This window comes from Salmo salar, chromosome 13 (genome assembly GCF_965601325.2).
Source record: "Salmo salar chromosome 13, fSalSal1, whole genome shotgun sequence".
NCBI classification, from domain to species: Eukaryota; Metazoa; Chordata; class Actinopteri; order Salmoniformes; family Salmonidae; genus Salmo; species Salmo salar.
In genome coordinates, this window is record NC_138303.1 from 18,887,929 (window position 1) to 18,955,000 (window position 67,072).

Sequence of the window (67,072 nt, forward strand, 5' to 3'; positions counted from 1 at the left end):
TTTTAATTTTACCACATTTAGATTTTGTCTGGTTGTTTTAACACTGGCAGTATGTATCACAATCAACTTGGGATGCCTGAATGGCATTTGGCGTATAGTTTTGTGGCCTTGGACCGTGCCTCTGTTAGCTAGCTTGTAGTCAATAACACCGTTAATGTATGTCTGTAGAGTGCAACACATTTTAATCCAATAAACATGTGTGAATTACCTGGAGCTTCTTGCATCTGTTAGGAATATGGGGTTAAAGGTCAGCTGTACACATACACTGTGTACACACACACACACATACACAGTCAATTCCTAGAACCCTTTTGCCTCTTTCTGGATACCACAGGTTAACATTAGGAAAAGTCTATAACCTATCATTGTTTCAGTTACTGTGACATCATAAAGCCCTTGATAAAACCCCACTCACCCATGAAGGGACATAACATCGTTCAGTCAGTAGAAAGGACTGTAGATTACCCCAGGATATCTTGTCAATCCCAATGTCCCATTGTTATCTAAAGTTCCTCTTATGTCACGTAAGGACAGTGTGTGACACAAAGTGTGTTACACCCATCTGGACAAGAGGAATACCTATGTAAGAATGCTGTTCATCGACTTCAGCTCAGCATTTAACACCATAGTACCCTCCAAACTCGTCATTAAGCTCGAGACCCTGGGTCTCAACCCTGCCCTGTGCAACTGTGTCCTGGACTTCCTGACGGGCCGCCCCCAGGTGGTGAGGGTAGGAAACAACATCTCCACCCCGCTGATCCTCAACACTGGGGCCCCACAAGGGTGCGTTCTCAGCCCTCTCCTATACTTCCTGTTCACCCATGACTGCGTGGCCATGCACGCCTCCAACTCAATCATTAAGTTTGCAGACGACACTACAGTGGTAGGCTTGATTACCAACAACGACGAGACGGCCTACAGGGAGGAGGTGAGGGCCCTCGGAGTGTGGTGTCAGGAAAATAACCTCACACTCAATGTCAACAAAACAAAGGAGATGATCGTGGACTTCAGGAAACAGCAGAGGGAGCACCCCCCTATCCACATCGACGGGACAGTAGTGGAGAAGGTGGAAAGTTTTAAGTTCCTCGGCGTACACATCATGGACAAACTGAAATGGTCCAACCACACAGACAGCGTGGTGAAGAAGGCGCAACAGCGCCTCTTCAACCTCAGGAGGCTGAAGAAATTTGGCTTGTCACCAAAAACACTCACAAACTTTTACAGATGCACAATCGAGAGCATCCTGTCGGGCTATACCACTGCCTGGTACGGCAACTGCTCCGCCCATAACCGCAAGGCTCTCCAGAGGGTAGTGAGGTCTGCACAACGCATCACCGGGGGCAAACTATCTTCCCTCCAGGACACCTACACCACCCGATGTCACAGGAAGGCCAAAAAGATCATCAAGGACAACAACCACCCGAGCCACTGCCTGTTCACCACGCTATCATCCAGAAGGCGAGGTCAGTACATGTGCATCAAAGCGGGGACCGAGAGACCTGAAAAACAGCTTCTATCTCAAGGCCATCAGACTGTTAAACAGCCATCACTAACATTGAGTGGCTGCTGCCAACATACTGACTCACTCTCTAGCCACTTTAATAATTAAAAATGTATGAAATAAATCTATCACTAGTCACTTTAAACAATGTCACTTCATATAATGTTTCCATAACCTGCATTGCTCATCTCATATGTATAAACTGTACTCTATACCATCTACTGCATCTTGCCTATGCCGTTTGGCCATCGCTCATTCATATATTTATATGTACATATTCGTATTCATTCCTTTACCCTTGTGTGTATAAGGTAGTTGTTGTGAAATTGTTAGATATTACTGCATGGTCGGAACTAGAAGCACAAGCATTTCGCTACACTCGCATTAACACCTGCTAACCATGTGTATGTGACAAATACAATTTGATTTGATTTGACAAAGCCAGTTTGACTGACAAGTGGTCCCTGGGAACAGCAGACCCTCTCCCACTCCTCTAGTTAGCAGTGGATCATGCAGCAAAGCTGTCAAGGAAATTGCAATAAAAGATTCCATGGGAAATTAGCCCCTCAGAATCAAGGAAAGTGCAATCAGAGGTCCCTCAGGAATTGAGCCCCCCTGAATTATTGACCCCTCAATCCGGATCTAGGGATTTAGTTGGTCTTATCTCTTATCATCTACAGCCTCTCTCTGCTGAGTAGCTTTATAAGGACAGAGTGGTCCAAATTCTGAGTCTCTGAATCCATAGAGCCATTACCTGGCTACTACACTACACAGCTATAGTGCCTCGATTGGACTGCTGGATCTATTATAGATCTGCTATTGAACTGCTTTATATATATATATATATATCCTCTACTTGACTGCTTTATCTATTATAGATCTGCTACTGGACTGCTTTATATATTATAGATCTGCTACTGGACTGCTTTATATATTATAGATCTGCTACTGGACTGATTTATATATTCTAGATCTGCTACTTGACTGCTTTATATATTATAGATCTGCTATTGAACTGCTTTATATATATATATATCTTCTACTGGACTGCTTTATCTATTATAGAACTGCTACTGGACTGCTTTATATATTATAGATCTGCTACTGGACTGCTTTATATATTATAGATCTGCTATTGGACTGCTTTATATATTATAGATCTGCTATTGGACTGCTTTATCTATTATAGAACTGCTACTGGACTGCTTTATATATTATAGATCTGCTATTGGACTGCTTTATCTATTATAGATCTGCTACTGGACTGCTTTATCTATTATAGATCTCCTACTGGACTGCTTTATATATTATAGATCTGCTACTGGACTGCTTTATATATTATAGATCTGCTATTGGACTGCTTTATATATTATAGATCTGCTACTGGACTGCTTTATCTATTATAGATCTGCTACTGGACTGCTTTATATATTATAGATCTGCTACTGGACTGCTGTATCTATTATAGATTAGGAATACCATCGGACTAAAAGCCGACTCTATGCCCTTCCAGTGTGTTTCTTAGATATTATAACACAGGTGTCTGGCCAGGTAGGTAGTTCTCACCACTCAACTCCACTGCCCCAAACAGAACAGAATGGACCACCGACAGCTTCTCCCCAATCTCCATGGAAACATCTCCTCCTCCCCGGGCTCGGTCAGTGAAGCGCTGCTCTCCAGGACGGGCTACACCATCCTGGCGGTGATCATTGGTGTGTTCTCGGTGGCCGGCGTCTGTATGAACGTCCTGGTCATCGTGGTGACGGTGAGACACAGGAAGCTGCGCCAGCCTCTGAACTACGCCCTAGTCAACCTGGCAGTGGCAGACCTGGGCTGTGCTCTGTTCGGGGGACTGCCCACTATGGTCACCAACGCTATGGGCTACTTCAGCATGGGGCGGCTGGGCTGCGTGCTGGAGGGTTTCGCTGTGGCTTTCTTTGGTGAGTTACCATCGAGGACCACTTTGGAAACAAGTGTTTTAATAAATACTTTTAAATCCTATCCTCTGGGAATACATTGTACATCTAGTTGTATATGTTTTCACCCAAATAAATTCAATTAGTGTCTGGCTATGCAGAGTTAGATTTGTCAAATCTACTAGGCCTATTGATGTCAGTTGAATGGATGTGTTTGCTGGGTTATTGCATGTACATGTAGTGTACATGTTTGATGTTGTCTTCCCAGGTATTGCAGGTCTGTGTTCAGTGGCCGTGATAGCTGTGGACCGTTATGTGGTGGTGTGTCGACCAATGGGGGCGGTCATGTTCCAGACCAGGTCAAGTATTCCGTTTAACTCTGGTAACTGTGCATATACAGATGGAAAGATAGCAGTTGCGTAGAAGTAAGGATGAATGTGTGATGGAGATAACTGTAATGTATTCGCACTGTAACACAGGCACGCAGTCGGAGGGGTGGTCCTGTCCTGGGTGTGGTCGTTTATATGGAACACCCCGCCTCTGTTTGGCTGGGGCAGCTTTGAACTGGAGGGGGTTAGGACCTCCTGCTCCCCAAACTGGTACAGCAGGGAACCAGGAAACATGTCTTACATCATCCTTTACTTCCTGCTCTGCTTCGCCACTCCTTTCTCCATCATCATGGTCTCCTACGCTCGCATCCTCTTCACACTACACCAGGTGGGCATGGGATGTGTGTGTGTGTGTTTATACATCTGTCTGTGTGTGTGTGTACTCATTTGTGTGTGTGTCCCAGGTGTCCAAGCTGAAGGTGTTGGAGGGCGACAGCACCACCCGCGTGGAGATACAGGTTGTGCGTATGGTGGTAGTCATGGTGATGGCCTTCCTGCTCAGCTGGTTGCCCTATGCGGCCTTCGCCCTCTCTGTGATCCTTGACCCCAGCCTCCACATCAACCCGCTCATTGCCACAGTGCCCATGTACCTGGCCAAGAGCAGCACTGTCTACAACCCCATCATATACGTGTTCATGAACAGACAGGTGAGGGACAACACATACAGTACACAAGGAAAGAGGATACCTAGTCAGTTGCACAACTGAATGGATTCAACCGAAAAGTGTATTTCGTATTTAACCCAACCCCTCTGAATCAGAGAGTTAGGGGGGGGGGGGCTGCCTATTGACATCCACGTAGGCTGAGAGTTGTGTATAACAAGTACAGACACACATACATACAAACACACAACCCTGTTGTCTTCATATTCATGAGCATAGGTATGATTGTGTACTCTATAAAAAAATAAGAGATACATCATAGAATCGTAATTTGAAAGATGAAATATGCATTTTGTTATGTACTGTTTAAAAATGAGTATTATCTAACTAGTGGAGTCCATGTTGTTAATGTGTTTTCTGAGAGTATTATCTAGCTGGTGTAGTCCATGTTGTTACTGTGTTTTCTGAGAGTGTTAACTAGCTGGTGTAGTACATGTTGTTACTGTGTTTTCTGAGAGTGTTAACTAGCTGGTGTAGTACATGTTGTTAATGTGTTTTCTGAGAGTATTATCTAGCTAGTGTAGTACATGTTGTTACTGTGTTTTCTGAGAGTATTATCTAGCTGGTGTAGTCCATGTTGTTAATGTGTTTTCTGAGAGTGTTAACTAGCTGGTGTAGTACATGTTGTTAATGTGTTTTCTGAGAGTATTATCTAGCTAGTTTAGTACATGTTGTTAATGTGTTTTCTGAGTATTATCTAGCTAGTGTAGTACATGCAGTGGTGTAAAGTACTAAAGTAAAAATACTTGAAAGTTCTACCTAAGTAGGTTTTTGGGGTATCTGTACTTTATTTTACTATTTATATTTTTGACAACTTTTAATTTTATTTCACTACATTCCTAAAGAAAATAAGGTACTCTTTACTCCATACATTTTCCTTGACACCCAAAAGTACTCGTTACATTTTGAATGCTTAGCAGGACAGAAATGTTTTCCAATTTATGCATTTATTAAGAAAACATCCCTGGTCATCCCTACTGCCTCTGATTTGGTGGATTTACTAAACACACATGCTTCATTTGTAAAAATAATTCTAAAAACAAAAAAATTGTGTCATCCGGTTTGCTCAATATAATGATTTTAAAATGATTTATACTTTTACTTTTGATACTTAAGTATATTCAAAACCAAATACTTTTATCCTTTTACTCAAGTACTACTTTACTGGGTGACTTTCACTTTTACTTGAGTCATTTTAAATTAAGGTATTTTATCTTTTACTCAAGTATGACAATACGGTACTTTTTCCACCACCGGGTCCATGTTGTTCCTCTGAGTGTGTTGTGTATCTGTCTATCTCTGTCCAGTTCCGGGACTGTGCTGTTCCTTTCTTGCTGTGTGGTCTGAACCACTGGGCCTCAGAACCAGTGGGCTCTGAAGCTGATACCGCCCTGTCCTCCGTCAGCAAGAACCCACGAGTCTCACCCCAATGACAGCAACTTTACATTTTTTGTACAATGTAAAGTTGTTGTTATAAAATATAGTTTGATGTGCAATATTTGGTTGTAACTGTTTCAAGAATACTAATAAAAGTATAGTCCATGATATTTGGACAGAGACTTCTCCATGTGTATTGGAGATCATTAGTGTCACAAGGGCTTTAGGTGGATCCGGGTTCCTAATCTTAATCTGATTTACTACAAATATATTTAAATCCCCTGCTGCCATATCCCAGTTTAATCTAATCTAAATTAAATTCATCTAAATTGATAACATGATCAAAAGGAGCAATACCAAAGTCATTGCTGCAAACCATGAATTCACTAAAGAAACGATTGCTGCTTTAATATTGCTTTTATTGCCTCACACACATGTAAATGACAGCAAAAGAGAATATAATGTGTGGAAGTTAAGTGGAGAACCCTCCCAACTTAAACCCTGAACCCCTCAGTCTCTCACTGTCCTCCTTCAACATGGAAGAGCAGGAAGCCACTGAAGGTGCTGAGGTTTCTGAAAGCGTTACTGGTCACCTGGAAACCAGACGGTAGGACCAGGGAAACCGTGTCTCCTTTGGCCAGCTGCAGGGTGGCCCCGTTGGACGCAAAGTCTTCGTTGTCCCCCTTGTCCTGATACTCATAGACCAGAGCTACCTCCTCATTGTTCTTGTAAAGGGCCACCCCGATGTTGTCCTCCTTTTTCCAGGCATAGGAAGTGAAAGTGAAGTAGTAGACTCCATTTACTGGTGCTGTGAATGCTCCTGTATGGGTCGACAAGGAAATTCATAAGAATTTGTGATTTATAAAGCATTATTAAACCATTTATAATGGCAAGTTATCCAACCCTAAAGGTCCCGCTTTATTCGTAGTGTATCTTTATTAATCCTTTATAGAGCATGAAATACAGTTTAAGATGATTTGTGACCCATTGATATGTCGTTCTTATGACGCCAATATGTTATCTGGGAATGTTTCAGCCAGACAAAGTAAGAATTATATGTGAAAATGCAGATGCAGTGGGAGTTGTCTATGTAAATCGCAATAATATTTCAGCGGCTGACCTGTCCTGGGGCTGAAGGCGTTACCAACGTTGGTGATGACGTGAGTGTGGACCAGGTTGGTGTCTGCCTGGAAGGGCCCGGTGTTGCCGTAGCCCTGATTGTCCTGGGTAGGAGGTCTCAGGGCAGCTGAGAAGGCCACACCCACAGCTGAGTATAACAAAACATATAAATGAGTTGATTTCAGTAGATTTGACATTTACATTTTTTTGCCTCTATCACCTGTTTAACTAGCATTGGCTAAAGAGTAACACTTTATTTGGATAGTCCATGCTTTACAGAACTATCAGTAGTATTTCAACAAACTATCTGCTAACCCTAACCCTAGCTCTAACCTTAACCCCTACCCTAACCCTAAACTTAACCTTTAACCTTATTCTAAACCTAACCCTAACCTTATCCTTAGCAAGCAGTTGCTTATCAACAGATTTGTTGATAGTATGACCATCTGTCGAGCATCTACAGATGAAACATCCAGACTCTCCATAAAGTGTGAGTGGCTAAAGTTAGCTGATGTTTGTAGTGGCGGTATAAAGAAAACCAACCCATGTATTAAAGTTTGTCTTCACCCATATATAGACATCTTGCAAGTTGAGTAACCATTTAACATTCATTTTTAAAATACTTAACTTCCCCTTTAAATTCAAATCAACTTATTCAGTCATATCAGATAATTCATTATTGGCCATTGTTCTGTCATTGTTCATTTTCTGTGCATGTATATCATTTATATCTGGTGCATGTAGTTACTATTATATTAAGAAAATATATATAAAAATCCAAAGAGACTTACAGTTGCGTGACTTTCTCAAGTCCTCAACCTCCCTCCTCAGGTTCCCCACCTCGGCAGACAGGCCAGAGAAAAGGGTAAAGAAAGGGCCAAAGCTGGAATCAGAGATGGAGTGCTTATTGGTGGAATCATCTGCCTGTCCATAAGACAGACAAACGATCACAATCAGCTGGAGAGGAAGCATCGTCTTCTTCATCATTGTCTTCATCTGGACCTGCAAGCATCTGTGGAGTTGGGTAGTTCCAAGGACTTGTTTATAAAGGATGAGGTCAGGGCACATGTGACCAAAGTAAAGGACTTATTAGGAATTACATGTTGAGTGTGGACATTAGAAAAAAATAATTAAATGTTTGTCAGTAATCTTAACTGGGACATGTTCGTTCCCACCCTCTGTACAAACACATTTGTTGTGCCTTGGCCAAATAACACAGAAGTATCTGCAAGAGCAAACTTCAACCTCATTTCCCCAAAATCTTATCAACTGTTCAATTACAGGAAAACTTCTGTCAATTATTGTTTGATTTTCATCTTCTATTGATTTGTAAATATAGTGTCATGCTTTCAGTCAATAATATTCAGTCTTGTCATCAGTCCGCCACATTGCACTGGACTGAGAATCTAGCTACAAGTCTGAAGGTGACACAACTGCCTCTAGTTCTCAAATATCAAGACCGTGGCCACGTCCCAATTATCGCTCCGTCCTCCCAAAGCGTGCACTAGTTCACTTCCCTTCACTGACTTAACAGAAAATGACTGTTATAAGAAACATGGAAACACAACTCTATCCCGCACCTACACCAATCCACTGCGTTTACATTTTGTTGGAAGTAGTGAACGACACACACAGATCACACACTCAGAACAAACAATAAATCAGTCACAAAGCAGGCCCCAACATGGAACCCATACGGCAAACACAAAAGAGGAAGACCCACCTGGAGACAGCACAGGACAGGAGATGAAGGCAGAGGGTTTGGAGTGGAAAGACCGAAAGAGATGGAGGCGATTCATCGATGGCCTGAAAATCGATGGGCTGTTTACCTCAAAGAATACAAAGGCCTAAGTAAGTAAGTGAACGAGTGTACACTTCAGGAGGAAGGAGTTATTATTGGGACACAGCCTGTGACTATGAATGCTACTTCTTGTCTCACCACGTCTCAGTATGTCAGGCATTAGAGAGTTGATACTGAGAACTACAGGGTATAATTAAACAGTAAGGCCTGGGGGGGGGGGGGGGTGGTATATGGCCAATATACCACATCTAAGTGCTGTTCTTAGTACGGAGTACCAGACAACTGCCCTTATGTTGGCCATATACCACACCCCCTCGGGCCTTTTTGCTATTAAAAACTGATTACCAATGTATTTTGAGCAGTAAACATAAATGTTTCGTCAAACTCACGGTATACGGTCTGATATACCACGTCGGCCAGCCAATCACCATTCAGGGCTGGAACCACCCAGTTTATAATATAGCGTATGTCCAGAGCATCCTGAAGCTACATCTTATCTTTGACCCCTCTTAGTCTGATCCCGTTGTACCACTTGGTCTGATATCAGCTTTTTAGATTGGTTGTCTGTATTTTATTTCCTTCAAAAAACAGTTTATCTGGACCTATGTCTATGTGTCAGAGTACTAGGGCTTGTACCAATATTTACAGGGATGTGGAAGTATGATAAGGGTGTTAAGGTTAAACAATGCGAGAACATTGGATTGGAATGAACCTACTATAAAGTCAAATATTTCTTTATCTATGGAGGTTTTCCTTGGAATGGAGGATTTATCTAAATGCTACTTCTGTTGTGGAAAATATTAAATCAAATACTTCTTTGACACCGGAGCTTGTAAATTCAATTACTTTATTACAAAAGTAACAGAAGCCGAGCCTTTCTATGGAAAAAGCCTCCTCATTCTTAGTGCTTGGCTTTTATACAGTTTTACCCTTACAAAACGTCATCACCCCACTTTACGAATCATGTTGTCTTACTTAGTTTACATTCTCTTATTGGCTGAGACATTGGGGCATAGATTCTATTGGTGGAATGACATGCATACTGGAGCCTATCACTGACTAGCTAATGTTCCTGTCCAAAGGTCTACAGAAGTTTAGACCGTTGTTGTCTGTGTATGATTAACCAATGTGCGTATCCAGTAGCCTTCAAAAGATCAGATGTTGCCCAGACCAGACATGTCTTGTTGGTTTGCCTTGCCTCATCAACACAGATTCTGCTTACATTCTGTTTTTTACATGTCCAATGGTCAATTTGATGTTGATCTAGCTTTGTACACTCGTCATTTCGCTTACACATGTCTAATATTTAAACTTATATCGATTCTTTTTTCTACTTCAAAGAGAACAGTATAGGTTACTGAAAATCAACCCTAGTCATGAATATTCACCTACACTTCCAAGTGCAAACAACGCTTGAATATGAACATTAACAGATGTACTATGGCTTAGGATGGCGCTCTCTCTCTGTCTGTAACCAGGATGGATTGGTGGTAAAACAGATAGCAGAAGTCACCATCATCTTCATCCTCCTTTACATCTCACCATCATGATCACCATTTCCAGCATCATCAAGCACAAACCATTACCTCCATTTCATCACAGTTCAGTTATCCACATGAGGGAGACCAAGCTGAATGACATCAATTTTCACACTTGTTTATTAGTAGCAGTAATGTACAAATGTAAGGAGAACATGTAAGGAAAACACCTCTTTTACGCTACTGCTACTCTGTTCATCATATATGCATAGTCACTTTAACCATATCTACATGTACATACTACCTCAATCAGCCTGACTAACCGGTGTCTGTATGTAGCCTCGCTACTGTTACAGCATCGCTACTGTTATTTTTCACTGTCTTTTTTACTGTTTTTATTTCTTTACTTACCTATTGTTCACCTAATACCGTTTTTGCCCTGTTGGTTAGAGCCTGTAAGTAAGCATTTCACTGTTGTAATCGACGCACGAGACAAATAAACTTTGATTTGAAAAGAGGATCACGTGTAACGTTTTGTCTCTGACCCTGGGCCACACACTGTAAATACATTTGATTGATTGATTGATTGATTGATTGATTGACTATCCAAACCAATGTACATTTCTAGAGGCAGACATCCATGAGAAGTACACTACATACCACAGGAGGTTGGTTGCACCTTAATTGGGGAGGACGGGCTTTGTTGTAATGACTGGAGAAGTGTAAGTGGAATGGTATCAAATACATCAAACACATGGTTTCCAGGTGTTTGATGCCATTCCTTTTGCTCCGTTCTGGACATTATTATGAGCCGTTCTCCCCTCAGCAGCCTTCTGTGTGTACATACCCTATGAAGACCTGAAAGGATTTCACTTAGCCTGTTGCTAGGATCTAAGCCACTATTGCTTATATCTATTCAGTCCTATCATACAGTGGCCAAAGTGTGCAGGCGGGTGTAGTGGCTAGGTGTTGATGTCCAGAGGACTAGGTCCAGACACCGTTGATGAGTAAAGTAACGGAGGCAAATAGATGGGATATGAATGAGGATGTGTATGTGGTCCGGGCAGACCAGGGCTGTGGCCTTATATGCAGACTCAGAAGAAAAGACCAGGGAAGTGTCCCAATACTCAGACTCCTTCAGAGAAGAGGTTTTATTTTTCACTGTAAGGTCAAGAGTAACACATTGCGTTGACTAGCAGATCCCCTTATGCACAGATCTAGGATCAGCAAGCGTAGCTTCCTGAGCCCCTAACGTTAACCATCGGGGAAACTGCAAAACTGACCTTAGATCAGTGTCAAGGGGTAACAAACACGAATGGGGTAACTGGTCCAACAGGCATTACATAGTACAGTTCAGCATCACCATGGATACCTGCAGACCTGGGTTCAAATACTATTTCAAATATCTCAGTTACTCTCACATTCATTTGAAGTAAGTATTAAGATATTGTTTATTTGAAAAGACAAGTAGTTGAACATTTTAATGTATTTGGAAATACACTTGGAAAGTATTTGAAAATAGTCAAATATACTCCCATGCATTTAACCCAGGTATTTGAAAATAGTATTTGAAAGAAGTATCCCTGGCTCATTTACAAAGCCCTATGAGATAATGTACATTAAATCAACATGCACTTAAGTAAAACAATATATTGACTTAAGTCCATGTTAAGTCTATTTATCTCAAGTCTGAACAGGCCCTTAGTGACCTCCACATGTCCTTCTGTTCAGTGACATTGGCAGGCAGAATTACATCAAACAAGGACTCCATCAGTGGAGGCTGCTGAGGGGAGGACAGCTCATAAATATGGCTGGAATGGAGTCAACGGAACGGTAACAAACACATAGAAACCATGTCTTTGATGTGGTTGGTGCCATTCCATTGATTCCATTCCAGACATTACTATGAGCCGTCCTCCCCTCAGCAGCCTCCACTGGACTCCATGGGTGATGTTGGAAATCCTTGTGTTTCACGGTGATGCTGTCAGTAGTATTGGTACAGGAGTGTAATCCTGTCCTGTAATCCTCCACAAAGACAGGCTGGGAGGTTGTAATAAACCACACACACTTACTGCATGAAGGCTTCAAAGGAAGACAAAATATTTAAAGTATTTCATGAGAAAAACACTCCATCAAACTAAGGATTTTTATTTAGTGTTCACAACTATTTCACCCATCATAGCAAGAGCTCTGTGATGCACACACACACCAAACCTCTTCGTAAGCTCACACACTCGCGTCACATCACACGAACTCCACTCCCCTTAAACTGTGTGGGGAAACTGTGATGATGTTGTGTGACCACTAGGTGTCACCAAAGCACAGTAAGACAGTGATAGGGAGGCTAAGGCGTTATACTCCATCAAACCTCTCAAATCTAAAAAGAAAACATTTACTCTCCTAACTTTATTACATCACTGAAAAAGGGATGAATCTGTCCGGAACTCTACAGCCTTGGCCCGATTATCAATACAGAAATATTGCTCTGGTTTTCAAAATAAGGTTACCTGACTGAGTCTGCTGCCGTATCAAACCTGTACACTGCCTATATACAGACTGACAGATCATCTATGTACATGCTACATACTCTCACACTCTGAGTAGAAGTTGCCCTTAGGTACAGATCTAGGATCAGCTTATGCTCTCCAAATCCTGACTTTAACCATTAGGGGGGAAAGACATAACATAGTACTGACCCTAGATCAGAGTATAGGGACAACTTCATCCTGCTCACACTCTCCCACTCACAGACTCACTGACCTGTACACAACCTGACCACTTGTATACGAAACAGTCGTGTTTGGACCCTCTGTGCGGAATTCAATCTAAGTTAAATTCCAGCCTCAGTGTGTTTTGGTCCAGTGGTCTTAGTTCATCTGGTGCCTTCACAACACAGCAGACAACAGAGAGTAAATGCTCTAAAACTGGGGTTAAAACTAACTAAAAAGTAGCCGATAGGTTGCAAGAGGGTAGTCAATGAGGTCACTTCCAATGTTCTCCCAATCACTGATCAGTAAACACTATGTGACTCCGCCCTTTCCTGTCGGCTCAAATTGCAGCCATTTCACAAACGTGACACGTCCATATATCCCATGATATATCCATACAAACATGAGACGTCCATATATCCCATGATATATCCATACAAACATGCTTTAGCTTCTAAAGGGGGGAGTGAAGTAAAGGGAATGGTTAGGTATTATTATTCGGAGGTTTCTCTTTAAACAGCACTTTAACCCACCCCCAGACTAACTAGAGGAGGGAGACAGATACATGATTGATCTGTTGACTGATTGATCATGTAGATGATAAAGTCATCCATACATCTTGTCTGAGCACAGAGCATGTAGTGGGCCATTTTCCAAGAGGCCCTCCTAGACAGGCTTGCCCTATGTTAAACTCTACAAGGGGAACATTTAGGCTACACTTCCTTTACCTTATAACCTAGCTAACCTCATGTTCCTGGCTTCTGGGGAACAAGACTACCTTACACCAAGATCCACAAAACTACACTACCCATAAGTCCTGAGCTTAAGGAATGTGCAACACGTTCTCAGTCAATCACCAGCGTTTCCCACGGGAACATGGCCCGGTGACACAGAGAATTGCATTCTGGGAAATCATTGCTTGTACCTCATTACTAAAGAGTGAAAAGTAGGGTCATATATACAGATTAGAAACAAAACAAAACTATATTGTGTGTGTGTGTGTGTGTGTGTGTGTGTGTGTGTGTGTGTGTGTGTGTGTGTGTGTGTGTGTGTGTGTGTGTGTGTGTGTGTATATAAGGGTGTGTGTGTGGGAGGAGCGTTGTTGTGTTTTAGATTCAGTATCTAAGAGGTCAGATCAGGTGCAACAAGAACAGCTCAATGTTAATGAACTATAAATGGAACATATCAACCAGGTTGTCAGGGGTTCAGGGGTTTCTTTACACTGTTTTAACCCCCCTCTGTCCTGTGAGGTGATCTTCTGGCGTGAAATGTACCTGGGCATCAACAACCCTCCTGTATATTGCTCTGTTGTGTACATCTCTATAGCGTGTCATAACAGTATCACATCACATCATATTGATAATAATCTATTCATAATGCATTGTCCTATTCTTGTGTATTATGTAACTTAGTGTTTCCTAGTGTGCACTTCAGCATAGTGGCCTAGTGAAGTGCCCATTCCTGCCCTGAAGTGTTGACTTCTGTAGATACTGTACACTTTGAGGAAGATAACTTTAGTGTCGTTAGTGTATGCTTGGTACCGTATTGGTACCGTAACCTGCCTGAGTGACTGATTGATGAGGTAATTGAATTGGGGATCAGGTGCCAGGTCTGGGCACTGTAATGAACAAATGTGTGTGTATGTGTGTGTTGGGAGGGGGAGGGGGGGGCATGCAATGGATTAAATAGTCTGATTCTCCAGGCTCAGTATGTAATCCATTCCATTCCAAATATGATTTGGAAACAATGGATTAGCATCCTATAGACACTATTCTATGGCTCGTGTGTTTATCTGCGCGTGCATACGTGTGTGTGGGGTAGAGAAATGGACACGTACAGCGGTAGGGTCGTTAGCTAGGGGTCAATGTTTCAGCTATTGGCTGGGGATAGGGCTTGAGGTGTTGGTTAGGGTTAGGGTTAGGGCTTGAGGTGTTGGTTAGGGTTAGGGCTTGAGGTGTTGGTTAGGGTTAGGGGTTGAGCTGTTGGTTAAGGTTAGAGGTTGAACTGTTGGTTAAGGTTAGGGCTTGAGGTGTTGGTTGGGGTTAGGGGTTAGGGCTTGAGGTGTTGGTTAGGGGTTAGGGCTTGAGGTGTTGGTTAAGGTTAGGGGTTGAGGTGTTGGTTAAGGTTAGGGTTTGAGGTGTTGGTTAGGGTTAGGACTTGAGGTGTTGGTTAAGATTAAGGGTTGAGGTGTTGGTTAAGGTTAGGGCTTGAGGTGTTGGTTAAGGTTAAGGGTTGAGGTGTTGGTTAAGGTTAGGGCTTGAGGTGTTGGTTAAGGTTAAGGGTTGAGGTGTTGGTTAAGGTTAAAGGTTGAAGTGTTGGTTAAGGTTAGGGGTTGAGGTGTTGGTTGGGGTTAGGTGTTGAGGTGTTGGTTAGGGTTAGGGCTTGAGGTGTTGGTTGGGGTTAGGGGTTGAGGTGTTGGTTAAGGTTAGGGGTTGAGGTGTTGGTTAAGGTTAGGGGTTGAGGTGTTGGTTAAGGTTAGGGGTTGAGGTGTTGGTTAAGGTTAGGGGTTGAGGTGTTGGTTGGGGTTAGGGCTTGAGGTGTTGGTTAAGGTTAAGGGTTGAGGTGTTGGTTAAGGTTAGGGGTTGAGGTGTTGGTTGGGGTTAGGGCTTGAGGTGTTGGTTAAGGTTAGGGGTTGAGGTGTTGGTTAAGGTTAGGGGTTGAGGTGTTGGTTAAGGTTAGGGGTTGAGGTGTTGGTTGGGGTTAGGGATTGAGGTGTTGGTTGGGGTTAGGGGTTGAGGTGTTGGTTAAGATTAGAGGTTGAGTTGTTGGTTGGGAGTCAAGGTTAGGGCTTATGGTTAGGGTGCAATATGAAAAATGCAGAGTTCTACAGCTCAGTCTAGGGTTAGGGTCTATCCTGGGGTGCAGAGGCTCGCGTTCCCCACCCCCCTCATCCCTCCCTCCCTCACTTTCAACATGCCAGTTCTCTATCCTGGTGGTGCAGAGGCTCTCATTCCCCACCCCCCTCATCCCTCCCTCCCTCACTTTAAACATGACCGTTCTCTAGCCTGGGGATGCAGAGGCTCTCATTCCCCACCCCCTCATCCCTCCCTCCGTCACTTTAAACATGACCGTTCTCTAGCCTGGGGATGCAGAGGCTCTCATTCCCCACCCCCCTCATACCCCCCTCATACCCCCCTCATACCCCCCCACTCCCGTTAGAGCTCACTGATACAGCAAATCCTGTTCAAACCATATCCACTCAGCTGAGACCAAAGCGACCCTAATCACTGCTGTACTCTGAGCAGTAGAAGAAGCAGCACGGAGGATCGTTCCTCTCATCCTCCTCTTCTTACATATTCACCTTCATGTTCAATTCCTCAAGTCTTCTCATCCTCTGGCTTCATTATGTTAAGTCCTTTGTTTTTCTCCATTTCGTGTTCCTCGGTCTTGTGTTGTTGACTTGTTGTTTTTGTTTTGGGAAGTACTGTGTGTTTTCTCTGCTTTGGTGTGTGTGTGGCAGGGTGTGTGTTGGATTCTTCGGGGTGAGTGTGTGTGGCAGGGTGTGTGTTGGATTCTTCGGGGTGAGTGTGTGTGGCAGGGTGTGTGTTGGATTCTTCGGGGTGAGTGTGTGTGGCAGGGTGTGTGTTGGATTCTTCGGGGTGAGTGTGTGTGGCAGGGTGTGTGTTGGATTCTTCGGGGTGAGTGTGTGTGGCAGGGTGTGTGTTGGATTCTTCGGGGTGAGTGTGTGTGGCAGAGTGTGTGTTGGATTCTTCGGGGTGAGTGTGTGTGGCAGGGTGTGTGTTGGATTCAGAGACAGAGAGACAGAGACAGACAGAGAGAGAGAGACAGAGAGAGAGAGACAGAGAGAGAGACAGAGAGAGAGAGACAGAGAGAGAGACAGACAGAGAGAGAGACAGAGAGAGAGAAAGAGACAGACAGAGAGAGAGACAGAGAGAGAGAGAGGATGGGGAAAAGGGATAAGATGATGAATAGAAGGGGAAAGAACAAAAGAAAGAAACATAATATATTAGCACTGTGTTAAACAGACAGATACCACCCCACACAGACAGATACCACCCCACACAGACAGATACCACCCCACACAGACAGGTACCACCTCACACAGACAGATACCACCCCACACAGACAGGTACCACCCCACACAGACAGATACCACCCCACACAGACAGGTACCACCCCACACAGACAGGTACCACTCCACATAGACAGGTACCACCCCACACAGACAGGTACCACCCCACACAGACAGGTACCACCCCACACAGACAGATACCACCCCACACAGACAGATACCACCCCACACAGACAGGTACCACCCCACACAGACAGGTACCACCCCACACAGACAGATACCACCCCACACAGACAGGTACCACCCCACACAGACAGATACCACCCCACACAGACAGGTACCACCCCACACAGAAAGGTACCACCCCACACAGACAGGTACCACCCCACACAGACAGATACCACCCCACACAGACAGGTACCACCCCACACAGGCAGGTACCACCCCACACAGACAGATACCACCCCACACAGACAGGTACCACCCCACACAGACAGGTACCACCCCACACAGGCAGGTACCACCCCACACAGACAGATACCACCCCACACAGACAGGTACCACCCCACACAGGCAGGTACCACCCCACACAGACAGATACCACCCCACACAGGCAGGTACCACCCCACACAGACAGATAACACCCCACACAGACAGGTACCACCCCACACAGACAGGTACCACCCCACACAGACAGGTACCACCCCACACAGACAGGTACCACCCCACACAGACAGATACCACCCCACACAGACAGGTACCACCCCACACAGACAGGTACCACCCCACACAGACAGGTACCACCCCACACACACAGGTACCACCCCACACAGACAGGTACCACCCCACACAGACAGGTACCACCCCACACAGACAGGTACCACCCCACACACACAGGTACCACCCCACACAGACAGGTACCACCCCACACACACAGGTACCACCCCACACAGACAGGTACCACCCCACACACACAGGTACCACCCCACACAGACAGGTACCACCCCACACAGACAGATACCACCCCACACAGACAGGTACCACCCCACACAGACAGATACCACCCCACACAGACAGGTACCACCCCACACACACAGGTACCACCCCACACAGACAGGTACCACCCCAAGCAGACAGATACCACCCCACACAGACAGGTACCACCCCACACAGACAGCTACCACCCCACACAGACAGGTACCACCCCACACACACAGGTACCACCCCACACAGACAGGTACCACCCCACACAGACAGGTACCACCCCACACACACAGATACCACCCCACACAGACAGGTACCACCCCACACAGACATGGTACCACTCCACATAGACAGGTACCACCCCACACAGACAGGTACCACCCCACACAGACAGGTACCACCCCACACAGACAGGTACCACCCCACACAGACAGATACCACCCCACACAGACAGGTACCACCCCACACAGACAGGTACCACCCCACACAGACAGATACCACCCCACACAGACAGGTACCACCCCACACAGACAGGTACCACCCCACACAGACAGCTACCACCCCACACAGACAGGTACCACCCCACACAGACAGGTACCACCCCACACAGACAGGTACCACCCCACACAGACAAAGGGGATCGAAACTTCCATCTCTGAAATACAAGTTCATCCTAAACATTTGATGTCAAGTTTGATTTATCCGAGTTCTCCTTAACAGTAGCTCAACATGCACAAAACCAGACCTGTACATAAGACAACAACACAAAGTCATCTAAAGAACTCTGTCACACACACACACTGCACCCTGTGTTCACACACACTTACAGACAAAACACAAAGGCTACATCTCCCTCTGCAGGAACCTGAACAGAGCTGCAAACATAAAGAGTTTCAATCAAAATGTCTCCTCTCGCTCCCATCCTTCCCAGAATGCCTTCTGTTTGACCTTTCACCCCAACCTCACTGAAATAGAACACTGGGAGGTTTCTCTCTCAGAGAAAAGTACAAAGAAGGCAAATGGTGGAATGATGAACAGAAAAACATGGGCAGCAAGAACAGAAGGAGAGAGAGAGAAAGACAGGGAGTCAAGGATGAAGAAGAACATTATGGCAAAGTGCAGGGGAAGATACAAGGGAAAGAGAGGACATCACCCAGGCAACAAGAAGAAGCAGAGAATAAGTAAACAGGGACTATAAGGCAGTATGTCTGAAGGGGACAGAAACACAGTTCATACAGAGTAATTAGAAGTGGAGAATAGAATAGGCACAGATAAGCAGTGGACACAAAGATAGACGTCTTGACATACAGAAAGACATATGAACTGAAAGTGAGGAAAATGAAGTGAAAGTGAGAGAGATCATGTATTTACCAGAATGGGAGGGGCAACTCAGCCTGTGGAGGGGGAGGAGAGGCCGTGACTCTGAGCCCTGGGATTGGCTCCTTAGCTTATGGGCCACTGCTATTTAGGAAGGGGGGGGCAAGGTGGTGGTGGTGGGGGACACATGAGAGAGAAACAGAAACAGAGAGAGAGAGAGAGAGGAAGAGAGAGAGAGAGAGAGAGAGAGAGAGAGAGAGAGAGAGAGAGAGAGAGAGAGAGGCAGGGGGCAAGGGGGGAGGTGTTTGGTGTTGTCAGAGGCACATGGGAGGAGGAAAGAAATAGAGAGAGGCAGGAAGAGAAGAGAGAAAGAGAGGAACACACAGAGAGAGTGAGACAGAGTGATAGAGACAGAACCAGTGAACTTGGTAGAGGCAGATGTCAATACGGCACACCAGAGAGCATAGTTCACACTAGCATGGAGTAGACGGTGTGAACCAGGCATGGCTCTGCAAATCACAAGACAGAGTCCCAAGATACGGTGTGTGACACATTATGACCACACTGCAATATGAGAAACACAGAAAGCTCACAGACAGATAGAGAGGCACAGAGACAGAGAGAGAGGCACAGAGACAGAGAGAGAGGCACAGAGACAGAGAGAGAGGCACAGAGACAGAGAGAGAGGCACAGAGACAGAGAGAGAGTTACAGAGACAGAGAGAGAGGCACAGAGACAGAGAGAGAGGCACAGAGACAGAGAGAGAGGCACAGAGACAGAGAGAGAGGCACAGAGACAGAGAGAGAGGCACGGAGACAGAGAGAGAGGCACAGAGACAGAGAGAGAGGCACAGAGACAGAGAGAGAGGCACAGAGACAGAGAGAGAGGCACAGAGACAGAGAGAGAGGCACAGAGACAGAGCGAGAGGCACAGAGACAGAGAGAGAGGCACAGAGACAGAGAGAGAGGCACAGAGACAGAGAGAGAGGCACAGAGACAGAGAGAGAGGCACGGAGACAGAGAGTTACAGAGACAGAGAGAGAGGCACAGAGACAGAGAGTTACAGAGACAGAGAGAGAGGGACAGAGACAGAGAGAGAGGCACAGAGACAGAGAGAGAGGCACAGAGACAGAGAGAGAGTTACAGAGACAGAGAGTTACAGAGACAGAGAGAGAGGCACAGAGACAGAGAGAGGGGCACAGAGACAGAGAGAGAGGCACAGAGACAGAGAGAGAGGCACAGAGACAGAGAGAGAGGCACAGAGACAGAGAGAGAGGCACAGAGACAGAGAGAGAGTTACAGAGACAGAGAGTTACAGAGACAGAGAGAGAGGCACAGAGACATAGAGAGGCACAGAGACAGAGAGAGAGGCACAGAGACAAAGAGAGAGGCACAGAGACAGAGAGAGGCACAGAGACAGAGAGAGAGTTACAGAGACAGAGAGAGAGTTACAGAGACAGCAACATACATCAACAGAGATCAAGCGATATAGACACACAACAAATATATATATACAGTACAGTCCAAAGGTTTTAGCCAGGTGTGAAAAAATGCTATAAAGTAAGAATGCTTTAAAAAATAGACATGTTAATAGATTATATTTATCAATTAACTAATGCAAAGTGAGTGAACAGAAGAAAAATCTAGATCAAATCCATATTTGGTATGACCATCCCTTGGCTTCATAACCATATTTGGTGTGACCACCTGTCGTGTCTTTGGCTATGCCGGATTAAGTGATATGACATGCTATTCTATAAAATAATTTCTCTGTAATTAATATTACCTGATTAAGCTAATCATGTAAATGTAATTAGCTATAAAGTCGGGGCACCACGAAAGAGTGTTTATAGAGCTGTTATCCTCCGAATAAACTCTGAAAGACCTAGTTCTATTTTACATCAATAGCAGTCAATATTAATCGTCACCTTATTCAGTCTCATCTGAAAGTTGTAAATTCTTGGTTATCTTCACGAACCTTGGCTAACAAGTTGAATCAGCAATGCAAAATTGGGTTTAATTATTTATTTACTAAATACCTAACCAATCACACAGAATTACATATACACAGAATGCAAATTATGTCATACAGAAAACTTCCCTGGTGGACGGAACCTGTATGATGGCTTGTTACACAAAGAGAGGGGGTTGGGCTTGAATGAAAGAGCGGGAAGACTGAGGAACAAAGGGACAAGCTAAGCTTTCGTAAATACAGTATCTTATGCATTCTAAATTACCGCCAATTTGGAAAAGGAAAATGCAATAAGTATTTACTTTGAGCTGCGCTTTGGTAGGTTGGTCGTAGATGCTGGCCGTGTTGGCCAACAGAGATCTTCCTGTCCTCGGAAGAATGTCTCTGGTGGTAAATTGGATACGTTGTAGTATCTTCGTTGTGTGTTAGACTGGATGCATCGTCCGTTCTTTCCTAGCCCACGTTTACAGCTGCTGTTGCTAACTCAACGGCTAGGAGGTCTCACTTCTTTAGTGAATAAGAGTTCAAAGTTCAGTAGTTGGCATGTTAGTCCTTTTTAACGTATGAACCGTCGTCCTATCGTCCTTGGAACAGGAGGTTACATTTTCGTCAAGGGCTTATATAGTGGAGGGGGAGAAGGGTGTGTTTCATAGTTTATAACCCATGTCTCTTCACAGGGGCAGGCCACTGATTGAGCAGGGCTCTAACCTTATGAAAACCAAATTCTCTCATTTGGAAGCTAAAATTACGTTTAATCTTTTCACAAATAGTTTCATTTAATTTGCACAACAATTCCATGTGAATCTGATAACTAGAATGTGTAGACTTTCCCAGATACAGTTTATGTCGTCCTGTCATCAGTCATAATGTCTCAGATGACCACCGAACAGACATCATATACATTAAGTACCAACGCATATTTTCAACTGGTTCTATTACCGAAATATGGTTCCTTTCCCCCCACTTGTTTGATGTTCCCAGACTCTCTATGTTTAACAAAGGCTATTCAAGAGTCCTTCAGTAGAGTCAGAGAGAGAGGGATGGGAGAAAGGTATTTATGGGGGGTCATAACGTCATGACAGTCCTCCCATGTTGGGTTCAATCTTTCGATTCAATCTTGCGTCCAATCCAAGGCTAGACGACGGGTCCGGAACGGCGATCCCATTCCGGACATCCGCTGCCCAGCCTTGGAGCGGACTTCTTCATTTGCAGACACCCTAACCGGGTCGACCACCAGAGGGGGACCACAACGATGGTCCACAAGGTTTAAGGTTTATGACCCCCCATAAATAAATGAAACTATTTGTGAAAAGATTAAACGTAATTTTAGCTTGCAAATGAAAGAATTGGGTTTTCATAAGGTTAGAGCCCTGATACTGTGAAGATTTATCACTACCCTGTGGAATTATAGATATTGATGATATCTTTGACATTCCTCTCTGCTGTGTCCAGAGCCAGGGCCAGCACACAGAGAGGCTGATTAAGATGGGGTTTAAGAAGTTTCATCAGTTTCTATATCAAGAAGAGAGAACCAGGATAGCTGCACTGAAGGAGGAAGAGGAGCAGAAGAGTCAGATAATGAAGAAGAAGATTGAGAAGATGAGCAGAGAGATATCATCACTTTCAGACACAATCAGAACCATAGAGGACGAGCTGGGAGCTGAGGACATCTCATTCCTGCAGGTAAGGACTAATCTACCGCTGATAAATCAACAGCCCTATCAATTATGAAATAAATATTGTAGTAATCAATTGATATGTTTTAGATTGATTTGCTATGATCAATACATCTATTAATGTGTTATGTTGTTTCCCTACAGAACTACAAGGATACAGTGAAAAGGTAAGGGGACTTTATTATGTCTCTCTCTTCTCTGTGGTTCTGTATCCAACCCCACACTAGTGTAACCCTTAATTCATGTTGTAGGTATTGAACACTATCTCCACCACCAAAACACAACTGAAAACTATTACTTGTAGTGTAATGTCTCCTGGACCAGGAGATGCAGCCATTCAGTCATGAAGATTCACTCTAGTCTTTTTTTCTTCCACCCTCTCCCGACACGAGCAGGTGCCCCTGGGAATACTATTGCTTTCAAAATAAAAGTCCCCATGGAACAAAATATCAGTGCCTCAATACATTACGCCAAAATAAAAGTCATATCAAAAGTAAGGCCACAGAGGTACTGACTCCAGAATGTTCTTCCTGAGCCCAGTGCACACTGCCAGATCCAGAGAGGGTTTCAGGAGCGCTGATAGACGTGGCAAAGCACCTGGGAAACCTGCAGTTCAGAGTCTGGGAGAAGATGCAGGGAGTAGTTCACTACAGTGAGTAGGTCTTTTAGATATAATGGGTATTAAACACTGAGTGTACAAAACATTAAGAACACCTGCTCTTTCAATGATATAGACTGACCAGGTGAAGCCATGATTCGTAATTGATGTCACTTGTTAAATCCACTTCAATCAGTGTAGGTAAAGGGGAGGAGACAAGTTTAAGAAGGATTTTAAATCCTTGAGACAGTTGAAACGTGGATTGTGTGCTATTCAGAGGGTGAATAGGCAAGACAAAATATTTAATTACCTTTGAACGTGGTGTGGTAGTTGGTGCCAGGCGCACCGGTTTTCGTCAAGAACTGCTGCAACACGGATGGGGATTTCAAGCTCAACAGTTTCCTGTGAGTATCAAGTATGAGCCACCACCCAAAGGACATCCAGCCAGCTTGAAAGAACTTTGGGAAGCATTGGAGTCAAGATGGGCCAGCATCCCTGTAGAATGCTTCCGACACTTTCTAGAGTCCATGTCCTGACGAATTGAGCCTGTTCTGATTGCAAAAAATATTAGGAAGGTGTTCTTAATATTTTGTACACTGTGTATATTGGACCACTTCTAAAACTCTCCAATACTGAAAAAATAGACAGTGAATGATATTTAGAATTACGTACATACTGTACATTTGTTTTGTTCGTTTACAGAGGATCTTACAATAAGTAATCAAATCAAATAGTATTGGTCACATACACATGGTTAGCAGATGTTATTGCAACTGTAGCGAAATGCTTATCATGTGCACATACACTACCGTTCAAAAGTTTGGGGTCACTTAGAAATGTCCTTGTTTTTGAAAGAAAAGCAAAACATTTTGTCCATTAAAATAACATCAAATCAGAAATACAGTGTAGACATTGTTAATGTTGTAAATGACTATTGTAGCTGGAAACAGCAGATTTTTTATGGAATATCTACATAGTCGTACAGATTCCCATTATCGTACAGAGGCCCATTATCAGCAACCTTCACTCCTGTGTTCCATTGGACATTGTGCTAGCTAATCCAAGTTGATCATTTTAAAAGGCTAATTGATCATTAGAAACCCCTTTTGCAAATATGTTGGCACAGCTGAAAACTGTTGTGCTAATGAAGCAATAAAACTGGCCTTCTATACACTAGTTGAGTATCTGGAGCGTCAGCATTTGTGGGTTCGATTACAGGCTCAAAATGGCCAGAAATCAAGAACTTTCTTCTGAAACTCGTCAGTCGATTCTTGTTCTGAGAAATGAAGGCCATGCCATGCGAGAAATTGCCAAGAAACTGAAGATCTCGTACAATTCTGTGTCCCTTCACAGAACAGCTCAAACTGTCTCTAACCAGAATAGAAAGAGGAGTGGGAGGCCCCGGTGCACAACTGAGCAAGAAGACAAGTAAATTAGAGTGTCTAGTTTGAGAAACAACGTCAACAGTGAAGAGGCGACTCCGCGATGCTGGCCTTCTAGGCAGAGTTCCTCTGTCCAGTGTCTGTGTTCTTTTGCCCATCTTAATCTTTTCTTTTTATTGGCCAGTCTGAGATATGGCTTTTCTTTAATCAGCACCACAGTTTTCAGCTGTGCTAACATAATTGCAAAAGGGTTTTCTAATGATCAATTAGCCTTTTAAAATGATAAACTTGGATTAGTTAACACAACGTGCCATTGGAACACAGGAGTGATGGTTGCTGATAATGGGCCTCTGTACAACTATGTAGATATTCCATTAAAAATCTGCCGTTTCCAGCTACAATAGTCATTTACAACATTAACAATGTCTACACTGTATTTCTGATATATTTGATGTTATTTTAATGGTAAAAAAAAATTGCTTTTCTTTCAAAAACAAGGACATTTCTAAGTGACCCCAATCTTTTGAACGGTGATGTATGTAACAACACATAGCATTATATATCATATGCAGTAACGTATTACCCCTACATTTGAATTCATCTAGTGTGTTTGTGTTCTCTCTGTCCAGCTCCATTGACTCTGGACCCCAACACTGCCCACCCAGAACTCATCCTGTCTGATGATCTGACCAGTGTGAGATACAGTGATGAGGAACAGCAGCTTCCAGACAACCCAGAGAGGTTTGAGAGCCATAGAATGGTCCTGGTCTCTGAGGGTTTTAACTCAGGAACACACAGCTGGGACATTGATATTAGGAAGAATAAAGGCTGGGACCTGGGTGTGATCACAGAGTCTGTCCAGAGGAAGGAATACAATGGTTATTGGCATGGATCCTGGGTTGTGTTGTTTGGTGGTGGTGATTATAACACACATGTACCAAATAAGCCACTCACTCCCTTCACAGTGAGACAGAATCCCAAGAGGATCAGAGTGCAGCTAGACTGGGAAGGAGGAAAGCTGTCATTCTCTGACGCTGTCAATAACACACATCTACACGCATTCACACACACTTTCACTGAGAGAGTCTTTCCATACATCAGGAATCTATGTTTTCTCCACCCTCTGAGAGTGTTACCAGGTAAGGTGACTGTATCAGAGGATACTGTCTCTGTCTGAATCAGGGACTAACATGATGTAAATGAGTCATTAACACTCACTGATGTCCTTCATTAAGATTCTCACTGAGGGAGAAAACACTGTGATGGAGAGTATCATTGTCTGACTCACCTGTTACTATTGTTGAATGAAAATGTAATCTGTTCTTTGTTGGTTTTAATTTTACCACATTTAGATTTTGTCTGGTTGTTTTAACACTGGCAGTATGTATCACAATCAACTTGGGATGCCTGAATGGCATTTGGCGTATAGTTTTGTGGCCTTGGACCGTGCCTCTGTTAGCTAGCTTGTAGTCAATAACACCGTTAATGTATGTCTGTAGAGTGCAACACATTTTAATCCAATAAACATGTGTGAATTACCTGGAGCTTCTTGCATCTGTTAGGAATATGGGGTTAAAGGTCAGCTGTACACATATACTGTGTACACACACACACACATACACAGTCAATTCCTAGAACCCTTTTGCCTCTTTCTGGATACCACAGGTTAACATTAGGAAAAGTCTATAACCTATCATTGTTTCAGTTACTGTGACATCATAAAGCCCTTGATAAAACCCCACTCACCCATGAAGGGACATAACATTGTTCAGTCAGTAGAAAGGACTGTAGATTACCCCAGGATATCTTGTCAATCCCAATGTCCCATTGTTATCTAAAGTTCCTCTTATGTCACGTAAGGACAGTGTGTGACACAAAGTGTGTTACACCCATCTGGACAAGAGGAATACCTATGTAAGAATGCTGTTCATCGATTTCAGCTCAGCATTTAACACCATAGTACCCTCCAAACTCGTCATTAAGCTCGAGACCCTGGGTCTCGACCCCGCCCTGTGCAACTGTGTCCTGGACTTCCTGACGGGCCGCCCCCAGGTGGTGAGGGTAGGAAACAACATCTCCACCCCGCTGATCCTCAACACTGGGGCCCCACAAGGGTGCGTTCTCAGCCCTCTCCTGTACTCCCTGTTCACCCATGACTGCGTGGCCATGCACGCCTCCAACTCAATCATTAAGTTTGCAGACGACACTACAGTGGTAGGCTTGATTACCAACAACGACGAGACGGCCTACAGGGAGGAGGTGAGGGCCCTCGGAGTGTGGTGTCAGGAAAATAACCTCACACTCAATGTCAACAAAACAAAGGAGATGATCGTGGACTTCAGGAAACAGCAGAGGGAGCACCCCCCTATCCACATCGACGGGACAGTAGTGGAGAAGGTGGAAAGTTTTAAGTTCCTCGGCGTACACATCATGGACAAACTGAAATGGTCCAACCACACAGACAGCGTGGTGAAGAAGGCGCAACAGCGCCTCTTCAACCTCAGGAGGCTGAAGAAATTTGGCTTGTCACCAAAAACACTCACAAACTTTTACAGATGCACAATCGAGAGCATCCTGTCGGGCTATATCACTGCCTGGTACGGCAACTGCTCCGCCCATAACCGTAAGGCTCTCCAGAGGGTAGTGAGGTCTGCACAACGCATCACCGGGGGCAAACTATCTTCCCTCCAGGACACCTACACCACCCGATGTCACAGGAAGGCCAAAAAGATCATCAAGGACAACAACCACCCGAGCCACTGCCTGTTCACCACGCTATCATCCAGAAGGCGAGGTCAGTACATGTGCATCAAAGCGGGGACCGAGAGACCTGAAAAACAGCTTCTATCTCAAGGCCATCAGACTGTTAAACAGCCATCACTAACATTGAGTGGCTGCTGCCAACATACTGACTCACTCTCTAGCCACTTTAATAATTAAAAATGTATGAAATAAATCTATCACTAGTCACTTTAATGTGTTTTCTGAGAGTATTATCTAGCTGGTGTAGTACATGTTGTTAATGTGTTTTCTGAGTATTATCTAGCTGGTGTAGTCCATGTTGTTAATGTGTTTTCTGAGAGTATTATCTAGCTGGTGTAGTACATGTTGTTAATGTGTTTTCTGAGAGTATTATCTAGCTGGTGTAGTACATGTTGTTACTGTGTTTTCTGAGAGTGTTAACTAGCTGGTGTAGTCCATGTTGTTACTGTGTTTTCTGAGAGTATTATCTAGCTGGTGTAGTACATGTTGTTACTGTGTTTTCTGAAAGTGTTAACTAGCTGGTGTAGTCCATGTTGTTAATGTGTTTTCTGAGAGTATTATCTAGCTGGTGTAGTACATGTTGTTAATGTGTTTTCTGAGTATTATCTAGCTGGTGTAGTCCATGTTGTTAATGTGTTTTCTGAGAGTATTATCTAGCTGGTGTAGTACATGTTGTTAATGTGTTTTCTGAGAGTATTATCTAGCTGGTGTAGTCCATGTTGTTAATGTGTTTTCTGAAAGTGTTAACTAGCTGGTGTAGTCCATGTTGTTAATGTGTTTTCTGAGAGTATTATCTAGCTGGTGTAGTACATGTTGTTAATGTGTTTTCTGAGTATTATCTAGCTGGTGTAGTCCATGTTGTTAATGTGTTTTCTGAGAGTATTATCTAGCTGGTGTAGTACATGTTGTTAATGTGTTTTCTGAGAGTATTATCTAGCTGGTGTAGTACATGTTGTTACTGTGTTTTCTGAGAGTGTTAACTAGCTGGTGTAGTCCATGTTGTTACTGTGTTTTCTGAGAGTATTATCTAGCTGGTGTAGTACATGTTGTTACTGTGTTTTCTGAAAGTGTTAACTAGCTGGTGTAGTCCATGTTGTTAATGTGTTTTCTGAGAGTATTATCTAGCTGGTGTAGTACATGTTGTTAATGTGTTTTCTGAGTATTATCTAGCTGGTGTAGTCCATGTTGTTAATGTGTTTTCTGAGAGTATTATCTAGCTGGTGTAGTACATGTTGTTAATGTGTTTTCTGAGAGTATTATCTAGCTGGTGTAGTACATGTTGTTACTGTGTTTTCTGAGAGTGTTAACTAGCTGGTGTAGTCCATGTTGTTACTGTATTTTCTGAGAGTATTATCTAGCTGGTGTAGTACATGTTGTTACTGTGTTTTCTGAGAGTGTTAACGAGCTGGTGTAGTCCATGTTGTTACTCTGTTTTCTGAGAGTATTATCTAGCTGGTGTAGTACATGTTGTTAATGTGTTTTCTGAGAGTATTATCTAGTTGGTGTAGTCCATGTTGTTACTGTGTTTTCTGAGAGTATTATCTAGCTGGTGTAGTACATGTTGTTAATGTGTTTTCTGAGAGTATTATCTAGTTGGTGTAGTACATGTTGTTACTGTGTTTTCTGAGAGTATTATCTAGCTGGTGTAGTCCCTGTTGTTAATGTGTTTTCTGAGAGTATTATCTAGCTGGTGTAGTACATGTTGTTAATGTGTTTTCTGAGAGTGTTAACTAGCTGGTGTAGTCCATGTTCTTACTGTGTTGTCTGAGAGTATTATCTAGTTGGTGTAGTCCATGTTGTTAATGTGTTTTCTGAGAGTATTATCTAGCTAGTTTAGTACATGTTGTTAATGTGTTTTCTGAGTATTATCTAGCTAGTGTAGTACATGCAGTGGTGTAAAGTACTTAAGTAAAAATACTTGAAAGTTCTACCTAAGTAGGTTTTGGGGGTATCTGTACTTTATTTTACTATTTATATTTTTGACAACTTTTACTTTTACTTCACTACATTCCTAAAGAAAATAAGGTACTCTTTACTCCATACATTTTCCTTGACACCCAAAAGTACTCGTTACATTTTGAATGCTTAGCAGGACAGAAATGTTTTCCAATTTATGCATTTATTAAGAAAACATCCCTGGTCATCCCTACTGCCTCTGATTTGGTGGATTTACTAAACACACATGCTTCATTTGTAAAAATAATTCTAAAAACCAAAAAATGGTGTCATCTGGTTTGCTTAATATAAGGATTTTAAAATGATTTATACTTTTACTTTTGATACTTAAGTATATTCAAAACCAAATACTTTTATACTTTTACTCAAGTACTACTTTACTGGGTGACTTTCACTTTTACTTGAGTCATTTTCTATTAAGGTATTTTGACTTTTACTCAAGTATGACAATACGGTACTTTTTCCACCACCGGGTCCATGTTGTTCCTCTGAGTGTGTTGTGTATCTGTCTATCTCTGTCCAGTTCCGGGACTGTGCTGTTCCTTTCTTGCTGTGTGGTCTGAACCCCTGGGCCTCAGAACCAGTGGGCTCTGAAGCTGATACCGCCCTGTCCTCCGTCAGCAAGAACCCACGAGTCTCACCCCAATGACAGCAACTTTAAATTTTTTGTACAATGTAAAGTTGTTGTTATAAAATATAGTTTGATGTGCAATATTTGGTTGTAACTGTTTCAAGAATACTAATAAAAGTATAGTCCATGATATTTGGACAGAGACTTCTCCATGTGTATTGGAGATCATTAGTGTCACAAGGGCTTTAGGTGGATCCGGGTTCCTAATCTTAATCTGATTTACTACAAATATATTTAAATCCCCTGCTGCCATATCCCGGTTTAATCTAATCTAAATTAAATTCATCTAAATTGATAACATGATCAAAAGGAGCAATACCAAAGTCATTGCTGCAAACCATGAATTCACTAAAGAAACGATTGCTGCTTTAATATTGCTTTTATTGCCTCACACACATGTAAATGACAGCAAAAGAGAACATAATGTGTGGAAATTAAGTGGAGAACCCTCCCAACTTAAACCCTGAACCCCTCAGTCTCTCACTGTCCTCCTTCAACGTGGAAGAGCAGGAAGCCACTGAAGGTGCTGAAGTTTTTGAAAGCGTTACTGGTCACCTGGAAACCAGACGGTAGGACCAGGGAAACCGTGTCTCCTTTGGCCAGCTGCAGGGTGGCCCCGTTGGACGCAAAGTCTTCGTTGTCCCCCTTGTCCTGATACTCATCGACCAGAACTACCTGCTCATGGTTCTTGTAAAGGGCCACCCCGATGTTGGCCTCCTTTATCCAGGCATAGGAAGTGAAAGTGAAGTAGTAGACTCCATTTACTGGTGCTGTGAATGCTCCTGTATGGGTCGACAAGGAAATTCATAAGAATTTCTGATTTATAAAGCATTATTAAACCATTTATAATGGCAAGTTATCCAACCCTAAAGGTCCCGCTTTATTCGTAGTGTATCTTTATTAATCCTTTATAGAGCATGAAATACAGTTTAAGATGATTTGTGACCCATTGATATGTCGTTCTTATGAAGCCAATATGTTATCTGGGAATGTTTCAGCCAGACAAAGTAAGAATTATATGTGAAAATGCAGATGCAGTGGGAGTTGTCTATGTAAATTGCAATAATATTTCAGCGGCTGACCTGTCCTGGGGCTGAAGGCGTTACCAACGTTGGTGATGACGTGAGTGTGGACCAGGTTGGTGTCTGCCTGGAAGGGCCCGGTGTTGCCGAAGCCCTGCTTGTCCTGGGTAGGAGGTCTCAGGGCAGCTGAGAAGGCCACACCCACAGCTGAGTATAACAAAACATATAAATGAGTTGATTTCGGTAGATTTGACATTTACGTTTTTTTGCCCCATCACCTGCATACATGTTTAACTAGCAGTGGCTAAAGAGTAACACTTTATTTGGATAGTCCATGCTTTACAGAACTATCAGCAGCATTTCAACAAACTATCTGCTAACCCTAACCCTAGCTCTAACCTTAAGCCCTACCCTAACCCTAAACTTAACCTTTAACCTTATTCTAAACCTAACCCTAACCTTATCCTTAGCAAGCAGTTGCTTATCAACAGATTTGTTGATAGTATGACTATCTGTCGAGCATCTACAGATGAAACATCCAGACTCTCCATTAAGTGTGAGTGGCTAAAGTTAGCTGATGTTTGTAGTGGCGTTATAAAGAAAACCAACCCATGTATTAAAGTTTGTCTTCACCCATATATAGACATCTTGCAAGTTGAGTAACCATTTAACATTCATTTTGAAAATACTTAACTTCCCCTTTAAATTCAAATCAACTTATTCAGTCATATCAGATAATTCATTATTGGCCATTGTTGTGTCATTGTTCATTTTCTGTGCATGTATATCATTTATATTGGCTCTGTCATATCCTCACATGGTCTCTCCTATCATTGCTATGCAGACGACACACAAACTTCTCCTTTCCCCCTTCTGATAACCAGGCGGCGAATTGCATCTCTGCATGTCTGTCAGACATATCAGTGTGGATGACGGATCACCACCTCAAGCTGAACCTCGGCAAGACGGAGCTGCTCTTCCTCCCGGGGAAGGACTGCCCGTTCCATGATCTCGCCATCACGGTTGACAACTCCCTTGTGTCCTCCTCCCAGAGTGCTAAGAACCTTGGCGTGATCCTGGACAACACCCTGTCGTTCTCCACTAACATCAAGGCGGTGACCCGATCCTGTAGGTTCATGCTCTACAACATTCGCAGAGTACGACCCTGCCTCACACAGGAAGCGGCGCAGGTCCTAATCCAGGCACTTGTCATCTCCCGTCTGGATTACTGCAACTCGCTGTTGGCTGGGCTCCCTGCCTTAGCCATTAAACCCCTACAACTCATCCAGAACGCCGCAGCCCGTCTGGTGTTCAACCTTCCCAAGTTCTCTCACGTCACCCCGCTCCTCCGCTCTCTCCACTGGCTTCTAGTTGAAGCTCGCATCCGCTACAAGACCATGGTTATTGCCTACGGAGCTGTGAAGGGAACGGCACCTCCATACCTTCAGGCTCTGATCAGTCCCTACACCCAAACAAGGGCACTGCGTTCATCCACCTCTGGCCTGCTGGCCCCCCTACCTCTGAGGAAGCACAGTTCCCGCTCAGCCCAGTCAAAACTGTTCGCTGCTCTGGCACCCCAATGGTGGAATAAGCTCCCTCACGACACCAGGACAGCGGAGTCAATCACCACCTTCCGGAGACACCTGAAACCCCACCTCTTTAAGGAATACCTAGGATAGGATAAAGTAATCCTTCTAACCCCCCCCCCCCCCCCCTTAAAAGATTTAGATGCACTATTGTAAAGTGGTTGTTCCACTGGATATCATAAGGTGAATGCACCAATTTGTAAGTCGCTCTGGATAAGAGCGTCTGCTAAATGACTTAAATGTAAATGTATATCTGGTCCATCTAGTTACTATTATATTAAGAAAGAATATATAAAAATCCAAAGAGACTTACAGTTGCGTGACTTTCTCAAGTCCTCAACCTCCCTCCTCAGGTTCCCCACCTTGGCAGACAGGCAAGAGAAATGGCTAAAGAGAGGGCCACAGCTGTAATCAGAGATGGAGTGCTTATTGGTGGAATCATCTGCCTGTCCATAAGACAGACAAACGATCACAATCAGCTGGAGAGGAAGCATCGTCTTCTTCATCATTGTCTTCATCTGGACCTGCAAGCGTCTGTGGAGTTGGGTAGTTCCAAGGACTTGTTTATAAAGGATGAGGTCAGGGCACATGTGACCAAAGTAAAGGACTTATTAGGAATTACATGTTGAGTGTGGACATTAGAAAAAAATAATGAAAGGTTTGTCAGTAATCTTAACTGGGACATGTTCGTTCCCACCCTCTGTACAAACACAGGTGTTGTGCCTGGGCCAAATAACACAGAAGTATCTGCAAGAGGAAAACTTCAACCTTATTTCCCCAAATATTATCAACTGTTCAAATACAGGAAAACTTCTGTCAATTATTGTTTGATTTTCATCTTCTATTGATTTGTAAATATAGTGTCATGCTTTCAGTCAATGATATTCAGTCTTGTCGTCAGTCCGCCACATTGCACTGGACTGAGAATCTAGCTACAAGTCTGAAGGTGACACAACTGCCTCTAGTTCTCAAATATCAAGACCGTGGCCACGTCCCAATTATCGCTCCGTCCTCCCAAAGCGTGCACTAGTTCACTTCCCTTCACTGACTTAACAGAAAATGACTGTTATAAGAAACATGGAAACACAACTCTATCCCGCACCTACACCAATCCACTGCGTTTACATTTTGTTGGAAGTAGTGAACGACACACACAGATCACACACTCAGAACAAACAATAAATCAGTCACAAAGCAGGCCCCAACATGGAACCCATACGGCAAACACAAAAGAGGAAGACCCACCTGGAGACAGCACAGGACAGGAGATGAAGGCAGAGGGTTTGGAGTGGAAAGACCGAAAGAGATGGAGGCGATTCATCGATGGCCTGAAAATCGATGGGCTGTTTACCTCAAAGAATACAAAGGCCTAAGTAAGTAAGTGAACGAGTGTACACTTCAGGAGGAAGGAGTTATTATTGGGACACAGCCTGTGACTATGAATGCTACTTCTTGTCTCACCACGTCTCAGTATGTCAGGCATTAGAGAGTTGATACTGAGAACTACAGGGTATAATTAAACAGTAAGGCCTGGGGGGGGTGTGGTATATGGCCAATATACCACATCTAAGTGCTGTTCTTAGTACGGAGTACCAAACAACTGCCCTTATGTTGGCCATATACCACACCCCCTCGGGCCTTTTTGCTATTAAAAACTGATTACCAATGTAATTTGAGCAGTAAACATAAATGTTTCGTCAAACTCACGGTATACGGTCTGATATACCATGTCGGCCAGCCAATCAGCATTCAGGGCTGGAACCACCCAGTTTATAATATAGCGTATGTCCAGAGCATCCTGAAGCTACATCTTATCTTTGACCCCTCTTAGTCTGATCCCGTTGTACCACTTGGTCTGATATCAGCTTTTTAGATTGGTTGTCTGTATTTTATTTCCTTCAAAAAACAGTTTATCTGGACCTATGTCTATGTGTCAGAGTACTAGGGCTTGTACCAATATTTACAGGGATGTGGAAGTATGATAAGGGTGTTAAGGTTAAACAATGCGAGAACATTGGATTAGAATGAACCTACTATAAAGTCAAATATTTATTTATCTATGGAGGTTTTCCTTGGAATGGAGGATTTATCTAAATGCTACTTCCTTGTGCAAATAACGCTTGAATATGAACATTAACAGATGTCCGTAGTGTCTCTCTCTCTCTCTCTCTCTCTCTCTCTCTCTCTCTCTCTCTCTCTGTGTGTCTGTAACCAGGATGGATCCGTGGTAAGACAGATAGCAGAAGTCACCATCATCTTCATCCTCCTTTCAGCATAATCACCATTTCCAGCATCATCAACCACAAACCATTACCTCCATTTCATCACAGTTCAGTTATCCACATGAGGGAGACCAAGCTGAATGACATCAATTTTCACACTTGTTTATTAGTAGCAGTAATGTACAAATGTAAGGAGAACATGTAAGGAAAACACCTCTTTTACGCTACTGCTACTCTGTTCATCATATATGCATAGTCACTTTAACCATATCTACATGTACATACTACCTCAATCAGCCTGACTAACCGGTGTCTGTATGTAGCCTCGCTACTGTTACAGCATCGCTACTGTTATTTTTCACTGTCTTTTTTACTGTTTTTATTTCTTTACTTACCTATTGTTCACCTAATACCGTTTTTGCCCTGTTGGTTAGAGCCTGTAAGTAAGCATTTCACTGTTGTAATCGACGCACGAGACAAATAAACTTTGATTTGATTTGAAAAGAGGATCACGTGTAACGTTTTGTCTCTGACCCTGGGCCACACACTGTAAATACGATGTTGATTGATTGATTGATTGATTGATTGATTGATTGACTATCCAAACCAATGTACATTTCTAGAGGCAGACATCCATGAGAAGTACACTACATACCACAGGAGGTTGGTTGCACCTTAATTGGGGAGGACGGGCTTTGTTGTAATGACTGGAGAAGTGTAAGTGGAATGGTATCAAATACATCAAACACATGGTTTCCAGGTGTTTGATGCCATTCCTTTTGCTCCGTTCTGGACATTATTATGAGCCGTTCTCCCCTCAGCAGCCTTCTGTGTGTACATACCCTATGAAGACCTGAAAGGATTTCACTTAGCCTGTTGCTAGGATCTAAGCCACTATTGCTTATATCTATTCAGTCCTATCATACAGTGGCCAAAGTGTGCAGGCGGGTGTAGTGGCTAGGTGTTGATGTCCAGAGGACTAGGTCCAGACACCGTTGATGAGTAAAGTAACGGAGGCAAATAGATGGGATATGAATGAGGATGTGTATGTGGTCCGGGCAGACCAGGGCTGTGGCCTTATATGCAGACTCAGAAGAAAAGACCAGGGAAGTGTCCCAATACTCAGACTCCTTCAGAGAACAGGTTTTATTTTTCACTGTAAGGTCAAGAGTAACACATTGCGTTGACTAGCAGATCCCCTTATGCACAGATCTAGGATCAGCAAGCGTAGCTTCCTGAGCCCCTAACGTTAACCATCGGGGAAACTGCAAAACTGACCTTAGATCAGTGTCAAGGGGTAACAAACACGAATGGGGTAACTGGTCCAACAGGCATTACATAGTACAGTTCAGCATCACCATGGATACCTGAACACCTGGGTTCAAATACTATTTCAAATATCTCAGTTACTCTCACATACATTTGAAGTAAGTATTAAGATATTGTTTATTTGAAAAGACAAGTAGTTGAACATTTTAATGTATTTGGAAATACACTTGGAAAGTATTTGAAAATAGTCAAATATACTCCCATGCATTTAACCCAGGTATTTGAAAATAGTATTTGAAAGAAGTATCCCTGGCTCATTTACAATGCCCTATGAGATAATGTACATTAAATCAACATGCACTTAAGTAAAACAATATATTGACTTAAGTCCATGTTAAGTCTATTTATCTCAAGTCTGAACAGGCCCTTAGTGACCTCCACATGTCCTTCTGTTCAGTGACATTGGCAGGCAGAATTACATCAAACAAGGACTCCATCAGTGGAGGCTGCTGAGGGGAGGACAGCTCATAAATATGGCTGGAATGGAGTCAACGGAACGGTAACAAACACATAGAAACCATGTCTTTGATGTGGTTGGTGCCATTCCATTGATTCCATTCCAGACATTACTATGAGCCGTCCTCCCCTCAGCAGCCTCCACTGGACTCCATGGGTGATGTTGGAAATCCTTGTGTTTCACGGTGATGCTGTCAGTAGTATTGGTACAGGAGTGTAATCCTGTCCTGTAATCCTCCACAAAGACAGGCTGGGAGGTTGTAATAAACCACACACACTTACTGCATGAAGGCTTCAAAGGAAGACAAAATATTTAAAGTATTTCATGAGAAAAACACTCCATCAAACTAAGGATTTTTATTTAGTGTTCACAACTATTTCACCCATCATAGCAAGAGCTCTGTGTGTTCGTAAGCTCACACACTCGCGTCACATCACACGAACTCCACTCCCCTTAAACTGTGTGGGGAAACTGTGATGATGTTGTGTGACCACTAGGTGTCACCAAAGCACAGTAAGACAGTGATAGGGAGGCTAAGGCGTTATACTCCATCAAACCTCTCAAATCTAAAAAGAAAACATTTACTCTCCTAACTTTATTACATCACTGAAAAAGGGATGAATCTGTCCGGAACTCTACAGCCTTGGCCCGATTATCAATACAGAAATATTGCTCTGGTTTTCAAAATAAGGTTACCTGACTGAGTCTGCTGCCGTATCAAACCTGTACACTGCCTATATACAGACTGACAGATCATCTATGTACATGCTACATACTCTCACACTCTGAGTAGAAGTTGCCCTTAGGTACAGATCTAGGATCAGCTTATGCTCTCCAAATCCTGACTTTAACCATTAGGGGGGAAAGACATAACATAGTACTGACCCTAGATCAGAGTATAGGGACAACTTCATCCTGCTCACACTCTCCCACTCACAGACTCACTGACCTGTACACAACCTGACCACTTGTATACGAAACAGTCGTGTTTGGACCCTCTGGGCGGAATTCAATCTAAGTTAAATTCCAGCCTCAGTGTGTTTTGGTCCAGTGGTCTTAGTTCATCTGGTGCCTTCACAACACAGCAGACAACAGAGAGTAAATGCTCTAAAACTGGGGTTAAAACTAACTAAAAAGTAGCCGATAGGTTGCAAGAGGGTAGTCAATGAGGTCACTTCCAATGTTCTCCCAATCACTGATCAGTAAACACTATGTGACTCCGCCCTTTCCTGTCGGCTCAAATTGCAGCCATTTCACAAACATGACACGTCCATATATCCCATGATATATCCATACAAACATGAGACGTCCATATATCCCATGATATATCCATACAAACATGCTTTAGCTTCTAAAGGGGGGAGTGAAGTAAAGGGAATGGTTAGGTATTATTATTCAGAGGTTTCTCTTTAAACAGCACTTTAACCCACCCCCAGACTAACTAGAGGAGGGAGACAGATCCATGATTGATCTGTTGACTGATTGATCATATAGATGATAAAGTCATCCATACATCTTGTCTGAGCACAGAGCATGTAGTGGGCCATTTTCCAAGAGGCCCTCCTAGACAGGCTTGCCCTATGTTAAACTCTACAAGGGGAACATTTAGGCTACACTTCCTTTACCTTATAACCTAGCTAACCTCATGTTCCTGGCTTCTGGGGAACAAGACTACCTTACACCAAGATCCACAAAACTACACTACCCATAAGTCCTGAGCTTAAGGAATGTGCAACACGTTCTCAGTCAATCACCAGCGTTTCCCACGGGAACATGGCCCGGTGACACAGAGAATTGCATTCTGGGAAATCATTGCTTGTACCTCATTACTAAAGAGTGAAAAGTAGGGTCATATATACAGATTAGAAACAAAACAAAACTATATTGTGTGTGTGTGTGTGTGTGTGTGTGTGTGTGTGTGTGTGTGTGTGTGTGTGTGTGTGTGTGTGTGTGTGTGTGTGTGTGTGTGTGTGTGTGTGTATATAAGGGTGTGTGTGTGGGAGGAGCGTTGTTGTGTTTTAGATTCAGTATCTAAGAGGTCAGATCAGGTGCAACAAGAACAGCTCAATGTTAATGAACTATAAATGGAACATATCAACCAGGTTGTCAGGGGTTCAGGGGTTTCTTTACACTGTTTTAACCCCCCTCTGTCCTGTGAGGTGATCTTCTGGCGTGAAATGTACCTGGGCATCAACAACCCTCCTGTATATTGCTCTGTTGTGTACATCTCTATAGCGTGTCATAACAGTATCACATCACATCATATTGATAATAATCTATTCATAATGCATTGTCCTATTCTTGTGTATTATGTAACTTAGTGTTTCCTAGTGTGCACTTCAGCATAGTGGCCTAGTGAAGTGCCCATTCCTGCCCTGAAGTGTTGACTTCTGTAGATACTGTACACTTTGAGGAAGATAACTTTAGTGTCGTTAGTGTATGCTTGGTACCGTATTGGTACCGTAACCTGCCTGAGTGACTGATTGATGAGGTAATTGAATTGGGGATCAGGTGCCAGGTCTGGGCACTGTAATGAACACATGTGTGTGTATGTGTGTGTTGGGAGGGGGAGGGGGGGGCATGCAATGGATTAAATAGTCTGATTCTCCAGGCTCAGTATGTAATCCATTCCATTCCAAATATGATTTGGAAACAATGGATTAGCATCCTATAGACACTATTCTATGGCTCGTGTGTTTATCTGCGCGTGCATACATGTGTGTGGGGTAGAGAAATGGACACGTACAGCGGTAGGGTCGTTAGCTAGGGGTCAATGTTTCAGCTATTGGCTGGGGTTAGGGCTTGAGGTGTTGGTTAGGGTTAGGGGTTGAGGTGTTGGTTGGGGTTAGGGTTAGGGCTTGAGGTGTTGGTCAGGGTTAGGGTTAGGGCTTGAGGTGTTGGTTAAGGTTAGGGGTTGAGATGTTGGTTAAGGTTAGGGCTTGAGGTGTTGGTTAGGGTTAGGGGTTGAGGTGTTGGTTAAGGTTAGGGCTTGAGGTGTTGGTTGGGGTTAGGGTTAGAGCTTGAGGTGTTGGTCAGGGTTAGGGTTAGGGTTTGAGGTGTTGGTTAAGGTTAGGGGTTGAGATGTTGGTTAAGGTTAGGGCTTGAGGTGTTGGTTAGGGTTAGGGGTTGAGGTGTTGGTTAAGGTTAGGGCTTGAGGTGTTGGTTGGGGTTAGGTGTTGAGGTGTTGGTTAGGGTTAGGGCTTGAGGTGTTGGTTAGGGTTAGGGGTTGAGGTGTTGGTTAGGGTTAGGGGTTGAGGTGTTGGTTAAGGTTAGGGCTTGAGGTGTTGGTTAGGGTTAGGGGTTGAGGTGTTGGTTAGGGTTAGGGGTTGAGGTGTTGGTTAGGGTTAGGGGTTGAGGTGTTGGTTAAGGTTAGGGTTTGAGGTGTTGGTTGGGGTTAAGGGTTGAGGTGTTGGTTAAGGTTAGGGTTTAAGGTGTTGGTTGGGGTTAGGGGTTGAGGTGTTGGTTAAGGTTAGGACTTGAGGTGTTGGTTAAGGTTAGGGCTTGAGGTGTTGGTTAAGGTTAGGACTTGAGGTGTTGGTTAAGGTTAGGGCTTGAGGTGTTGGTTAGGGTTAGGGCTTGAGGTGTTGGTTAAGGTTAGAGGTTGAGGTGTTGGTTAAGGTTAAGGGTTGAGGTGTTGGTTAAGGTTAGGGGTTGAGGTGTTGGTTAAGATTAAGGGTTGAGGTGTTGGTTAAGGTTAAGGGTTGAGGTGTTGGTTAAGGTTAGGGGTTGAGGTTTTGGTTAAGATTAAGGGTTGAGGTGTTGGTTGGGGTTAGGGGTTGAGGTGTTGGTTGGGGTTAGGGGTTAAGGTGTTGGTTAAGATTAGGGGTTGATTTGTTGGTTAGGGTTAGGGCTTGAGGTGTTGGTTAAGATTAAGGGTTGAGGTGTTGGTTGGGGTTAGGGGTTGAGGTGTTGGTTGGGGTTAGGGGTTAAGGTGTTGGTTAAGATTAGGGGTTGATTTGTTGGTTGGGAGTCAAGGTTAGGGCTTATGGTTAGGGTGCAATATGAAAAATGCAGAGTTCTACAGCTCAGTCTAGGGTTAGGGTCTATCCTGGGGTGCAGAGGCTCGCGTTCCCCACCCCCCTCATCCCTCCCTTCCTCACTTTAAACATGACCGTTCTCTATCCTGGTGGTGCAGAGGCTCTCATTCCCCACCCCCCTCATCCCTCCCTCCCTCACTTTAAACATGACCGTTCTCTAGACAGCTACCACCCCACACAGACAGGTACCACCCCACACGGACAGGTACCACCCCACACAGACAGGTACCACCCCACACAGACAAAGGGGATCGAAACTTCCATCTCTGAAATACAAGTTCATCCTAAACATTTGATGTCAAGTTTGATTTATCCGAGTTCTCCTTAACAGTAGCTCAACATGCACAAAACCAGATCTGTACATAAGACAACAACACAAAGTCATCTAAAGAACTCTGTCACACACACACACTGCACCCTGTGTTCACACACACTTACAGACAAAAAACAAAGGCTACATCTCCCTCTGCAGGAACCTGAACAGAGCTGCAAACATAAAGAGTTTCAATCAAAATGTCTCCTCTCGCTCCCATCCTTCCCAGAATGCCTTCTGTTTGACCTTTCACCCCAACCTCACTGAAATAGAACACTGGGAGGTTTCTCTCTCAGAGAAAAGTACAAAGAAGGCAAATGGTGGAATGATGAACAGAAAAACATTGGCAGCAAGAACAGAAGGAGAGAGAGAGAAAGACAGGGAGTCAAGGATGAAGAAGAACATTATGGCAAAGTGCAGGGGAAGATACAAGGGAAAGAGAGGACATCACCCAGGCAACAAGAAGAAGCAGAGAATAAGTAAACAGGGACTATAAGGCAGTATGTCTGAAGGGGACAGAAACACAGTTCATACAGAGTAATTAGAAGTGGAGAATAGAATAGGCACAGATAAGCAGTGGACACAAAGATAGACGTCTTGACATACAGAAAGACATATGAACTGAAAGTGAGGAAAATGAAGTGAAAGTGAGAGAGATCATGTATTTACCAGAATGGGAGGGGCAACTCAGCCTGTGGAGGGGGAGGAGAGGCCGTGACTCTGAGCCCTGGGATTGGCTCCTTAGCTTATGGGCCACTGCTATTTAGGAAGGGGGGGGGCAAGGTGGTGGTGGTGGGGGACACATGAGAGAGAAACAGAAACAGAGAGAGAGAGAGAGAGGAAGAGAGAGAGAGAGAGAGAGAGAGAGAGAGAGAGAGAGAGGCAGGGGGCAAGGGGGGAGGTGTTTGGTGTTGTCAGAGGCACATGGGAGGAGGAAAGAAATAGAGAGAGGCAGGAAGAGAAGAGAGAAAGAGAGGAACACACAGAGAGAGTGAGACAGAGTGATAGAGACAGAACCAGTGAACTTGGTAGAGGCAGATGTCAATACGGCACACCAGAGAGCATAGTTCACACTAGCATGGAGTAGACGGTGTGAACCAGGCATGGCTCTGCAAATCACAAGACAGAGTCCCAAGATACGGTGTGTGACACATTATGACCACACTGCAATATGAGAAACACAGAAAGCTCACAGACAGATAGAGAGGCACAGAGACAGAGAGAGAGGCACAGAGACAGAGAGAGAGGCACAGAGACAGAGAGAGAGGCACAGAGACAGAGAGAGAGGCACAGAGACAGAGAGAGAGGCACAGAGACAGAGAGAGAGGCACAGAGACAGAGAGAGAGGCACAGAGACAGAGAGAGAGTTACAGAGACAGAGAGAGAGGCACAGAGACAGAGAGAGAGGCACAGAGACAGAGAGAGAGGCACAGAGACAGAGAGAGAGGCACAGAGACAGAGAGAGAGGCACGGAGACAGAGAGAGAGGCACAGAGACAGAGAGAGAGGCACAGAGACAGAGAGAGAGGCACAGAGACAGAGAGAGAGGCACAGAGACAGAGAGAGAGGCACAGAGACAGAGAGAGAGGCACAGAGACAGAGAGAGAGGCACAGAGACAGAGAGAGAGGCACAGAGACAGAGAGAGAGGCACGGAGACAGAGAGTTACAGAGACAGAGAGAGAGGCACAGAGACAGAGAGTTACAGAGACAGAGAGAGAGGGACAGAGACAGAGAGAGAGGCACAGAGACAGAGAGAGAGGCACAGAGACAGAGAGAGAGTTACAGAGACAGAGAGTTACAGAGACAGAGAGAGAGGCACAGAGACAGAGAGAGGGGCACAGAGACAGAGAGAGAGGCACAGAGACAGAGAGAGAGGCACAGAGACAGAGAGAGAGGCACAGAGACAGAGAGAGAGGCACAGAGACAGAGAGAGAGTTACAGAGACAGAGAGTTACAGAGACAGAGAGAGAGGCACAGAGACAGAGAGAGGCACAGAGACAGAGAGAGAGGCACAGAGACAAAGAGAGAGGCACAGAGACAGAGAGAGGCACAGAGACAGAGAGAGAGTTACAGAGACAGAGAGAGAGTTACAGAGACAGCAACATACATCAACAGAGATCAAGCGATATAGACACACAACAAATATATATATACAGTACAGTCCAAAGGTTTTAGCCAGGTGTGAAAAAATGCTATAAAGTAAGAATGCTTTAAAAAATAGACATGTTAATAGATTATATTTATCAATTAACTAATGCAAAGTGAGTGAACAGAAGAAAAATCTAGATCAAATCCATATTTGGTATGACCATCCCTTGGCTTCATAACCATATTTGGTGTGACCACCTGTCGTGTCTTTGGCTATGCCGGATTAAGTGATATGACATGCTATTCTATAAAATCATTTCTCTGTAATTAATATTACCTGATTAAGCTAATCATGTAAATGTAATTAGCTATAAAGTCGGGGCACCACGAAAGAGTGTTTATAGAGCTGTTATCCTCCGAATAAACTCTGAAAGACCTAGTTCTATTTTACATCAATAGCAGTCAATATTAATCGTCACCTTATTCAGTCTCATCTGAAAGTTGTAAATTCTTGGTTATCTTCACGAACCTTGGCTAACAAGTTGAATCAGCAATGCAAAATTGGGTTTAATTATTTATTTACTAAATACCTAACCAATCACACAGAATTACATATACACAGAATGCAAATTATGTCATACAGAAAACTTTCCTGGTGGACGGAACCTGTATGATGGCTTGTTACACAAAGAGAGGGGGTTGGGCTTGAATGAAAGAGCGGGAAGACTGAGGAACAAAGGGACAAGCTAAGCTTTCGTAAATACAGTATCTTATGCATTCTAAATTACCGCCAATTTGGAAAAGGAAAATGCAATAAGTATTTACTTTGAGCTGCGCTTTGGTAGGTTGGTCGTAGATGCTGGCCGTGTTGGCCAACAGAGATCTTCCTGTCCTCGGAAGAATGTCTCTGGTGGTAAATTGGATACGTTGTAGTATCTTCGTTGTGTGTTAGACTGGATGCATCGTCCGTTCTTTCCTAGCCCACGTTTACAGCTGCTGTTGCTAACTCAACGGCTAGGAGGTCTCACTTCTTTAGTGAATAAGAGTTCAAAGTTCAGTAGTTGGCATGTTAGTCCTTTTTAACGTATGAACCGTCGTCCTATCGTCCTTGGAACAGGAGGTTACATTTTCGTCAAGGGCTTATATAGTGGAGGGGGAGAAGGGTGTGTTTCATAGTTTATAACCCATGTCTCTTCACAGGGGCAGGCCACTGATTGAGCAGGGCTCTAACCTTATGAAAACCAAATTCTCTCATTTGGAAGCTAAAATTACGTTTAATCTTTTCACAAATAGTTTCATTTAATTTGCACAACAATTCCATGTGAATCTGATAACTAGAATGTGTAGACTTTCCCAGATACAGTTTATGTCGTCCTGTCATCAGTCATAATGTCTCAGATGACCACCGAACAGACATCATATACATTAAGTACCAACGCATATTTTCAACTGGTTCTATTACCGAAATATGGTTCCTTTCCCCCCACTTGTTTGATGTTCCCAGACTCTCTATGTTTAACAAAGGCTATTCAAGAGTCCTTCAGTAGAGTCAGAGAGAGAGGGATGGGAGAAAGGTATTTATGGGGGGTCATAACGTCATGACAGTCCTCCCATGTTGGGTTCAATCTTTCGATTCAATCTTGCGTCCAATCCAAGGCTAGACGACGGGTCCGGAACGGCGATCCCATTCCGGACATCCGCTGCCCAGCCTTGGAGCGGACTTCTTCATTTGCAGACACCCTAACCGGGTCGACCACCAGAGGGGGACCACAACGATGGTCCACAAGGTTTAAGGTTTATGACCCCCCATAAATAAATGAAACTATTTGTGAAAAGATTAAACGTAATTTTAGCTTGCAAATGAAAGAATTGGGTTTTCATAAGGTTAGAGCCCTGATACTGTGAAGATTTATCACTACCCTGTGGAATTATAGATATTGATGATATCTTTGACATTCCTCTCTGCTGTGTCCAGAGCCAGGGCCAGCACACAGAGAGGCTGATTAAGATGGGGTTTAAGAAGTTTCATCAGTTTCTATATCAAGAAGAGAGAACCAGGATAGCTGCACTGAAGGAGGAAGAGGAGCAGAAGAGTCAGATAATGAAGAAGAAGATTGAGAAGATGAGCAGAGAGATATCATCACTTTCAGACACAATCAGAACCATAGAGGACGAGCTGGGAGCTGAGGACATCTCATTCCTGCAGGTAAGGACTAATCTACCGCTGATAAATCAACAGCCCTATCAATTATGAAATAAATATTGTAGTAATCAATTGATATGTTTTAGATTGATTTGCTATGATCAATACATCTATTAATGTGTTATGTTGTTTCCCTACAGAACTACAAGGATACAGTGAAAAGGTAAGGGGACTTTATTATGTCTCTCTCTTCTCTGTGGTTCTGTATCCAACCCCACACTAGTGTAACCCTTAATTCATGTTGTAGGTATTGAACACTATCTCCACCACCAAAACACAACTGAAAACTATTACTTGTAGTGTAATGTCTCCTGGACCAGGAGATGCAGCCATTCAGTCATGAAGATTCACTCTAGTCTTTTTTTCTTCCACCCTCTCCCGACACGAGCAGGTGCCCCTGGGAATACTATTGCTTTCAAAATAAAAGTCCCCATGGTACAAAATATCAGTGCCTCAATACATTACGCCAAAATAAAACTCATATCAAAAGTAAGGCCACAGAGGTACTGACTCCAGAATGTTCTTCCTGAGCCCAGTGCACACTGCCAGATCCAGAGAGGGTTTCAGGAGCGCTGATAGACGTGGCAAAGCACCTGGGAAACCTGCAGTTCAGAGTCTGGGAGAAGATGCAGGGAGTAGTTCACTACAGTGAGTAGGTCTTTTAGATATAATGGGTATTAAACACTGAGTGTACAAAACATTAAGAACACCTGCTCTTTCAATGATATAGACTGACCAGGTGAAGCCATGATTCGTAATTGATGTCACTTGTTAAATCCACTTCAATCAGTGTAGGTAAAGGGGAGGAGACAAGTTTAAGAAGGATTTTAAATCCTTGAGACAGTTGAAACGTGGATTGTGTGCTATTCAGAGGGTGAATAGGCAAGACAAAATATTTAATTACCTTTGAACGTGGTGTGGTAGTTGGTGCCAGGCGCACCGGTTTTCGTCAAGAACTGCTGCAACACGGATGGGGATTTCAAGCTCAACAGTTTCCTGTGAGTATCAAGTATGAGCCACCACCCAAAGGACATCCAGCCAGCTTGAAAGAACTTTGGGAAGCATTGGAGTCAAGATGGGCCAGCATCCCTGTAGAATGCTTCCGACACTTTCTAGAGTCCATGTCCTGATGAATTGAGCCTGTTCTGATTGCAAAAAATATTAGGAAGGTGTTCTTAATGTTTTGTACACTGTGTATATTGGACCACTTCTAAAACTCTCCAATACTGAAAAAATAGACAGTGAATGATATTTAGAATTACGTACATACTGTACATTTGTTTTGTTCGTTTACAGAGGATCTTACAATAAGTAATCAAATCAAATAGTATTGGTCACATACACATGGTTAGCAGATGTTATTGCAACTGTAGCGAAATGCTTATCATGTGCACATACACTACCGTTCAAAAGTTTGGGGTCACTTAGAAATGTCCTTGTTTTTGAAAGAAAAGCAAAACATTTTGTCCATTAAAATAACATCAAATCAGAAATACAGTGTAGACATTGTTAATGTTGTAAATGACTATTGTAGCTGGAAACAGCAGATTTTTAATGGAATATCTACATAGTCGTACAGATTCCCATTATCGTACAGAGGCCCATTATCAGCAACCTTCACTCCTGTGTTCCATTGGACATTGTGCTAGCTAATCCAAGTTGATCATTTTAAAAGGCTAATTGATCATTAGAAACCCCTTTTGCAAATATGTTGGCACAGCTGAAAACTGTTGTGCTAATGAAGCAATAAAACTGGCCTTCTATACACTAGTTGAGTATCTGGAGCGTCAGCATTTGTGGGTTCGATTACAGGCTCAAAATGGCCAGAAATCAATAACTTTCTTCTGAAACTCGTCAGTCGATTCTTGTTCTGAGAAATGAAGGCCATGCCATGCGAGAAATTGCCAAGAAACTGAAGATCTCGTACAATTCTGTGTCCCTTCACAGAACAGCTCAAACTGTCTCTAACCAGAATAGAAAGAGGAGTGGGAGGCCCCGGTGCACAACTGAGCAAGAAGACAAGTAAATTAGAGTGTCTAGTTTGAGAAACAACGTCAACAGTGAAGAGGCGACTCCGCGATGCTGGCCTTCTAGGCAGAGTTCCTCTGTCCAGTGTCTGTGTTCTTTTGCCCATCTTAATCTTTTCTTTTTATTGGCCAGTCTGAGATATGGCTTTTCTTTAATCAGCACCACAGTTTTCAGCTGTGCTAACATAATTGCAAAAGGGTTTTCTAATGATCAATTAGCCTTTTAAAATGATAAACTTGGATTAGTTAACACAACGTGCCATTGGAACACAGGAGTGATGGTTGCTGATAATGGGCCTCTGTACAACTATGTAGATATTCCATTAAAAATCTGCCGTTTCCAGCTACAATAGTCATTTACAACATTAACAATGTCTACACTGTATTTCTGATATATTTGATGTTATTTTAATGGTGAAAAAAATTGCTTTTCTTTCAAAAACAAGGACATTTCTAAGTGACCCCAATCTTTTGAACGGTGATGTATGTAACAACACATAGCATTATATATCATATGCAGTAACGTATTACCCCTACATTTGAATTCATCTAGTGTGTTTGTGTTCTCTCTGTCCAGCTCCATTGACTCTGGACCCCAACACTGCCCACCCAGAACTCATCCTGTCTGATGATCTGACCAGTGTGAGATACAGTGATGAGGAACAGCAGCTTCCAGACAACCCAGAGAGGTTTGAGAGCCATAGAATGGTCCTGGTCTCTGAGGGTTTTAACTCAGGAACACACAGCTGGGACATTGATGTTAGGAAGAATAAAGGCTGGGACCTGGGTGTGATCACAGAGTCTGTCCAGAGGAAGGAATACAATGGTTATTGGCATGGATCCTGGGGTGTGTTGTTTGGTGGTGTTGATTATAACACACATGTACCAAATAAGCCACTCACTCCCTTCACAGTGAGACAGAATCCCCAGAGGATCAGAGTGCAGCTAGACTGGGAAGGAGGAAAGCTGTCATTCTCTGACCCTGTCAATAACACACATCTACACGCATTCACACACACTTTCACTGAGAGAGTCTTTCCATACATCAGGAATCTCTGTTTTCTCCACCCTCTGAGAGTGTCACCAGGTAAGGTGACTGTATCAGAGGGTACTGTCTCTGTCTGAATCAGGGACTAACATGATGTAAATGAGTCATTAACACTCACTGATGTCCTTCATTAAGATTCTCACTGAGGGAGAAAACACTGTGATGGAGAGTATCATTGTTTGACTCACCTGTTACTATTGTTGAATGAAAATGTAATCTGTTCTTTGTTGGTTTTAATTTTACCACATTTAGATTTTGTCTGGTTGTTTTAACACTGGCAGTATGTATCACAATCAACTCGGGATGCCTGAATGGCATTTGGCGTATAGTTTTGTGGCCTTGGACCGTGCCTCTGTTAGCTAGCTTGTAGTCAATAACACCGTTAATGTATGTCTGTAGAGTGCAACACATTTTAATCCAATAAACATGTGTGAATTACCTGGAGCTTCTTGCATCTGTTAGGAATATGGGGTTAAAGGTCAGCTGTACACATACACTGTGTACACACACACACACATACACAGTCAATTCCTAGAACCCTTTTGCCTCTTTCTGGATACCACAGGTTAACATTAGGAAAAGTCTATAACCTATCATTGTTTCAGTTACTGTGACATCATAAAGCCCTTGATAAAACCCCACTCACCCATGAAGGGACATAACATCGTTCAGTCAGTAGAAAGGACTGTAGATTACCCCAGGATATCTTGTCAATCCCAATGTCCCATTATTATCTAAAGTTCCTCTTATGTCACGTAAGGACAGTGTGTGACACAAAGTGTGTTACACCCATCTGGACAAGAGGAATACCTATGTAAGAATGCTGTTCATCGACTTCAGCTCAGCATTTAACACCATAGTACCCTCCAAACTCGTCATTAAGCTCGAGACCCTGGGTCTCAACCCTGCCCTGTGCAACTGTGTCCTGGACTTCCTGACGGGCCGTCCCAGGTGGTGAGGGTAGGAAACAACATCTCCACCCTGCTGATCCTCAACACTGGGGCCCCACAAGGGTGCGTTCTCAGCCCTCTCCTGTACTCCCTGTTCACCCATGACTGCGTGGCCATGCACGCCTCCAACTCAATCATTAAGTTTGCAGACGACACTACAGTGGTAGGCTTGATTACCAACAACGACGAGACGGCCTACAGGGAGGAGGTGAGGGCCCTCGGAGTGTGGTGTCAGGAAAATAACCTCACACTCAATGTCAACAAAACAAAGGAGATGATCGTGGACTTCAGGAAACAGCAGAGGGAGCACCCCCCTATCCACATCGACGGGACAGTAGTGGAGAAGGTGGAAAGTTTTAAGTTCCTCGGCGTACACATCATGGACAAACTGAAATGGTCCAACCACACAGACAGCGTGGTGAAGAAGGCGCAACAGCGCCTCTTCAACCTCAGGAGGCTGAAGAAATTTGGCTTGTCACCAAAAACACTCACAAACTTTTACAGATGCACAATCGAGAGCATCCTGTCGGGCTATATCACTGCCTGGTACGGCAGTGATATAGCCCGAGGCTCTCCAGAGGGTAGTGAGGTCTGCACAACGCATCACCGGGGGCAAACTATCTTCCCTCCAGGACACCTACACCACCCGATGTCACAGGAAGGCCAAAAAGATCATCAAGGACAACAACCACCCGAGCCACTGCCTGTTCACCACGCTATCATCCAGAAGGCGAGGTCAGTACATGTGCATCAAAGCGGGGACCGAGAGATCGAAAAACAGCTTCTATCTCAAGGCCATCAGACTGTTAAACAGCCATTACTAACATTGAGTGGCTGCTGCCAACATACTGACTCACTCTCTAGCCACTTTAATAATTAAAAATGTATGTAATAAATCTATCACTAGTCACTTTAAACAATGTCACTTCACATAATGTTTCCATAACCGGCATTGCTCATCTCATATGTATATACTGTACTCTATACCATCTACTGCATCTTGCCTATGCCGTTCAGCCATCGCTCATTCATATATTTATATGTACATATTCTTATTAATTCCTTTACACTTGTGTGTATAAGGTAGTTGTTGTGAAATTGTAAGATTACTTGTTAGATATTACTGCATGGTCGGAACTAGAAGCACAAGCATTTCGCTACACTCGCATTAACATCTGCTAACCATGTGTATGTGACAAATACAATTTGATTTGATTTGACAAAGCCAGTTTGACTGACAAGTGGTCCCTGGGAACAGCAGACCCTCTCCCACTCCTCTAGTTAGCAGTGGATCATGCAGCAGAGCTGTCAAGGAAAGTGCAATAAAAGATTCCATGGGAAATTAGCCCCTCAGAATCAAGGAAAGTGCAATCAGAGGTCCCTCAGGAATTGAGCCCCCCTGAATTATTGACCCCTCAATCCGGATCTAGGGATTTAGTTGGTCTTATCTCTTATCATCTACAGCCTCTCTCTGCTGAGTAGCTTTATAAGGACAGAGTGGTCCAGATTCTGAGTGTCTGAATCCATAGAGCCATTACCAGGCTACTACACTACACAGCTATAGTGCCTCGATTGGACTGCTGGATCTATTATAGATCTGCTATTGAACTGCTTTATATATATATATATCCTCTACTTGACTGCTTTATATATTATAGATCTGCTACTGGACTGCTTTATATATTATAGATCTGCTATTGGACTGCTTTATCTATTATAGAACTGCTACTGGACTCCTTTATATATTATAGATCTGCTACTGGACTGCTTTATATATTATAGATCTGCTATTGGACTGCTTTATCTATTATAGATCTGCTACTGGACTGCTTTATATATTATAGATCTGCTACTGGACTGCTTTATATATTATAGATCTGCTACTGGACTGCTTTATATATTATAGATCTGCTACTGGACTGCTTTATATATTATAGATCTGCTACTGGACTGCTTTATATATTATAGATCTGCTATTGAACTGCTTTATATATATATATATATATATATCTTCTACTTGACTGCTTTATCTATTATAGATCTGCTACTGGACTGCTTTATATATTATAGATCTGCTATTGGACTGCTTTATCTATTATAGATCTGCTACTGGACTGCTTTATATATTATAGATCTGCTACTGGACTGCTTTATATATTATAGATCTGCTACTGGATTGCTTTATATATTATAGATCTGCTATTGAACTGCTTTATATATATATATATCTTCTACTTGACTGCTTTATCTATTATAGATCTGCTACTGGACTGCTTTATATATTATAGATCTGCTATTGGACTGCTTTATATATTATAGATCTGCTACTGGACTGCTTTATATATTCTAGATCTGCTACTGGACTGCTTTATATATTATAGATCTGCTACTGGACTGCTTTATATATTCTAGATCTGCTACTGGACTGCTTTATATATTATAGATCTGCTACTGGACTGCTTTATACACTGCTCAAAAAAATAAAGGGAACACTTAAACAACGCAATGTAACTCCAAGTCAATCACACTTCTGTGAAATCAAACTGTCCACTTAGGAAGCAACACTGATTGACAATACATTTCACATGCTGTTGTGCAAATGGAATAGACAACAGGTGGAAATTATAGGCAATTAGCAAGACACCCCCAATAAAGGAGTGGTTCTGCAGGTGGTGACCACAGACCACTTCTCAGTTCCTATGCTTCCTGGCTGATGTTTTGGTCACTTTTGAATGCTGGCAGTGCTTTCACTCTAGTGGTAGCATGAGACGGAGTCTACAACCCACACAAGTGGCTCAGGTAGTGCAGCTCATCCAGGATGGCACATCAATGCGAGCTGTGGCAAGAAGGTTTGCTGTGTCTGTCAGCGTAGTGTCCAGAGCATGGAGGCGCTACCAGGAGACAGGCCAGTACATCAGGAGACGTGGAGGAGGCCGTAGGAGGGCAACAACCCAGCAGCAGGACCGCTACCTCCACCTTTGTGCATAGAGGAGCAGGAGGAGCACTGCCAGGGCCCTGCAAAATGACCTCCAGCAGGCCACAAATGTGCATGTGTCTGCTCAAACGGTCAGAAACAGACTCCATGAGGGTGGTATGAGGGCCCGACGTCCACAGGTGGGGGTTGTGCTTACAGCCCAACACCGTGCAGGACGTTTGGCATTTGCCAGAGAACACCAAGATTGGCAAATTCGCCACTGGCGCCCTGTGCTCTTCACAGATGAAAGCAGGTTCACACTGAGCACATGTGACAGACGTGACAGAGTCTGGAGACGCCGTGGAGAACGTTCTGCTGCCTGCAACATCCTCCAGCATGACCGGTTTGGCGGTGGGTCAGTCATGGTGTGGGGTGGCATTTCTTTGGGGGGCCGCACAGCCCTCCATGTGCTCGCCAGAGGTAGCCTGACTGCCATTAGGTACCGAGATGAGATCCTCAGACCTCTTGTGAGACCATATGCTGGTGCGGTTGGCCCTGGGTTCCTCCTAATGCAAGACAATGCTAGACCTCATGTGGCTGGAGTGTGTCAGCAGTTCCTGCAAGAGGAAGGCATTGATGCTATGAACTGGCCCGCCCGTTCCCCAGACTTGAATCCAATTGAGCACATCTGGGACATCATGTCTCACTCCATCCACCAACGCCACGTTGCAACACAGACTGTCCAGGAGTTGGCGGATGCTTTAGTCCAGGTCTGGAAGGAGATCCTTCAGGAGACCATCCGCCACCTCATCAGGAGCATGCCCATGCGTTGTGGGGAGGTCATACAGGCACGTGGAGGCCACACACACTACTGAGCCTCATTTTGACTTGTTTTAAGGACATTACATCAAAGTTGGATCAGCCTGTAGTGTGGTTTTCCACTTTAATTTTGAGTGTGACTCCAAATCCAGACCTCCATGGGTTGATAAATTGGATTTCCATTGATTATTTTCTGTGACTTTGTTGTCAGCACATTCAAATATGTAAAGAAAAAAGTATTTAATAAGATGATATCATTCATTCAGATCTAGGATGTGTTATTTTAGTGTTCCCTTTATTTTTTGAGCAGTATATATTATAGATCTGCTATTGAACTGCTTTATATATATATATCTTCTACTTGACTGCTTTATATATTATAGATCTGCTATTGAACTGCTTTATATATTATAGATCTGCTACTGGACTGCTTTATCTGAGGCTCAGTAGTGTGTGTGGCCTCCACGTGCCTGTATGACCTCCCTACAACGCCTGGGCATGCTCCTGATGAGGTGGCGGATGGTCTCCTGAGGGATCTCCTCCCAGACCTGGACTAAAGCATCCGCCAACTCCTGGACAGTCTGTGGTGCAACGTGGCGTTGGTGGATGGAGCGAGACAGTGAAGCGCTGCTCTCCAGGACGGGCTACACCATCCTGGCGGTGATCATTGGTGTGTTCTCGGTGGCCGGGGTCTGTATGAACGTCCTGGTCATCGTGGTGACGGTGAGACACCGGAAGCTGCGCCAGCCTCTGAACTACGCCCTAGTCAACCTGGCAGTGGCAGACCTGGGCTGTGCTCTGTTCGGGGGACTGCCCACTATGGTCACCAACGCTATGGGCTACTTCAGCATGGGGCGGCTGGGCTGCGTGCTGGAGGGTTTCGCTGTGGCTTTCTTTGGTGAGTTACCATCGAGGACCACTTTGGAAACAGAGGATACATGTACAATGTATCCTCTGGGAATACATTGTACATCTAGTTGTATATGTTTTCACCCAAATAAATTAAATTAGTGTCTGGCTATGCAGAGAGAGTTAGATTTGTCAAATCTACTAGGCCTATTAATGTCAGTTGAATGGATGTGTTTGCTGGGTTATTGCATGTACATGTAGTGTACATGTTTGATGTTGTCTTCCCAGGTATTGCAGGTCTGTGTTCAGTGGCCGTGATAGCTGTGGACCGTTATGTGGTGGTGTGTCGACCAATGGGGGCGGTCATGTTCCAGACCAGGTCAAGTATTCCGTTTAACTCTGGTAACTGTGCATATACAGAGGGAAAGATAGCAGTTGCGTAGAAGTAAGGATAAATGTGTGATGGAGATAACTGTAATGTATTCGTACTGTAACACAGGCACGCAGTCGGAGGGGTGGTCCTGTCCTGGGTGTGGTCGTTTATATGGAACACCCCGCCTCTGTTTGGCTGGGGCAGCTTTGAACTGGAGGGGGTTAGGACCTCCTGCTCCCCAAACTGGTACAGCAGGGAACCAGGAAACATGTCTTACATCATCCTTTACTTCCTGCTCTGCTTCGCCACTCCTTTCTCCATCATCATGGTCTCCTACGCTCGCATCCTCTTCACACTACACCAGGTGGGCATGGGATGTGTGTGTGTGTGTGTGTGTTTATACATCTGTCTGTGTGTGTGTGTACTCATTTGTGTGTGTGTCCCAGGTGTCCAAGCTGAAGGTGTTGGAGGGCGACAGCACCACCCGCGTGGAGATACAGGTTGTGCGTATGGTGGTAGTCATGGTGATGGCCTTCCTGCTCTGCTGGTTGCCCTATGCGGCCTTCGCCCTCTCTGTGATCCTTGACCCCAGCCTCCACATCAACCCGCTCATTGCCACAGTGCCCATGTACCTGGCCAAGAGCAGCACTGTCTACAACCCCATCATATACGTGTTCATGAACAGACAGGTGAGGGACAACACATACAGTACACAAGGAAAGAGGATACCTAGTCAGTTGCACAACTGAATGGATTCAACCGAAAAGTTTCTTTCGTATTTAACCCAACCCCTCTGAATCAGAGAGTTAGGGGGGGGGGGGGGGGGGGGGGCTGCCTATTGACATCCACGTAGGCTGAGAGTTGTGTATAACAAGTACACACACACAAACATACAAACACACAACCCTGTTGTCTTCATATTCATGAGCATAGGTATGATTGTGTACTCTATAAAAAAATAAGAGATACATCATAGAATCGTAATTTGAAAGATGAAATATGCATGTTGTTATGTACTGTTTAAAAATGAGTATTATCTAGCTAGTGGAGTCCATGTTGTTACTGTGTTTTCTGAGAGTATTATCTAGCTAGTGGAGTCCATGTTGTTACTGTGTTTTCTGAGAGTATTATCTAGCTGGTGTAGTCCATGTTGTTAATGTGTTTTCTGAGAGTGTTAACTAGCTGGTGTAGTACATGTTGTTAATGTGTTTTCTGAGAGTATTATCTAGCTGGTGTAGTCCATGTTGTTAATGTGTTTTCTGAGAGTATTATCTAGCTGGTGTAGTACATGTTGTTAATGTGTTTTCTGAGTATTATCTAGCTGGTGTAGTCCATGTTGTTAATGTGTTTTCTGAGAGTATTATCTAGCTGGTGTAGTACATGTTGTTAATGTGTTTTCTGAGAGTATTATCTAGCTGGTGTAGTACATGTTGTTACTGTGTTTTCTGAGAGTGTTAACTAGCTGGTGTAGTCCATGTTGTTACTGTGTTTTCTGAGAGTATTATCTAGCTGGTGTAGTACATGTTGTTAATGTGTTTTCTGAGAGTATTATCTAGTTGGTGTAGTACATGTTGTTACTGTGTTTTCTGAGAGTATTATCTAGCTGGTGTAGTCCCTGTTGTTAATGTGTTTTCTGAGAGTATTATCTAGCTGGTGTAGTACATGTTGTTAATGTGTTTTCTGAGTATTATCTAGCTAGTGTAGTACATGCAGTGGTGTAAAGTACTTAAGTAAAAATACTTGAAAGTTCTACCTAAGTAGGTTTTGGGGGTATCTGTACTTTATATTACTATTTATATTTTTGACAACTTTTACTTTTACTTCACTACATTCCTAAAGAAAATAAGGTACTCTTTACTCCATACATTTTCCTTGACACCCAAAAGTACTCGTTACATTTTGAATGCTTAGCAGGACAGAAATGTTTTCCAATTTATGCATTTATTAAGAAAACATCCCTGGTCATCCCTACTGCCTCTGATTTGGTGGATTTACTAAACACACATGCTTCATTTGTAAAAATAATTCTAAAAACAAAAAAATTGTGTCATCTGGTTTGCTTAATATAAGGATTTTAAAATGATTTATACTTTTACTTTTGATACTTAAGTATATTCAAAACCAAATACTTTTATACTTTTACTCAAGTACTACTTTACTGGGTGACTTTCACTTTTACTTGAGTCATTTTCTATTAAGGTATTTTGACTTTTACTCAAGTATGACAATACGGTACTTTTTCCACCACCGGGTCCATGTTGTTCCTCTGAGTGTGTTGTGTATCTGTCTATCTCTGTCCAGTTCCGGGACTGTGCTGTTCCTTTCTTGCTGTGTGGTCTGAACCCCTGGGCCTCAGAACCAGTGGGCTCTGAAGCTGATACCGCCCTGTCCTCCGTCAGCAAGAACCCACGAGTCTCACCCCAATGACAGCAACTTTACATTTTTTGTACAATGTAAAGTTGTTGTTATAAAATATAGTTTGATGTGCAATATTTGGTTGTAACTGTTTCAAGAATACTAATAAAAGTATAGTCCATGATATTTGGACAGAGACTTCTCCATGTGTATTGGAGATCATTAGTGTCACAAGGGCTTTAGGTGGATCCGGGTTCCTAATCTTAATCTGATTTACTACAAATATATTTAAATCCCCTGCTGCCATATCCCAGTTTAATCTAATCTAAATTAAATTCATCTAAATTGATAACATGATCAAAAGGAGCAATACCAAAGTCATTGCTGCAAACCATGAATTCACTAAAGAAACGATTGCTGCTTTAATATTGCTTTTATTGCCTCACACACATGTAAATGACAGCAAAAGAGAATATAATGTGTGGAAGTTAAGTGAAGAACCCTCCCAACTTAAACCCTGAACCCCTCAGTCTCTCACTGTCCTCCTTCAACATGGAAGAGCAGGAAGCCACTGAAGGTGCTGAGGTTTCTGAAAGCGTTACTGGTCACCTGGAAACCAGACGGTAGGACCAGGGAAACCGTGTCTCCTTTGGCCAGCTGCAGGGTGGCCCCGTTGGACGCAAAGTCTTCGTTGTCCCCCTTGTCCTGATACTCATAGACCAGAGCTACCTCCTCATTGTTCTTGTAAAGGGCCACCCCGATGTTGTCCTCCTTTTTCCAGGCATAGGAAGTGAAAGTGAAGTAGTAGACTCCATTTACTGGTGCTGTGAATGCTCCTGTATGGGTCGACAAGGAAATTCATAAGAATTTGTGATTTATAAAGCATTATTAAACCATTTATAATGGCAAGTTATCCAACCCTAAAGGTCCCGCTTTATTCGTAGTGTATCTTTATTAATCCTTTATAGAGCATGAAATACAGTTTAAGATGATTTGTGACCCATTGATATGTCGTTCTTATGACGCCAATATGTTATCTGGGAATGTTTCAGCCAGACAAAGTAAGAATTATATGTGAAAATGCAGATGCAGTGGGAGTTGTCTATGTAAATCGCAATAATATTTCAGCGGCTGACCTGTCCTGGGGCTGAAGGCGTTACCAACGTTGGTGATGACGTGAGTGTGGACCAGGTTGGTGTCTGCCTGGAAGGGCCCGGTGTTGCCGTAGCCCTGATTGTCCTGGGTAGGAGGTCTCAGGGCAGCTGAGAAGGCCACACCCACAGCTGAGTATAACAAAACATATAAATGAGTTGATTTCAGTAGATTTGACATTTACATTTTTTTGCCTCTATCACCTGTTTAACTAGCATTGGCTAAAGAGTAACACTTTATTTGGATAGTCCATGCTTTACAGAACTATCAGTAGTATTTCAACAAACTATCTGCTAACCCTAACCCTAGCTCTAACCTTAACCCCTACCCTAACCCTAAACTTAACCTTTAACCTTATTCTAAACCTAACCCTAACCTTATCCTTAGCAAGCAGTTGCTTATCAACAGATTTGTTGATAGTATGACCATCTGTCGAGCATCTACAGATGAAACATCCAGACTCTCCATAAAGTGTGAGTGGCTAAAGTTAGCTGATGTTTGTAGTGGCGGTATAAAGAAAACCAACCCATGTATTAAAGTTTGTCTTCACCCATATATAGACATCTTGCAAGTTGAGTAACCATTTAACATTCATTTTTAAAATACTTAACTTCCCCTTTAAATTCAAATCAACTTATTCAGTCATATCAGATAATTCATTATTGGCCATTGTTCTGTCATTGTTCATTTTCTGTGCATGTATATCATTTATATCTGGTGCATGTAGTTACTATTATATTAAGAAAATATATATAAAAATCCAAAGAGACTTACAGTTGCGTGACTTTCTCAAGTCCTCAACCTCCCTCCTCAGGTTCCCCACCTCGGCAGACAGGCCAGAGAAAAGGGTAAAGAAAGGGCCAAAGCTGGAATCAGAGATGGAGTGCTTATTGGTGGAATCATCTGCCTGTCCATAAGACAGACAAACGATCACAATCAGCTGGAGAGGAAGCATCGTCTTCTTCATCATTGTCTTCATCTGGACCTGCAAGCATCTGTGGAGTTGGGTAGTTCCAAGGACTTGTTTATAAAGGATGAGGTCAGGGCACATGTGACCAAAGTAAAGGACTTATTAGGAATTACATGTTGAGTGTGGACATTAGAAAAAAATAATTAAATGTTTGTCAGTAATCTTAACTGGGACATGTTCGTTCCCACCCTCTGTACAAACACATTTGTTGTGCCTTGGCCAAATAACACAGAAGTATCTGCAAGAGCAAACTTCAACCTCATTTCCCCAAAATCTTATCAACTGTTCAATTACAGGAAAACTTCTGTCAATTATTGTTTGATTTTCATCTTCTATTGATTTGTAAATATAGTGTCATGCTTTCAGTCAATAATATTCAGTCTTGTCGTCAGTCCGCCACATTGCACTGGACTGAGAATCTAGCTACAAGTCTGAAGGTGACACAACTGCCTCTAGTTCTCAAATATCAAGACCGTGGCCACGTCCCAATTATCGCTCCGTCCTCCCAAAGCGTGCACTAGTTCACTTCCCTTCACTGACTTAACAGAAAATGACTGTTATAAGAAACATGGAAACACAACTCTATCCCGCACCTACACCAATCCACTGCGTTTACATTTTGTTGGAAGTAGTGAACGACACACACAGATCACACACTCAGAACAAACAATAAATCAGTCACAAAGCAGGCCCCAACATGGAACCCATACGGCAAACACAAAAGAGGAAGACCCACCTGGAGACAGCACAGGACAGGAGATGAAGGCAGAGGGTTTGGAGTGGAAAGACCGAAAGAGATGGAGGCGATTCATCGATGGCCTGAAAATCGATGGGCTGTTTACCTCAAAGAATACAAAGGCCTAAGTAAGTAAGTGAACGAGTGTACACTTCAGGAGGAAGGAGTTATTATTGGGACACAGCCTGTGACTATGAATGCTACTTCTTGTCTCACCACGTCTCAGTATGTCAGGCATTAGAGAGTTGATACTGAGAACTACAGGGTATAATTAAACAGTAAGGCCTGGGGGGGGGGGGGGGGGGGGTGGTATATGGCCAATATACCACATCTAAGTGCTGTTCTTAGTACGGAGTACCAGACAACTGCCCTTATGTTGGCCATATACCACACCCCCTCGGGCCTTTTTGCTATTAAAAACTGATTACCAATGTATTTTGAGCAGTAAACATAAATGTTTCGTCAAACTCACGGTATACGGTCTGATATACCACGTCGGCCAGCCAATCACCATTCAGGGCTGGAACCACCCAGTTTATAATATAGCGTATGTCCAGAGCATCCTGAAGCTACATCTTATCTTTGACCCCTCTTAGTCTGATCCCGTTGTACCACTTGGTCTGATATCAGCTTTTTAGATTGGTTGTCTGTATTTTATTTCCTTCAAAAAACAGTTTATCTGGACCTATGTCTATGTGTCAGAGTACTAGGGCTTGTACCAATATTTACAGGGATGTGGAAGTATGATAAGGGTGTTAAGGTTAAACAATGCGAGAACATTGGATTAGAATGAACCTACTATAAAGTCAAATATTTATTTATCTATGGAGGTTTTCCTTGGAATGGAGGATTTATCTAAATGCTACTTCTGTTGTGGAAAATATTAAATCAAATACTTCTTTGACACCGGAGCTTGTAAATTCAATTACTTTATTACAAAAGTAACAGAAGCCGAGCCTTTCTATGGAAAAAGCCTCCTCATTCTTAGTGCTTGGCTTTTATACAGTTTTACCCTTACAAAACGTCATCACCCCACTTTACGAATCATGTTGTCTTACTTAGTTTACATTCTCTTATTGGCTGAGACATTGGGGCATAGATTCTATTGGTGGAATGACATGCATACTGGAGCCTATCACTGACTAGCTAATGTTCCTGTCCAAAGGTCTACAGAAGTTTAGACCGTTGTTGTCTGTGTATGATTAACCAATGTGCGTATCCAGTAGCCTTCAAAAGATCAGATGTTGCCCAGACCAGACATGTCTTGTTGGTTTGCCTTGCCTCATCAACACAGATTCTGCTTACATTCTGTTTTTTACATGTCCAATGGTCAATTTGATGTTGATCTAGCTTTGTACACTCGTCATTTCGCTTACACATGTCTAATATTTAAACTTATATCGATTCTTTTTTCTACTTCAAAGAGAACAGTATAGGTTACTGAAAATCAACCCTAGTCATGAATATTCACCTACACTTCCAAGTGCAAACAACGCTTGAATATGAACATTAACAGATGTACTATGGCTTAGGATGGCGCTCTCTCTCTGTCTGTAACCAGGATGGATTGGTGGTAAAACAGATAGCAGAAGTCACCATCATCTTCATCCTCCTTTACATCTCACCATCATGATCACCATTTCCAGCATCATCAAGCACAAACCATTACCTCCATTTCATCACAGTTCAGTTATCCACATGAGGGAGACCAAGCTGAATGACATCAATTTTCACACTTGTTTATTAGTAGCAGTAATGTACAAATGTAAGGAGAACATGTAAGGAAAACACCTCTTTTACGCTACTGCTACTCTGTTCATCATATATGCATAGTCACTTTAACCATATCTACATGTACATACTACCTCAATCAGCCTGACTAACCGGTGTCTGTATGTAGCCTCGCTACTGTTACAGCATCGCTACTGTTATTTTTCACTGTCTTTTTTACTGTTTTTATTTCTTTACTTACCTATTGTTCACCTAATACCGTTTTTGCCCTGTTGGTTAGAGCCTGTAAGTAAGCATTTCACTGTTGTAATCGACGCACGAGACAAATAAACTTTGATTTGATTTGAAAAGAGGATCACGTGTAACGTTTTGTCTCTGACCCTGGGCCACACACTGTAAATACATTTGATTGATTGATTGATTGATTGATTGATTGACTATCCAAACCAATGTACATTTCTAGAGGCAGACATCCATGAGAAGTACACTACATACCACAGGAGGTTGGTTGCACCTTAATTGGGGAGGACGGGCTTTGTTGTAATGACTGGAGAAGTGTAAGTGGAATGGTATCAAATACATCAAACACATGGTTTCCAGGTGTTTGATGCCATTCCTTTTGCTCCGTTCTGGACATTATTATGAGCCGTTCTCCCCTCAGCAGCCTTCTGTGTGTACATACCCTATGAAGACCTGAAAGGATTTCACTTAGCCTGTTGCTAGGATCTAAGCCACTATTGCTTATATCTATTCAGTCCTATCATACAGTGGCCAAAGTGTGCAGGCGGGTGTAGTGGCTAGGTGTTGATGTCCAGAGGACTAGGTCCAGACACCGTTGATGAGTAAAGTAACGGAGGCAAATAGATGGGATATGAATGAGGATGTGTATGTGGTCCGGGCAGACCAGGGCTGTGGCCTTATATGCAGACTCAGAAGAAAAGACCAGGGAAGTGTCCCAATACTCAGACTCCTTCAGAGAACAGGTTTTATTTTTCACTGTAAGGTCAAGAGTAACACATTGCGTTGACTAGCAGATCCCCTTATGCACAGATCTAGGATCAGCAAGCGTAGCTTCCTGAGCCCCTAACGTTAACCATCGGGGAAACTGCAAAACTGACCTTAGATCAGTGTCAAGGGGTAACAAACACGAATGGGGTAACTGGTCCAACAGGCATTACATAGTACAGTTCAGCATCACCATGGATACCTGAACACCTGGGTTCAAATACTATTTCAAATATCTCAGTTACTCTCACATACATTTGAAGTAAGTATTAAGATATTGTTTATTTGAAAAGACAAGTAGTTGAACATTTTAATGTATTTGGAAATACACTTGGAAAGTATTTGAAAATAGTCAAATATACTCCCATGCATTTAACCCAGGTATTTGAAAATAGTATTTGAAAGAAGTATCCCTGGCTCATTTACAATGCCCTATGAGATAATGTACATTAAATCAACATGCACTTAAGTAAAACAATATATTGACTTAAGTCCATGTTAAGTCTATTTATCTCAAGTCTGAACAGGCCCTTAGTGACCTCCACATGTCCTTCTGTTCAGTGACATTGGCAGGCAGAATTACATCAAACAAGGACTCCATCAGTGGAGGCTGCTGAGGGGAGGACAGCTCATAAATATGGCTGGAATGGAGTCAACGGAACGGTAACAAACACATAGAAACCATGTCTTTGATGTGGTTGGTGCCATTCCATTGATTCCATTCCAGACATTACTATGAGCCGTCCTCCCCTCAGCAGCCTCCACTGGACTCCATGGGTGATGTTGGAAATCCTTGTGTTTCACGGTGATGCTGTCAGTAGTATTGGTACAGGAGTGTAATCCTGTCCTGTAATCCTCCACAAAGACAGGCTGGGAGGTTGTAATAAACCACACACACTTACTGCATGAAGGCTTCAAAGGAAGACAAAATATTTAAAGTATTTCATGAGAAAAACACTCCATCAAACTAAGGATTTTTATTTAGTGTTCACAACTATTTCACCCATCATAGCAAGAGCTCTGTGATGCACACACACACCAAACCTCTTCGTAAGCTCACACACTCGCGTCACATCACACGAACTCCACTCCCCTTAAACTGTGATGATGTTGTGTGACCACTAGGTGTCACCAAAGCACAGTAAGACAGTGATAGGGAGGCTAAGGCGTTATACTCCATCAAACCTCTCAAATCTAAAAAGAAAACATTTACTCTCCTAACTTTATTACATCACTGAAAAAGGGATGAATCTGTCCGGAACTCTACAGCCTTGGCCCGATTATCAATACAGAAATATTGCTCTGGTTTTCAAAATAAGGTTACCTGACTGAGTCTGCTGCCGTATCAAACCTGTACACTGCCTATATACAGACTGACAGATCATCTATGTACATGCTACATACTCTCACACTCTGAGTAGAAGTTGCCCTTAGGTACAGATCTAGGATCAGCTTATGCTCTCCAAATCCTGACTTTAACCATTAGGGGGGAAAGACATAACATAGTACTGACCCTAGATCAGAGTATAGGGACAACTTCATCCTGCTCACACTCTCCCACTCACAGACTCACTGACCTGTACACAACCTGACCACTTGTATACGAAACAGTCGTGTTTGGACCCTCTGTGCGGAATTCAATCTAAGTTAAATTCCAGCCTCAGTGTGTTTTGGTCCAGTGGTCTTAGTTCATCTGGTGCCTTCACAACACAGCAGACAACAGAGAGTAAATGCTCTAAAACTGGGGTTAAAACTAACTAAAAAGTAGCCGATAGGTTGCAAGAGGGTAGTCAATGAGGTCACTTCCAATGTTCTCCCAATCACTGATCAGTAAACACTATGTGACTCCGCCCTTTCCTGTCGGCTCAAATTGCAGCCATTTCACAAACGTGACACGTCCATATATCCCATGATATATCCATACAAACATGAGACGTCCATATATCCCATGATATATCCATACAAACATGCTTTAGCTTCTAAAGGGGGGAGTGAAGTAAAGGGAATGGTTAGGTATTATTATTCGGAGGTTTCTCTTTAAACAGCACTTTAACCCACCCCCAGACTAACTAGAGGAGGGAGACAGATCCATGATTGATCTGTTGACTGATTGATCATGTAGATGATAAAGTCATCCATACATCTTGTCTGAGCACAGAGCATGTAGTGGGCCATTTTCCAAGAGGCCCTCCTAGACAGGCTTGCCCTATGTTAAACTCTACAAGGGGAACATTTAGGCTACACTTCCTTTACCTTATAACCTAGCTAACCTCATGTTCCTGGCTTCTGGGGAACAAGACTACCTTACACCAAGATCCACAAAACTACACTACCCATAAGTCCTGAGCTTAAGGAATGTGCAACACGTTCTCAGTCAATCACCAGCATTTCCCACGGGAACATGGCCCGGTGACACAGAGAATTGCATTCTGGGAAATCATTGCTTGTACCTTATTACTAAAGAGTGAAAAGTAGGGTCATATATACAGATTAGAAACAAAACAAAACTATATTGTGTGTGTGTGTGTGTGTGTGTGTGTAAGGCTGTGTGTGTGTGTGTATAAGAGTGTGTGTGTGTGTGTGCGTGTGTGTGTGTGTATAAGGGTGTGTGTGTATATAAGGGTGTGTGTGTGGGAGGAGCGTTGTTGTGTTTTAGATTCAGTATCTAAGAGGTCAGATCAGGTGCAACAAGAACAGCTCAATGTTAATGAACTATAAATGGAACATATCAACCAGGTTGTCAGGGGTTCAGGGGTTTCTTTACACTGTTTTAACCCCCCTCTGTCCTGTGAGGTGATCTTCTGGCGTGAAGTGTACCTGGGCATCAACAACCCTCCTGTATATTGCTCTGTTGTGTACATCTCTATAGCGTGTCATAACAGTATCACATCACATCATATTGATAATAATCTATTCATAATGCATTGTCCTATTCTTGTGTATTATGTAACTTAGTGTTTCCTAGTGTGCACTTCAGCATAGTGGCCTAGTGAAGTGCCCATTCCTGCCCTGAAGTGTTGACTTCTGTAGATACTGTACACTTTGAGGAAGATAACTTTAGTGTCGTTAGTGTATGCTTGGTACCGTATTGGTACCGTAACCTGCCTGAGTGACTGATTGATGAGGTAATTGAATTGGGGATCAGGTGCCAGGTCTGGGCACTGTAATGAACACATGTGTGTGTATGTGTGTGTTGGGAGGGGGAGGGGGGGGCATGCAATGGATTAAATAGTCTGATTCTCCAGGCTCAGTATGTAATCCATTCCATTCCAAATATGATTTGGAAACAATGGATTAGCATCCTATAGACACTATTCTATGGCTCGTGTGTTTATCTGCGCGTGCATACATGTGTGTGGGGTAGAGAAATGGACACGTACAGCGGTAGGGTCGTTAGCTAGGGGTCAATGTTTCAGCTATTGGCTGGGGATAGGGCTTGAGGTGTTGGTTAGGGTTAGGGTTAGGGCTTGAGGTGTTGGTTAGGGTTAGGGCTTGAGGTGTTGGTTAGGGTTAGGGGTTGAGCTGTTGGTTAAGGTTAGAGGTTGAACTGTTGGTTAAGGTTAGGGCTTGAGGTGTTGGTTGGGGTTAGGGGTTAGGGCTTGAGGTGTTGGTTAGGGGTTAGGGCTTGAGGTGTTGGTTAAGGTTAGGGGTTGAGGTGTTGGTTAAGGTTAGGGTTTGAGGTGTTGGTTAGGGTTAGGACTTGAGGTGTTGGTTAAGATTAAGGGTTGAGGTGTTGGTTAAGGTTAAGGCTTGAGGTGTTGGTTAAGGTTAAGGGTTGAGGTGTTGGTTAAGGTTAGGGCTTGAGGTGTTGGTTAAGGTTAAGGGTTGAGGTGTTGGTTAAGGTTAAAGGTTGAAGTGTTGGTTAAGGTTAGGGGTTGAGGTGTTGGTTGGGGTTAGGTGTTGAGGTGTTGGTTAGGGTTAGGGCTTGAGGTGTTGGTTGGGGTTAGGGGTTGAGGTGTTGGTTTAAGGTTAGGGGTTGAGGTGTTGGTTAAGGTTAGGGGTTGAGGTGTTGGTTAAGGTTAGGGGTTGAGGTGTTGGTTAAGGTTAGGGGTTGAGGTGTTGGTTGGGGTTAGGGCTTGAGGTGTTGGTTAAGGTTAAGGGTTGAGGTGTTGGTTAAGGTTAGGGGTTGAGGTGTTGGTTGGGGTTAGGGCTTGAGGTGTTGGTTAAGGTTAGGGGTTGAGGTGTTGGTTAAGGTTAGGGGTTGAGGTGTTGGTTAAGGTTAGGGGTTGAGGTGTTGGTTGGGGTTAGGGGTTGAGGTGTTGGTTGGGGTTAGGGGTTGAGGTGTTGGTTAAGATTAGAGGTTGAGTTGTTGGTTGGGAGTCAAGGTTAGGGCTTATGGTTAGGGTGCAATATGAAAAATGCAGAGTTCTACAGCTCAGTCTAGGGTTAGGGTCTATCCTGGGGTGCAGAGGCTCGCGTTCCCCACCCCCCTCATCCACTCCCTCCCTCACTTTCAACATGCCAGTTCTCTATCCTGGTGGTGCAGAGGCTCTCATTCCCCACCCCCCTCATCCCTCCCTCCCTCACTTTAAACATGACCGTTCTCTAGCCTGGGGATGCAGAGGCTCTCATTCCCCACCCCCCTCATCCCTCCCTCCGTCACTTTAAACATGACCGTTCTCTA

General features: G+C 43.3%; 8 protein-coding genes and 1 long non-coding RNA gene across 9 annotated transcripts in view; 6 read left to right on the top strand and 3 right to left on the bottom strand.

The window, feature by feature from the left end:
- Positions 1-207, top strand: part of LOC106566531 (zinc-binding protein A33) — a 5,333-nt gene extending 5,126 nt beyond the window's left edge. The window contains exon 6 of the mRNA XM_045692992.2: positions 1-207. This exon is cut by the window's left edge and continues 702 nt beyond it. The gene's annotated coding sequence lies outside the window, so the exon portion shown is untranslated.
- A 2,891-nt stretch (positions 208-3,098) lies between these two features.
- On the top strand, positions 3,099-5,965 carry LOC106566532 (parapinopsin). The gene is made up of 5 exons (XM_014134631.3): positions 3,099-3,441; positions 3,686-3,776; positions 3,897-4,134; positions 4,211-4,453; positions 5,776-5,965. The coding sequence occupies exons 1-5, from the start codon at positions 3,099-3,101 to the stop codon at positions 5,899-5,901; spliced, it is 1,041 nt and encodes a 346-aa protein (XP_013990106.2). The 3' UTR covers positions 5,902-5,965.
- Positions 5,966-6,243: 278 nt separating this feature from the next.
- LOC106566537 (complement C1q tumor necrosis factor-related protein 3) lies at positions 6,244-7,987 on the bottom strand. The gene is made up of 3 exons (XM_014134640.3): positions 7,756-7,987; positions 6,966-7,112; positions 6,244-6,665 (listed from the first exon to the last, which is right to left on the bottom strand). Exons 1-3 carry the CDS (start codon positions 7,958-7,960, stop codon positions 6,364-6,366), a joined length of 654 nt encoding a protein of 217 aa, XP_013990115.3. The 5' UTR covers positions 7,961-7,987; the 3' UTR covers positions 6,244-6,363.
- Positions 7,988-23,368: 15,381 nt separating this feature from the next.
- LOC123726131 (zinc-binding protein A33) lies at positions 23,369-26,450 on the top strand. Its single transcript, XM_082959690.1, has 3 exons — positions 23,369-23,384; positions 23,468-23,584; positions 25,542-26,450. Exons 1-3 carry the CDS (start codon positions 23,369-23,371, stop codon positions 26,087-26,089), a joined length of 681 nt encoding a protein of 226 aa, XP_082815816.1. The 3' UTR covers positions 26,090-26,450.
- A 4,172-nt stretch (positions 26,451-30,622) lies between these two features.
- LOC123726196 (cerebellin-1) lies at positions 30,623-33,568 on the bottom strand. The gene is made up of 3 exons (XM_045692993.2): positions 33,184-33,568; positions 31,345-31,491; positions 30,623-31,044 (listed from the first exon to the last, which is right to left on the bottom strand). Exons 1-3 carry the CDS (start codon positions 33,458-33,460, stop codon positions 30,743-30,745), a joined length of 726 nt encoding a protein of 241 aa, XP_045548949.2. The 5' UTR covers positions 33,461-33,568; the 3' UTR covers positions 30,623-30,742.
- Positions 33,569-45,951: 12,383 nt separating this feature from the next.
- Positions 45,952-48,671, top strand: LOC106597919 (zinc-binding protein A33-like). Its single transcript, XM_082959691.1, has 3 exons — positions 45,952-45,967; positions 46,051-46,167; positions 48,124-48,671. Exons 1-3 carry the CDS (start codon positions 45,952-45,954, stop codon positions 48,669-48,671), a joined length of 681 nt encoding a protein of 226 aa, XP_082815817.1.
- A 5,212-nt stretch (positions 48,672-53,883) lies between these two features.
- LOC106566543 (parapinopsin) lies at positions 53,884-56,926 on the top strand. Its single transcript, XM_045692995.2, has 5 exons — positions 53,884-54,175; positions 54,415-54,505; positions 54,626-54,863; positions 54,946-55,188; positions 56,801-56,926. Exons 1-5 carry the CDS (start codon positions 53,884-53,886, stop codon positions 56,924-56,926), a joined length of 990 nt encoding a protein of 329 aa, XP_045548951.1.
- Positions 56,927-57,272: 346 nt separating this feature from the next.
- LOC106566534 (complement C1q tumor necrosis factor-related protein 3) lies at positions 57,273-59,015 on the bottom strand. Its single transcript, XM_014134633.3, has 3 exons — positions 58,781-59,015; positions 57,991-58,137; positions 57,273-57,690 (listed from the first exon to the last, which is right to left on the bottom strand). Exons 1-3 carry the CDS (start codon positions 58,983-58,985, stop codon positions 57,389-57,391), a joined length of 654 nt encoding a protein of 217 aa, XP_013990108.3. The 5' UTR covers positions 58,986-59,015; the 3' UTR covers positions 57,273-57,388.
- Positions 59,016-65,841: 6,826 nt separating this feature from the next.
- LOC145860023 (uncharacterized) lies at positions 65,842-66,131 on the top strand. The gene is made up of 2 exons (XR_014379990.1): positions 65,842-65,920; positions 66,079-66,131. It is a non-coding gene; the product is annotated as an uncharacterized LOC145860023 (long non-coding RNA).
- The last annotated feature ends 941 nt before the right edge of the window (positions 66,132-67,072 follow it).

What these genes read in the sequence shown, in the direction of transcription:
- LOC106566532 (XM_014134631.3), top strand. Translation starts at nt 3,099, where the DNA reads ATGGACCACCGACAGCTTCTCCCCAATCTCCATGGAAACATCTCCTCC. An exon ending in TCCTCTTCACACTACACCAG is followed by an intron (nt 4,135 to 4,210) that starts GTGGGCATGGGA and finishes TGTGTGTCCCAG; the next exon opens with GTGTCCAAGCTGAAGGTGTT. An exon ending in ACGTGTTCATGAACAGACAG is followed by an intron (nt 4,454 to 5,775) that starts GTGAGGGACAAC and finishes ATCTCTGTCCAG; the next exon opens with TTCCGGGACTGTGCTGTTCC.
- LOC106566537 (XM_014134640.3), bottom strand. Translation starts at nt 7,960, where the DNA reads ATGAAGACAATGATGAAGAAGACGATGCTTCCTCTCCAGCTGATTGTG. An exon ending in CTTGAGAAAGTCACGCAACT is followed by an intron (nt 7,113 to 7,755) that starts GTAAGTCTCTTT and finishes TGTTATACTCAG; the next exon opens with CTGTGGGTGTGGCCTTCTCA. An exon ending in CGCCTTCAGCCCCAGGACAG is followed by an intron (nt 6,666 to 6,965) that starts GTCAGCCGCTGA and finishes CGACCCATACAG; the next exon opens with GAGCATTCACAGCACCAGTA.
- LOC123726131 (XM_082959690.1), top strand. An exon ending in GCAGGGAGTAGTTCACTACA is followed by an intron (nt 23,585 to 25,541) that starts GTGAGTAGGTCT and finishes CTCTCTGTCCAG; the next exon opens with CTCCATTGACTCTGGACCCC.
- LOC123726196 (XM_045692993.2), bottom strand. Translation starts at nt 33,460, where the DNA reads ATGTGCCCTGACCTCATCCTTTATAAACAAGTCCTTGGAACTACCCAA. An exon ending in CTTGAGAAAGTCACGCAACT is followed by an intron (nt 31,492 to 33,183) that starts GTAAGTCTCTTT and finishes TGTTATACTCAG; the next exon opens with CTGTGGGTGTGGCCTTCTCA. An exon ending in CGCCTTCAGCCCCAGGACAG is followed by an intron (nt 31,045 to 31,344) that starts GTCAGCCGCTGA and finishes CGACCCATACAG; the next exon opens with GAGCATTCACAGCACCAGTA.
- LOC106597919 (XM_082959691.1), top strand. An exon ending in GCAGGGAGTAGTTCACTACA is followed by an intron (nt 46,168 to 48,123) that starts GTGAGTAGGTCT and finishes CTCTCTGTCCAG; the next exon opens with CTCCATTGACTCTGGACCCC.
- LOC106566543 (XM_045692995.2), top strand. Translation starts at nt 53,884, where the DNA reads ATGGAGCGAGACAGTGAAGCGCTGCTCTCCAGGACGGGCTACACCATC. An exon ending in TTTCGCTGTGGCTTTCTTTG is followed by an intron (nt 54,176 to 54,414) that starts GTGAGTTACCAT and finishes TTGTCTTCCCAG; the next exon opens with GTATTGCAGGTCTGTGTTCA. An exon ending in ACGTGTTCATGAACAGACAG is followed by an intron (nt 55,189 to 56,800) that starts GTGAGGGACAAC and finishes ATCTCTGTCCAG; the next exon opens with TTCCGGGACTGTGCTGTTCC.
- LOC106566534 (XM_014134633.3), bottom strand. Translation starts at nt 58,985, where the DNA reads ATGAAGACAATGATGAAGAAGACGATGCTTCCTCTCCAGCTGATTGTG. An exon ending in CTTGAGAAAGTCACGCAACT is followed by an intron (nt 58,138 to 58,780) that starts GTAAGTCTCTTT and finishes TGTTATACTCAG; the next exon opens with CTGTGGGTGTGGCCTTCTCA. An exon ending in CGCCTTCAGCCCCAGGACAG is followed by an intron (nt 57,691 to 57,990) that starts GTCAGCCGCTGA and finishes CGACCCATACAG; the next exon opens with GAGCATTCACAGCACCAGTA.